Below are 72089 nucleotides of genomic sequence, written 5' to 3' on the forward strand. Positions count from 1 at the left end.
GAAAACTCAACCTCATAAAAGATGTTTTTGCTGAACAGAAGAAGAAAAGACACACAAAGCATTCATTAGCACATTACCCACATAAAGGGGAAACTTGTAGACTTTTGCCCCAGTAAGAAGTAAGGTTTCAGCAAAGTTTCGTTTATTGTTCCCAGAATACATTTGTTGTTTTTTTTTTAGTTGGATTTTCATTTCTGCTTTAATTATTCTAAATCAAGCCTAAAGGTAAGTACATATAATATAATATAATATAATATAATATAATATAATTAATATATGATAATCAGCTGTGATTTCAAAATGAAAACCTCCCTTTATTGCACCTGTAATGATTAAATCCTTTTTGTCCCATAGTAGCAATACTAAACAGAACAATCAAGTCTTTCACTGCAGTATGTAAAGGACTGGAAAGGAGTCAACAGAAAAACAGTGCTCTGTCAACATAATATATGATGAGCCTTCCTAGGCCTTTTAGCTTGTACTAGCATACCGTCACCTTGAATGAAATTAGGCTGCGGTTGTATATGTGTAATTTAAAGAAATTGGGGAATTGCTTTTGGAAAACCTCAGATGTCTTTTACCCAGCGACAGGTTAAAGTCCTAAATCAAATTGTTTGGTAGTCAGCCACCCATGACTGGTTCTCTAATCTCACCTATCAGATATGAACTGTATAGAAAATATTAATAGGTATTTACCAGTAAATACACTGCATTTTGCAGCTGTCTTATTTCATATTGCGTATATCATAGTCAATTTGGTCCTTAATCAGCTAAAGTAAGTGTCATGAACTCTCATTCACTACTGTTGTGTTGAGGCTGTGATGAATCCTAAATTGTTTCATCTTCGAAATTTGAAGCTGTGATTAACTGAGGCCTGAGGTAATGCATTACAAGAGACCAATTTTTTGTAGGGCTTTATATAAATCTGTCAGCAGTCATCCAGGTCAAATTGAAAGAGATGTGTACTTGTCTCCAAGCAAATGAAAGGAATGCACTATAGTTAAATACAGAGCAGCAAGACTGAAGTCCTCTTTACAATTCATGTCTGTCATTACAACGGAACAGGTCTTGTTTTGGAGCTTGACTGACTGAGGTCTTAGGTCCGAAAAGTAGGCAGCTATCTTTGCCAGTAATAGATCATAACACTGCTCATGTCCTATGTAGAGACTGTGCTTTTGAAGTGGCACTATGATTACAACTATGTACCGTGATCTTTTGAGCAACAGTGACAAGCTGGGACTGCATCACAGTGACTAAAAGAGAAAGATATTTCACTGTCTCTTTAGATTTCTGAACGCAGTCCCATAGAACACCTCTGGGATGAACCATAACAGAGAATCATGAAGAGAGTGCTGAGACCAACCTCTACTTCTCCACTAGACGTAGCACTGTAAGATAATTGCCATCGACTTCCTCTGGCCATCTCTCAAAAGGACTGCCTTCATCCTATCAAATCTATTGTGAACAAGAAGTCTTTTTTATTCTGCCCCTATTCTGTTTAAATAAAGTGTATGTGCAAATGATGCTTCATTACTTTTAATTCTAGGACGGAACAACAGTAAAAGATGTATAAACACATCTATAAATACACATGAAAAGGTTAAATATGTGAAGTAGAATAGCAAGAGTTGTTTTTGTTTGTTTGTCTTTCCTTTTGAGAAAAGGTAAAGAAAAGATTTCACTGAAGCTAGACTTCTTAAAAGTTTGCACGGTTCTGTGTTGGTTTGTGACAGAAGAGGACACATAAATTGCTCAGGGCTGGACTGAGAGTGAAGAAAACCGAATTAAAACAAAGTAGCCAGATGGGGTTCGAAACAGGGGGAGGAAAAGGGTTCTCTGCCTTTTCTTCGTTGAGGAAACAAGCCCTGACAATTCAGTTCCAGGTCTATTGTTCCTCACCCCACTTCTCTCCAGAGCTGTGCTCTCCTCAGTAATGTTGTAATCCTTTGCTTTGACATGCTGTAAAACAGGCCTTGTTACAGTTTACACTTCTTTTCCTGCAAGGCCGAAGGATGAAGCCCCCAGCTGTCTTCCAGGGATTCACAGACATAAATGCACACCAGTGTGGCACTGTGGACTTGGCAAAAGGAGGGGTGGTATATTAAAAAAGGAAAAACACTTAATTCAATCTTAAATAATAAATTAAATTTGAAATGGTATACTTAAGAGAGAATACATGAGACAGTTTTGCCTGTGCCTCTTGCTTTGTGCCTAATAAAATCACAAGTGCCAATTATCTGTGGACACGTACTGGTAATTAAAGCCCAGGTTACCGGGCAGAGGAAGCTGCATGCTCTCGTTGTTCTGCCTGGCCTGACACCAACAAAGGAAGCTCGTCTCGAGTGCTGGAGGCCTGGGCCTCAGGGAAGGCAGATGGTGCCCAGAAGCTAGGCCTACATTAGCATGACAATAGAGGACTGAGGGGGACTCAGGTTGGTTTTCAGTCGCCTTTCCCCCAGTTCTATTACAGGCCTACCCCACACCAAATGAGACCCAATCCCACTACAACAGAACATGTCGCCTGCAGTCAATTTAAACACAATACAAGACATGGTGTCAATCTGTTGACACGTGTGGAGTACATGCAATTCATTAAAAAAAACACAGCAAGGAGAGGGGAGACCAAAAACCCACTGATGATGTTTTATGCACAGTTGCTTTTGATTAAAGGACCTATCTTAATGCAGGGTACATCCATGTATTTGAAGGTACACAAAAATGCATGTAATCATCAAAGTAAAGTGCTTTCCTGTTATACTAATTGCTCTGTGGCAAGGAAACCATGTTTATGAGTGAAATGCGAAAACCTGTAGAAAGCAATCAAACGCTTTCCCTTCTTTTTCTCTTGTCGGAAGACATACATCAAGAATGTCTTCTGTAACTCAAGAATGCTAAACAACAGCAACATCTCTACTGACAAATACAACACCATCTCCAGCAGCTACTTGCGAATCTCTGTGCTGTTCAGTGAAACAAGGGCCTATGTGACTCAGCCTTACAGTCAAACCGAATACCAGCTGCCTATTTCTGTCAAGACATTCACGTGACTAACCCAAAAAACAAAACATAACAAAAAGTCATCTGACAGAAACAAGCCCTGGCATGTATATAGTTAAGGAAACACTTTGCCTGAGAATCAGAACTTCAAGAGCTAACATCCCTTGGCTGTTGGCTTTTCTTAATACCACCAGTACGATGACGAGAAATTCACTTAGCATCCCTTCTCCGTCTCACAGCTGCTACCGCCACAGACTCAGGTATGTTTTATTATGCACACCAAACCCTCCAGCTCCACCAGGATGTTAACATGCCAGACAGCTAACTGCTTAATTGCAGCCATGACCTCCTACAGTACTGATATCACTGACCGAAGACAAGAATACGTGATCCGCCAGTAGCAGAGCCTAAACCGTACAGAAATTGAATTAATATGATCTCCCTGTGCTGTCTCTTTCACCCTCTGCTAAATATTTACACAGTGTACAGTGAATGCAATGCAATGCATATTCAGAGATTTAGATTAGCCAAACTAAATTGCATCCCGTACAGAGGTACTAGTGCGTATTTGAAATAATTCAGCTGGAACCAAAAAAGTTGTGTAACTATGGTGTACTAAACCTTCAAAACACCAACAGACTCACAAAAGAGCGACTTCAGTGGGATTCTCAAAGTCTTGTCACAGAGTAGCGTGCCCCAGTCCTGGTAACCAGGATAATATTGTTTTGTGTATTTTTTTGTTTGTTTGTTTATTCATGTATTAATTAATTCATTTATTAATGTATTTTCTTCCTAATGTGATTGTCTTTTATCTGTACCTTCATTACGCTTCTGCTGTATTCTTAAACTTCTGTACGTAAATAAAAGTATTTAGATTTGGGACCTATCACGTAAGGTCGCCATATTGATCAAATCATTGATATGGCAATAGGGAAGATTCTGAACAGGGTCTGGGAGTTTCAGCCCAATGGTTGGCTACCTTATTATTATTATTATTTTAGTTGTTGTTGTTATTAACATATGAAAAGGAGTTACCAATCTAAACTTTTGAATGATTCCTTGTTAGAGGGTTTAAACAAGGGCACTGAAGGCTAACTTCCTGATTTGTACTGACAGGAAAATGTCATGGCTTGTTAAGCAAAGGGATAGAGGTGAGCTGTGATGCACCGAGAGAGGCGATGCACCCCCTCATGTTACAGAGTGAGGACGCCCCCTTCAGGCAAAAATAACTGTGACTCTTGGACCACTTCTGTTGGTATGCTACCTGAAAAGAAAAGTTAATCGATAGGTTTCTATTAATGAAACCCTAGCAAGGTTTGCTTTTTCTAAACCACTGTATCACTTACAATCTGGGCCATGTTCTCCAGTTCAAAGATACATTTTTGTCAAAACAAAGAGCATGAAATAAATAAGCACTCAGCAAGGTAGTCCTTTTGGTTAAAAGATTGCTTAGCCACTTGCGTGAACTGCAGTATCTAAAAATCAACTTCAAAGTTAAGGTGGATCATGTGTTTCAGATAACTACAAATAAAATCATGAAATAGATTTGTTTAAAGATATTAGTGCCATGTAAAAACATTGCCAGTGTTATATTTTTAATACCCTACTCAACTGTAAACAATGGTGGTGCACTGTGAAATGAAACATTGTAAGTATGTTTATGACCAACAGAGGGTACTTTTGTTTTAAACATGTTGCCTTCATCTTGGAATCTGGTAACAATGAATGTTTTGTGGAGGTCAAATAGATGGTAATCTTTACTTACGTTGAACTATTCTACCTTGAATATCAGCTACTGGCGCTAAATACCAAATCTCTCTAAATGTTTTGAGTCAAATAATGACCATTTTATAATTGATCACAGTACATTATAACTTTATGTTGATCTCGTGAAACTACACACACACACACACAAAAAAACACTTTCTGGGAACACTGTAAATGTGACATTGTGTATTGGACCACATTACTCCTCTCATTTTCTGTCCCCATTGGCTGCTGATCACAGCTCATCTCAAGTTCAACACTCTGGTTTATGAACTGGATAATCATCATCATTAAATATAGGCAGATTCATAATTGTAGTATCATTCCCGATGTATAAGATAATAACCTTTTAGTAATCAAATGTTATATCCAGTTTTTCATCCATAGCAAACTCAAAGATTTTAGACCTCTAGTGGTCATTCATTTAATTTCAGTTTGCACTTTGGTGGCTACAAATAGCAGAACCATCTTAAACATGGGAGACACCCAGTCCTTTCTTTCTTCCTTGATGGCTTTGAAACAGAAATTAGCCATGTTGTCTGTATTGTACCCTGCAATTATGTTGTTGAAAAGGAAGTCCACCCACCACCATAAATATGTGACTGGATTAAAATACATGTTACAGAAATACTCTCTCAGATCAACACCAGGAGCTCAGACTAGCTTTGCACCCTCTCAGACATATGTCAGCCCTATTAACAGCGGTCCTGGGAGCATTATTATCTGTATAGGGCCATCTCTGTTAAATATATGGGTTCTTAGTCTCGGGAAATATATATATAGAGATCCCAGGTTTTTTTTTTTTAGCAGAATTGTGCCGCGAGTAAGTCTATTTGCATTGCAATGGATATGGAGTTTACAGTGGATTTGGTCATGGGGATTAATTATAAAAATGTGCTTTGTAACATTGCACAGATGTAAGAGGTATGTTTGTCCTTGACGATGGGAATATCATTATTTTTAATTACTGTACAATTGTAATTGAACAGAATTGTTAAAATTCGGTAAGTGTGTTTTTATACGTTTTTATTCCTTTTAACAACAGCACAGTGAAATCAGTCAAAGCAACGGTGAATAAAAATGCACGCCCATTCAAATTCAAAACAGTTGCCCCTCACAATCATGGCTGCTTTCCTGCAAACGACTCCTCCCGCCCCCTTCCGGTACGTAATGACGTACAGGAAGGGGGTTCTTTGTGTTAAACGTGCTGACGTCGCGATCTGATTGGTTGTGAAAGCAGGAGCGGATGATTTGAAAGTGGCGGGCCGTTTGTAGGGATCAGACAGCCACAGGACAGGGATTTAATCCGATATATGAATACACGATAATAATAATAGTATTTCAGTTTGACATCGTTGTGGACATACTGCAAGAAAGTTACATTGTTGTTCTTTCTTTGCAAACGCAACACGAGGAGCAAGCACAAAGACGAAGTAACCTTTGAAGGAAGAGTTGTTTCGTTGCGGAGAAAAGTGCAAAGCGCCAGAGGTAAGACGACATGGAGGAAACGGTGACTGTGTTTAAATTCAGTCAGAGATCACTAATGTATCTTTATATGCACCACTGGGTGCAGTTTGTGTTTATGTGTGTATTCATAAGATTGACATTAGCAAACATCTATTCACCAGCCTTTCCTAAATAAGTGATGGGAGGGGCTGGGGGTGAAATGTGCAAGTTTTCTCTTTCTGTTTCTGTCTTCTCCACGGATGTGTTTCTTTGCAGTGTTTGTGAGGGAAATGCATGTAGTTCATTTATCCACGGCATCCTTTCTGAACAGTAAAATGAAGTCAGTTTCATTTTTGGGCTCGTCAAATTCAACGCACAGAGGCATGTGCTCTTTCTTTTATTTGCAAAACGTTTTCGATTCTAATGTTATAAAATAATGCTAAAATACTAAAATACGCCTCAAATGATTACCGTGTTCGTGTGAAAACAAGCTGTCCTCGCCAGTGATCATGTGTTGATGTATTGCTGGCAGAGAGCAGTGCAATGCGCAAATGTAACCCATCCATATAGCAGATTTGCAATCACAATTAGTACAGCTGCCTCTTTTTGTATAACGATCACCAATTTGTATTTATTTCAAGCTTTGGTACGTGTATTTCCCTATGCTAAACAAGTAAAACTGCACAATCACACGATTCCGTTATATTATCTTTAATGTGCCGATGTTTAATCGTTAAGATTCATGAGGATCATGTGCATTCTTTGAGGCCACTTCAGTAAGTCAAGTATGGATTTAAGTTCGTCTTCAGTGTGTTTGTACTCATATTTATCTTATGAATGAAAGGTAGGACACTTTGTTTGTACCTCACACTACATACCTTAAACAAAGTTGGCAAATAAGTTATCTTTTGTGTCTCTTAAGTGTCTTTAGGTGTCCCAGTATGACCAGGGAGGATGAGAAAGGCATCCCTGTGAGGGTTGTTTTGCGATGCCGGCCTTTGGTGTCCAAGGAAATTAATGAGGGCTGCCAGTCCTGCCTTACTTTTGTTCCAGGAGAACAACAGGTGAACTTGCACCCCACAATAACATCTGACAATTTACATCTCCTGGACCTTAGAAATCAATGCAAGCTGATCAACATGACCACCTAATGCATACATTATGAAACTGTAGGAGAATGAATGCCTACTGTCCTACTGTTTCTTTTCCATCTGAGCTTTTCACATTCCCATGTGGGTGTCAAACTATATTCTTGCTGTCAGTCTAATTAATGCTCCTTCTTCAGTTGATCTGATATTTAGTATTGAAATTCATCTAAAGATTATGAAAGTGGATTTTGAAGGCCCAGCTAATGCAATGGGCAAGTGATATTTACCAGTTTCCTCATGGCTAATCCAGAGTTGGCATCCAAATGCATTTTGGCAACTCAACTTCGTTTTCATATACATGTCATGTCATAAGTATTCACATTTTAAAGTTATTTACTTATCAATATGTATTAATATAAATAGATATCGAATCCTCTGTTTATCAATTCTATTGAGTCTGTTGAACACCGATTCATCCTATACAAAACATTTGATCTCCGACAGTTCTGACTTCACACACGACATGTGTAAACTTTATTCTGCCACTCCATTAAATTCTGTATATTTTAGGCATGCCCTGAATGTGTTTATTTTCCTTCCAGGTGATCGTTGGAAATGACAAAGCGTTCACATACGACTTTGTCTTTGACCCCATGACCGAGCAGGAGGAAGTATTCAACTCTGCCGTGTCCTCACTTTTGGTTGGCCTATTCAAAGGTAAACCGGACCGTGTATAGGAGGAATACAGTGCCGATGCTCCTGGCCCATTACTACAACATGGTATGGACAGGAAAAAAAAAAAAAACTAGCTGGAGGCTGCTGTGTTTGTATAGTGGCTCATCTTAGACTATTTTTAAATGTAGAAACACTTATTTTAAAACTAGAGGAAAGACTACATTCAGTTTCTTAAAATCTTAAATCTCAAGATGACTGAAGCTGAGCCTAAAATTAATTTAGCATAAATTACAATACATAGTCAGAGAAGCCTCTGCACAGATTGCTGCTGCTTCTTCGGCAGTGATAAAACTATTACATTCTGTCCTCTGCAGGTTACAATGCCACGGTGTTGGCTTACGGGCAGACTGGCTCTGGGAAAACTTTCTCAATGGGCGGCACTTACACTTCGGCCCAGGAGAACGAGCCGACTGTAGGGGTCATCCCCAGGGTCATCAAGAGGATCTTCCAGGAGAAGGAGAAGAGGACTGACACTGAATTCACACTGACTGTGTCCTACCTAGAGGTGAGAGACCATGATAGTCACAATTTAAAACCACTATTTAATCCCTTAGTTTGCTGTTTTCCCTTCTAATTGCTATACTTCATATCCAGGTTAGTCTGTAGGTGATGCTACAGTGCTCTTATGAAATCCAAATTTACACCTCCAGAGAACAAGTAAAGCAGTGCCATATGTTTAAATATGAGTAGATGTCTTGCCAATTCTCATAACAGACCTACCTGTATGTAACAACAACTGTGGGATCTGTGCTTTCAATGCTGAATGTAGCAGAATACCATATGGACGTTTTTGGCCACCTGCTGCTCTGTCCATCTGTGTAGATCAGCCTTTTTGTTCCTTAAAACTTTGAAAGGAGTGGTTACCATGTTTCATTCAAAGGTGTAGGCGATTTCTGTAGCACAAGATACAGGTGAACTGTGAACAGGGAAGTTTGCTAACTTATTTGCACTTTATGATTGTGTGGAAACCTTACAACTTCCATTTTGACCTGGTCTGAGATACTCTTGCATTAACAGCCGTGATGTGGTTTGATTCTGTAGATCTATAATGAGGAAATTATCGACCTGCTGTGTACGTCGAAAGATAAGCCACCAATCAGCATCCGTGAAGATCCTAAGGAAGGGATTAAGGTGAGTGCCCTGTCACCCGGCTCAACTAGTACATTGTCCTACCAACTTACAAGTTAATTGTAATTTTTTCATTGTATCGTAGAAAGGAGATTCAGTTAGTAGTGTGGCAAGCTTGTTCAAACCGCTCAGACACAGTTAGCCTTTATGGCTCAGTAATGGGAGGCTTTGACATGCGTGTATTTTTATTTTCCCCACTTCTTAGATTGTGGGCCTCACGGAGAAGGAGGTGTTCTGTGCCGTGGAGATGGTGGGTTGTCTGGAGCACGGGAATGCTGCCCGTACGGTCGCCTCCACCGCCATGAATTCGGCGTCATCTCGATCCCACGCCATTTTCACCATCACCCTCGAACAGAAGAGGAGCTCAGATAAGTAAGCCACGGAGATGCTTGGGAGACGGCACTCCCCTGAACAACTTCCTTGGTTTAATTTGAACCAGATTTTTATATTTTGGGAATATCGGTGCCCTTAAAGAAGAGGGGGATGAAAGGAAATGTCGATTTTCTCCATTTGAAACGATAAAATACTCTGCCTGCATTACCAGATCTTTTAAGATTTCCAGGACGATTTAAAGTTTTGCATTTTGAAGTCATTATTGCAGGCTGTTTCAGCTTGTTTGAATGTATTTATTTTCTTCCTCTGCAAGAAGTGATTCTGTCACCTCCAAGCTGCACCTGGTAGACCTGGCTGGCTCAGAGAGGCAGAAGAAAACCAAGGCTGAAGGAGACCGGCTGAAAGAAGGTGGGTGTCTGTCTGAAGGGGAGATTAGGTGGGGCGGAAGGGCTGAAAGATGGGAATTCATAAAGCACTCTGTTCATCATACTTACAGACTTCCTTTGTTTCAGGGATCAATATTAACCGGGGGCTGCTGTCACTGGGCAATGTGATCAGCGCTCTTGGCGATGAGAGTAAGAAGGGCAGCTTTGTGCCCTACAGAGACTCCAAACTGACCCGTCTCCTGCAGGGTGGGTGCCTGTGTGGATCAATTTCTCCGTTTCCAGCCTGATGTGATATAAATATTTTAACACGTAGTCTAACAAAAGTATAGAGCTGTTCCAATTCATGATTGGCAATGTTGGGAGCTTTTCAAATGTCTGTTTTTTGAATTGCTGAATTGTACATTGAAGCAGCTTTTAACTGTGAAAAGATACTAAATGAATTGTGGAACCTGCTACATGACAGAATTTCTCCTTGTGAACTAACACCGGGTGCTGTTTCTGTTAGACTCGCTGGGCGGCAACAGCCACACCCTGATGATCGCGTGCGTGAGTCCTGCCGATTCCAACATGGAGGAGACCATCAACACGCTGCGGTACGCGGACCGGGCCCGCAAGATCAAGAACAAGCCCATCGTCAACATTGACCCAAGAACCGCGGAGATGAAACGTCTGAAACAGCAGGTAAGGGCCATTGAACTCGTTGGATGTGTCGATGTAGAGTGTGGAAGGGGACCGAGTGGAAGATAGGAGTGCTAGAGGAGCAAAATCATGAATTAATGTGACCAATCTTTCTTGTCCTATAAAAACAGATTAAGAAACAAACAAATTAAGAAAATGAATATGGACTAGTCTGTTCTGGCTGATTAATTAAAAATAATAATAATAATGTGTAATGCTTAATCCAATTCAATTCATTTTAGTGCTTCTGCTTTTTTTATTTTTTTATTATAATGCAGCTTATAGCAGGTTTATTTTTAATGAGATTTTCCCTTCAGGTTCAAGAGCTGCAAGTGATGCTGCTGCACGCCCGTGGCGGTGTGGCACCGGTGCTCAGTGGGTGAGTTCAAGGGTTAACACTTGCACAGGCAGAGATTTTGAGTCTTAATTGGAGCAGCATCTTCACTATCTGAGATACAGTGCTCTATTATGTACTTCTCATACTGTAACTCTGCACTGTTGACAGAATGCCTGTGTCCAACTGAAGCATTTTATTCATGTTTTTTTTTAAGCCAATGTAAGTAAGATTTATATTAGCCTGCATGTCTCATGTCTAAGTGCTACATATCCCCCTCCTAATCTCAGGTCCGAGCCGGCCGGTAACGTGAAAGAGATCCTGGAAAAGAACCGCTGCTTGCAGGACGAGAACAGCAAACTGAGCCGTGAACTCAGCGAGGCTGTGGGACAGACAGCCCAGATGTTTGAAAGAATCATTCTGGTGAGCAGCAAAGTCCTAATCTAGACCTTTCAGTGGACCTATACTTGTCTGAACTGTAACAGAAAACTTAAAGATGCGATTTGGCTTCTATTCGTAGACCGAACAAGCAAATGACAGGCTGCAGACCAAGCTGGAGGAACTGAAACAACACGCAGCGTAAGTATCGCCCGCCTCTGATGACCTCGGTCTGCTCCACATTGCCTGAAAGCTTCATGTGAAGTTCTCGTTGTAGTTGCAAGATCGACCTGCAGAGGGTGGTAGAGACCCTGGAAGACCAGGAGCTGAAAGAGAACGTGGAGGTGATCCGCAGTTTGCAGCAAGTCATTGTACATCTACAGGTGACTATACTCGGTATTTAAGGCTGGCCTCATTTTCCATTGCAGTTTAGAGAAGACTCTGCTATTACACTGCTGCTCAGACTGAATGAATGAATGTTTCCCTTGGATGTAATGTATTCGAAGAACCTTGACCCGATACCCAGTGTTTAAGGACTGTTAGATTTCCACACCCAAAATTACTCATGCTAGGCCAGGATTAGAGCTGAATGTGGCCTGTGAAACCAGGCAAGTGGAGCCTTGCGATCTTATCCATATTCTGCTCTGAAGTCGGTGGTTGCTCACTGCTGGTGCCTGTCATTCCTCTGCAGGATGAGAGTGCTGGAATAGCAGCTTCCATTGAGGCCATGGCGGAGGAGTGTACCTCACCAGCGGGAGATGAGCAGGAGAGTCCCTCGGATAAGGACCCGAGTGGAAGACCTGCGGGAGATTCAACAGTGAGTACCTCTCTACATAGCTTTATATAGATGTGGTGTAATTTTCATTGATTATGTATCCCTACGAAAAATTATTTTCTCAGGAAATGCGTTAATATATATGCAATAAAGTGCTTCCATGTAATGTGGTTTTGTTTCAGTATTTAAATGTACCACAATCTTACAATGGCACTTAAAATATACAGATCATAAATGCACATTTGTTGATTAAAAATATGAAATGGACAATACTACTTCACACTTTTGAAAGTGATTCACATAGTTGAATTTTATGTTCTTCATTCTCTGAATAACGATAAATGGTTCATTTTTGAGTTCATATTTATGTTAAGAAATGTTTTAAAGCTTTAAATCCATTTATATTTCCCTCCAGACTAATTCGTCAGATAAACGTTCATCTGAGGTGTTTACTACCCAGCATGCTTTGCGGCAAGCACAGATGTCTAAGGAGCTGATTGAGCTCAACAATGTCCTGGCCCTAAAGGAGGAATTTGTCAGAAAAATGTGTCAGAACGACAGTCACTTGGAGCCCATCCAGACTGAGTACCAGGTAGGGGAGTGGCGAGCTGGTGTCCCTGTGTTAGAAATGTGAAGTACAGCCTGCTGTGTTTGACTTGTCTCTTTACTTTTCCAGATGGCAATTAACATTTATTGTACTTTAGCTGTTTTTCAGTAGTATTTTATCCATTTAAAAATGCAGCATTCCTGAATGTACAATAAAGCAAATGTTTTGATGATCATGCTGATTACCAGTTAGAAAGATCTCATGTGACCTGCAATAGAGATCAGTGTAAGTGCATTTCAAAATTTGATTATGTAAACTTAGTTCCAATTCTCATTTGCATTGGTGTGTGTTGAACGCATGGCCGTAGGAAAATGTGAAGACCCTTCAGACTGAGGTTGGATCTTTGCAAAAGGAGAAGGAGGAACTCATACTGGCTCTCCATTCTGCCAAAAAGGACACTAACCAGGCCAAGTAAGTCTCGCATCTTATTCCACTGAAAGATATTTACAAAGTTTCCTTAAGAAGACATTGAAAGCAAAGAACCATTATCGGCAGAGCTTTTTAAATGCGAAGTTTGGAAAAGCACATTTACAGTATTATTTCTATCTAGATCAGGCTTGCGGTCGTATAAAGGAACTTGACTGCCAATTCCTTCAAAGGTTTTATTAATGTCTATATTCAAGCAGCCTTTGTTTTTTGGGTTGTGCTGAAGCAGTGAAATTATAGGATGAGAAATGAGAGATTTAAGTGTTTCTGCAATGGTCACGTCTGTTCCAGCTGATTGAGGCTGTTGTAAATCATGTTTTTTAACTTGAAGAGCTGAATTTCGCTTCATAGTCATATTTAGGTTTTGCCAGGCTTTTCTTTTGACAGTGCCAGTCTTTGTGCCTTAGGGTCAGCGAGCAGCGCAGGAAGCGGCTGCAGGAGCTCGAGCACCAGCTGACGGACCTCAAGAAGAAACTGCTGGAGCAGTCCAAGCTGCTGAAACTCAAGGAGACCTCTGTGCGCAACGTTTCCAAACTCAACCAAGAGATCCAGGTAAAACGCCACCCCTCACACCACACACACCCAAGAAAGCCTATTCAAGCCGGTGCACAATTCACACCTGACCCAAACCACAAACCAGTCCCTTGTAAACATCCAGTAGATGTTGTGTTTGTGGTGTAACATAGTGAAACTTCCCTGCAGGCGATGAAAGGCCAGCGAGTCCAGCTGATGAGGCAGATGAAGGAAGACTCTGAAAAGTTTCGCCTGTGGAAGCAAAAGAAAGATAAGGAGGTCCTACAGCTGAAGGAGAAGGTGAGGCTGAACAGACAGTCCCACACTGAGAGTTGGACATCTTATGATTTACTTGCTACAAATGGTTTTAACCTGTGGGTTAAAAAATCAGAGTGCCCATTTTCCTGCCTCTGAAAAAAAAAAAAAAGCAGTGATCTGTACGTTGTGCTGGTGCTCTAAGTGACTAAGAAATAACGGGACTTCTCAGCTTTATAGCTTGGTTGTTCCTGAGTTGTGTGGAAGAGCTTGGTGTCAAATGTTACACCATATGAACATTTTCAATTTCTCTCAGGATCGAAAGAGGCAATATGAGATGCTGAAGCTGGAGAGAGACTTCCAGAAACAGGCGAACGTTTTGAGGCGCAAAACCGAGGAGGTGAGGGCTCAGTGTGATCTGTCCCTTCTTAATCGACCCTCATCTAGGTTCCCCCAGGTTTGGTCAGAAAATGAAGCAACTTCTGGTGGGGGTTTTGTGGTGTCTAGTTATATTGGGTTTACATATTCTATCAAAGTTGTATAATCTGTGTTCTTATTCACGTGATGAAAATGAAATCAAAGGACCCCTCCATACCATAAATTTAAATGCATGTGGCAAACCATAGTCTCTGTTGGCCTTGATTTTAATTTTATTTAAACAAAAAATACAGACTGAACACAGTATGGAGAAAGTGAATATCTGAAAGTAGATTTTATTCTCCATGTTTCTTAATATTCTAAAGAAATCTATTTGTTCTCAATGGTCCTTGTTGTAATAAGCATGTAATCTTTTGTGGAGGGAAATAAGTTGGCTTTGGGGCTACTTAATGTTGGTTGAATTTTCCATGACTGTTAAAGATCTGTGCTTTTGTTTCTTGGCTCCCTCAGTAGGAATGATTTTCCTAAAATGTTGTGGGTAATAACTGTGTCTGGTGGCTTCAGGCTGCTGCGGCGAACAAACGTCTTAAGGATGCCCTTCTGAAGAGGAGCGAGGCCGCGGAGAAACGCAAAGACAGTCAGCACCGCGGGATGGAAGGCATGGCCGGCAGAGTCAAGGTATTTTCTTCTCTAGAAATCACAGCTGATGATCGAGGCCACTGCCATCCAAAAGTCAGGATGAGATTCCACTGACTATAATACTGTAAGGAAGCTCAGAACAAGCAACTATTTTATTTATTTCTTATTTGAAAAAAGCTCTGTTAATGCAGGGGTGTAAGGAAAACACCACCTAGTTTTTCTCCCAAAACTTACTTTACTGTAAAACCAAAATAATAAATACACTCTCGAAGCACATATTTTATTACTAGGTCAGTTGTTTATATGGGGACTGTCCTAGAAACAAATTAATACTTTTTAACAAGTCTTTCAGCACAAGAGGCAAATTTTAAACTTGTAACTGAAAAATGGCATTAAAACTTGTGCTTCTGCCCAATGAAAGCACTTAACACACCACTCTAAAATGGCAATGCCCTTCCTTAGAGATCAATGCACAATTTTAATTAGATAATTTTTCAGATCAGTGATCGCCAAGATAATTTGCATCATTCACATGTTCTTCTAATTGATCATAAATTTGTATTTTATATAGTACCTTTCATAACTGAAGATCACAAAGTGCTTTACAAAGGAGAAAGCAAATCAATTGACAGTAAGACCATCATAAAAAAATAATAATAAGACCGTAATGAAACCATAAACCTGTGAATCCGCCTGCCTCACTTCACATATTGAAGCCCAGTGGCCAGCCTCTGTCCTCGACTCGAGGATATTCAGAGTCTACATTGTGCTAGTGATTCGAGGGAGGTGTAGGAAATCTAAATCTGTCAGAAATCATTGCTTAAATATTTGTTTTATGAAGTGTTAATCTCATGGGTGATTATGATGGGATCATTGCTTTAAAATATGACAAAACAATAGAGATCTAACCATTCTGATGCAGCACATTCAGTCCATGTTTCATTCCATTACTACAAGCATGTAGATTTAAATTGGATGTGTGAAATTATTACTGGGGTAAATACATAGCCTGTGTAATACAAATATATATTTAAATTGAAGTGATTGTTTTGCCATGCTTCCTCTCCGGACTTGGCTGCAGGAGCAGTGTTGCATTTAGCTGTGAAAATGTCTTTATATTCCTCAGTCAAGCTGTCAAAAGTTGTGACCTCATCTTTGAAGATCATATTCAGTGCCCTGCAGTCCTCCCTTGTGTACACGCAATTGTCCCAATTTTGTGGGAATCGAGTTAACGACATTTTTAGCCGTCGAGGAAAGGAGATAATTTGAATCCGGCTATCCTATACCGAAATACAGTGGAACACTAAATCTAAGTTTCCCCATTGCGCAGTATTGTACATTCATGCCTTTTGACCCCACTCCTCAAAATCCAGCTGACTGTTACATGTGTAGTGAAGCTGGGCTGTGTGGTGAACACCTGTGTCTTTGGCAGAACTGGCTTCTGAACGAGGTGGAGGTGCTGGTGAGCACAGAGGAGGCCCGGCGCCATCTCCGGGACCTGCTGGAGGACAGGAAAATCCTGGCGGAGGAGATTTCCCAGCTCAAACAACAGATGGAGGCCGGAGTGCGGCCAGCTGCCAAAATCCGGGTGAGTGTGGAGGAGCTCCTGGGCTCGAGGGCTCTGCGCCAGATCTGTGTTCAAGGTTACTGTGTCAAGTGTTCCTCGCCTCGGCAGTTTCTAAAAGAGTGACTTCCCTTTCTTTGCTCAGAAAAATGATCGTGTATAAAACCTTTGCAAGTAAAGTGGATATTTCTGATTTTCTTTCAGCGTCGCACCTTTACCACTGCCGAGCTGGAGAACAAGGGTGAACTGGAAGCATCTATCGGGAAGCAAGTGGAGAACCTGCAGACAGAGATGGGACTCAGGTCTGTGCTATAGCTTTTCAAAGACTTTGCCCTTTGTATGTGACTTATGATCTTTAGATTAAATATGGAGTAGGGAAATCTCTGGTCTTCCTATTTATATTGTAAAAGCTGAGTTAAAGGTGTCCAGGGCTGTGACGGTGGTCTCTAACCCTCACAGGAGCGCTCAGATCGCGGACCTGCAGCAGAAAGTCCTGGATGCGGACAATGAGGAGCGAGTGAAGCAGCGCTGGGAGACCATCACCACTATCCTGGAGGCCAAGTGTGCCCTCAAGTTCATGATGGGGGAGGTGAGGCCTCACAGTACCTTGCAGTCTCCCAGAGCATTAGATTAGCTGCCTGCCATTCCCCAGCGCCTTGCATTTCATTGCATTGCAGCATTTTCTAACCCTTTTCTAACCCTTTTGTTATTATTACTATGCAAATTCTGTCTAGTAGGCAATGAAGAATCCTTTGTAATCAAATCCCTGTGGTGTATCCTACATTTAATATTTCCAAGTGCATGCATATGTATACACCAATCAGCCATAACATTATGACCACTGACCGGTGAAGTGAATAACACTAATAATCTCATTATCATGGCACTCATTATCAGTGGGTGGGATATATTAGGCAGTAAGTGAACATTTTGTCCTCAAAGTTGATGTGTTAGAAGCAGGAAAAATGGGCAAGCATAAGGATCTGAGCAACTTTCACAAGGGCCACATTGTGATGGCTAGACGACTGGGTCAGAGCATCTCCAAAACTGCAGCTCTTGTGGGGTGTTCCCGGTCTGCAGTGGTCAGTACCTATCAAAAGTGGTCCAAGGAAGGAAAAGCGGTGAACTGGCGACAGGGTCATGGGCAGCCAAGGCTCATTGATGCATGTGGGGAGTGAAGGCTGGCCCGTGTGGTCCGATCCAACAGACAAGCTACTGTAGCTCAAATTGCTGAAAAAGTGAATGCTGGTTCTGATAGAAAGGTGTCAGAACACACAGTGCATCGCAGTTTGTTGCGTATGGGGCTGCGTAGCCGCAGACCAGTCAGGGTGCCCATGCTGACCCCTGTCCACTGCCGAAAGCGCCTACAATGGGCACCTGAGCATCAGAACCGGACCACGGAGCAATGGAAGACGGTGGCCTGGTCTGATGAATCACGAGTTCAAGGTGTTGACTTGGCCTCCAAATTCCCCAGATCTCAATCCAATCGAGCATCTGTGGGATGTGCTGGACAAACAATTCCGATCCATGGAGGCCCCACCTCGCAACTTACAGGACTTAAAGGATCTGCTGCTAACGTCTTGGTGCCAGATACCACAGCACACCTTCGGAGGTCTAGTGGAGTCCATGCCTCGACGGGTCAGGGCTGTCACGCGCACACACGCGCACACACACACACACACACACACGCACACACATAGTATATCTATATATAATATTCAGAAATCCCAAGCTTTACTGGTGTGACCTGCTGAAGAGACCCTAAAATGTTTCCAGATGTTTTGATCTATACAGGCCTTCTTCCATCAGTGGATAGATAATAGCTAATACATACACACACATGTACATTTTTCCTCACTTCTAAAATCTAGTGCTTTTTTTGGGTTGTAATGAACACTATTTTTTCTCCCTTCAGCTTGTTACCGCCAAAGTCACCAACTTCAAACTGGAAAGTGACCTAAAACAAGAGAAGGTCAACTTCACAGACCTGCAGAGAGCTCTGTTCGATGAGAGGAAGCTCATGTCTGAGATGGAGATGGAGCACCAGGGTCACCTGGTAGATCTCGAGCAGAGACACCAGGAGAAGGTATTTATCCATTACGTTCAAAAGGATCATGGGGTTCCATTTTGTAGTGTAATTTTGTGTTTTCAGAGAATTCTTAAATGTTGTATTCGTATATCGGAACAGATTAGCTAAAACCATGAGCTGTGCTGGAAAGCTATCTGATGAGATCTTTGTTTGGTGGGCATTAAAATGTTAGGAAAGGATAGTGGATTTATCGGCATCTTCACTTTGCCTCTCGTTTCCCCAGGTTCTGTACCTTCTCAGCCAGTTACAGAACAAGACCAAACCCACGGTGGACGACAAACCAGAGGAGTCGGACCGGGAGAAAGAGCTGCTTCAGCGTTTAAAGTTCCAGGTCTGTTCTCTCCACCCACTGTCCCCTTGATTTCCCTGATCTGTCCTTCAGTCTCATTGACGCCGTGCCCTTGTTGTTTTCCACGTCACAGGAGGCAGAGATCGAGAAAATGAAGGAACTGAGTGAGCAGAATCAGAAGCTGATCGAGGAGAATGAATTTTTCAAGCAGGTATGTCGGTGTTAATTGAACTCAAAGAAAACAGAAAAGCACGCTTGTCATGGGTATGTGGGAAGCAATTAACCAGTCCTCTCCCAAAGTCTAACTGATTTCGACAGTGTTCTTTGCAGATTATTCTTTGGTATTAAAGGGTAGCTTTTCATAGTCATTTTTTGTTTTTTCCTCCTCTCTACAGAAGCTCGCTCTGCTGCAAGTGGCCAGTGGGAAGAAGATGACCAGCTTATTGTCTGTGCCCAATCAGTCCCCAGATTCTTCCTTTGAATACGTCCCTCCCAAGGTAAGCAATCCCCGTTGGGTCGCTTTGTTAGAAGCTGTATTTGATTGGCGCCAGACGGCTGTGAAATCTGTCTGGTTGTATGTGAAGTGGCTTGGATGCCTTTAGCAAGCTGACATGATGGAGATGATGTAACCGTACTCCCTCGTTCTTACCCTAAGTGAGGGGTAAGGTTGCTCCTCAATGTGTGAAGCTCTGAAATTGGGTCTCTGTGTGTGCGTGGTTTCGGTCCTGAAATCAATGTTCTCCTGCCGTAGCCGAAGGGCAGGAGGTTCACCACCGCCAGGGCCCCCAGCCTGGCCCCCCCGGTGTCCCTGGAGGACCTCGTCTCCCTGTCGGAGTCTGAGGAGGAGGAGGAAGAGGACGAGTGGGTCCCGGTGAAGCCTGCGTCGACTAGGAACTCCAAGAGGAGCTCGGGGGTGAGAGAAGCAGAGGAGGCGCAGATCAACTGTTGAGTGTTAGGGTTGGGTTTAGGTTATTGTTACCTAGTTTAGCCCTTCTGTGGGTCAGCTCTGAAATGAAGCACGATTTAATCTTATACTGGCAGGCATGGTCATCATATTCTTCTGTTATTTTAAGAGCCTGCTGTAAATAAGACTGCTGTGATGCAGGACGAGTTCTGGCAAGGCAATCCCATTCTTCTGAATGGCAGGCTAGCATGCCATGCATTGAGATGCTGTCTTTTTTGTGACCCCCCCCCTCCCTGTGTGCTCCCCCTGCAGTGCGCCTGCAAAGGACGCTGTAGCAACAAGCTGTGCCGCTGCCGGAAAGGCAAGACCAACTGCGGGGAGAACTGTCAGTGCGACCCGGCGCGGTGCCGCAACCTAGAGGTGCCTTCAACCGGCATGGTGAGGAATAAACGGCGACGAGACTCGTTCTAGAACTGCGCCGCTTCCGTGATCGGTTGTATTTGAACAAAGCTTGCCAAGGCATTGCTTCTGCAGAAAAGAATAGTCTGAAATATGTGTCGAGTTGTTAAGAATTTATTTTCGTTAGCATGACTTTTGATGTGCTTCTCCTAGAGTTATTCCTGCTGTCGTGTGTGTATTATGTGGAAAACAAACCTTTCAAAAGCCTCTGTATGTGTTTCGTGTTGAGCATTGGCAATGTATTTTTCTTTACTTATTGTTAGTTTTGTTCAGTTTCTCCCTGTTGACATTCCTCTCGCTGCGTGTTTTTATTTTGGTCGCATTTTATTTATTCAAAGGACACAACGGAGAGTGAGGAGACGTCCAAAGATTCGGAGTCTTCCTTCAGACCCCACGACCCCACGGCTGTGAGCCCAGGGGACTCCACCTTCTTCAAACCCCCCTCTATCACACCCACCAAAAAGGTAGCCCCAACACCCTGTATTTGAATCGAATGCATACTGTAAAAAACCCTTTATTTAAATAGAACATTTGTATATTTTGTCACTTAATTTCCAAAGCTATTGCTTTTTCTGCACCAGGACTCTTTTACTCAAGGCACTTATTAAATATATTTTAAAGTTATTCAAACTGGAATCGCAGTGTGTAAGTTGTGTATCCATAGTACAGTTTGTGCCTCACATGCCCTCCTGTGTCTGTTTCAGGTGCTCATGGAGATTGGGGACATTGGTCAGATGGTGCCGAATATGAAACTGGAGAGGAAGCCCTCAGCTGGGGAGGGGGACGATGCTGACAGGAGCACAGCCAGCATCCTCAAGAAAAAGAAACGGGCTCTCAGTAGCAACAATAGCTTCTTCTCGGGATGCACGCCAATCCGAGAGGAGGCCTAAGGGCCGATCTGAGCACTCCTCCTAGTAGCTCAGCTGTCAGTCTTTTTTAAATGTCTTTTAAGTGTTGTCTTTGTATCACTAACATAAGAATAAAGCATAGCTCTAACTATTTTAATATAGACTTAATTCTCACGCCTCTGACCATGAAATTTTAACCGAAACCTGTCTACTACATTACGTCCCTGTGACTACTTGGACTTCTGGAGGAAGGGAATCTGTCCTTCGATTAGTTTTTTCTCTGTGAATGTCCTTCCTTACCTTAATGCTGAAGGACACTAGTTGGCAGACTGATCAAGGAATCCCTAGACTACTTGAACATTAAGAAAAGTTAATGTAAATAGTGGCTAGAATGTAAATAAATGTGTTTCTTAATATTCTTTTTGTTGATTTACTTGCATTTCTTTTCATGTGATGTTTAGGTCTTGGCATATTCTTTCCTGGTGAATTAAGTAATCATTTTTGTTTTTGGGGGGGAGGGTTATTTATGATATTATGTTGATTTTTATAGTCCTCCATGAAGATTAGGCTGAAGATTTTTGTGGACATGGTGGGGGCATTTAAATATAGAAAATTCATAAAGATAATTTTTTGAATACTATTTTTGTAAAGAATTGCATAGCTCTCTACTGACATTTAAATTGATCTTGCAATTCTAGTATAAATCAGAGTTTATTTTACTGTAGTACTTGCACTCCGTCTGGTTACATATTTCAAATGCAAAATTAGTTTTCGTCCACAATCTCTACATAGACCTTTCTCAATACTGTTTTCTAAGATCACATTCCAATATAAATGTACTCAATACGTTCAGTTACACAATTGTTCAAAAAATTTTCCCTGCTTGGTGATGTACGGCTTATTGAATTGGGCACGATCTGCATTGGAGGGGTAATTTCCCTGCCCCTGCTCTGATAGTAAGTGCCATCCCTGCCGTCTTGGCTGTGTGAGGAGGTGGGGGACAGCTGTAACTGTACTATTTTCAATTGAACACTTGAAGAATTGCAGTTTCCTCTAATTTACCTCCCAGGTCCTGCAGAATGAATGTTGATTTGGATGTAAATACCTCTGTGCTGGAGATCTGAATTAAAGTGTAATTTGTAGTGAATGTAGTTGTAGTCATTCCTTGCATGTTGCTGAACCTGAGGGTGAGGTGCATGAGGTGTGTGCGTGTGTTTTAATGTGGGGAGCGAGGATATCAATGTCACATCACTCATGGTTGTGAAGTATCCACAGCAGAGTGGTGCGCAATAGTGCAAATATTCAGACTGAAATGAAAGCAAAGTCCTGATCGCTCTTGGAAGATGTTCATGCCAGCAAATTAATATATCGGGCTATTCAATCTAAAGCAGACAGTTTGGTAAGCAGTGAGTGATTGGTAAGCAAGCCAAAAATTGCAAGAACAGTGAAAGGTTATTTCCACAATGATGTAAAGATCTCTTGTGACCAGTTTTGGTTAAACTAAAAATATCCATGTTATGGCAAAAATATCTTCCAGATGACTAGGAATTTATATACAAGTGAATATTTGTATAGTAAACATTTTTATATCGTGAAATTCTAGCAATAAAAATTCAGCATGAGATCAACATGTCCAAATTACTGGTTGATTTGCCCAAAAATGAAAGTAAAGCCGTTCCCCTAGAGCTTATTATTTTCTGAGCCAACCCTAAGCTTTTAATTTCAGCCATTACGCTGTAGTCCAATGCTTGAATGTTTGGCTGAATTCATTCCTTTTCTCAAACTTCTGTTACATAGATTATCTATCATTGGTACTGAACTTCAAATTCTATTAAATTTAGAATATTTAACACAATAACATGGAATTATTTTTTATATATACATGAGCACTATACCTGCACCAGTGGCGAGCATAGTTTTCAGTTTGATGTGCTGCACCTACATCTGTATTCTCTGTCTGTCTCTCTCAAGACCTTCCTGAGATGTTTCCATTTGCTTTCAGTGTATTTTTTTTCATCTCTTGGGATGCATTCAATGGCAGCCCTTGTCTATCTTTGATTTATATATAATATATATATATATATATATATATATACACACACACACACACACACACACAAAGACAAACAACACACTGAATCTAACAGCATGGATCCTGAGCCACTCAAGTGTGAAAATGTAAGAAAAGTAGGAGTAGTATATCTGGTTTATTCCAAATGGTAGTTATTGTAGATGGTACAATATTTATGGTACAGGCTATTTTTAGTATGCAATCACCAAAAGGAAAAGTAGGAAACCCATTATTTAATAGGTGCGGAGTCATTAAAGCATACCTGTTAAATCTGTGCATATTGCCTTATGAAGGGCAGTCATTAGAAGTGAATAACAGAGTTTACCTGCGGTGTATCATCATGTTGCTAATACAAAAAAAAAAAAAAATCAATGATCCTGGCAGGTCATATATGGGCTGGAAACCTTTGTTAGCTGCAGTGTCGTAGTATGGGGCTTCATTGACCAACTATAGACTAAAACTGCAGATCATGTAGTTCCTCAAAGGGCAGCCAGTATGTCAGTCTGTGAATAACACTTCATCTGAGACGAGTTTCAGATGAAGATATTTCAACTAGCAGCCTGCAGGAAGCTCAAGTGGTATGTCTGTAAAACATGAATTGAGGTTTCAACAGGTCACTGAACCATGCTGCTATGTTGTGCACATCGGGTTGTATTTTCTTGCTAGAACCGTTAAATCTCGAGTTTCAAGTGCTGAGCGTTTTTCATTTCTAATGTAAAATACTCTTAAATTCAGCCTTAGATTGCACCCTGTATGCTTGCACTTGGGCTGGTCAATTAATCAATATTGTGTAATTACTCATTTCTGAAGATTTACATTTTAGGCGGATACATATTGGTCATTGCATGGGTGGCATTAAAATCTATCCATGTATACCAGTCTTCAGGTTCATTTGTTCTCCCCCAGGGTTTTGCTTTGCCTGCTTGTACAACTCATTGAGTTCAGCTTCACGTACAAGTAGCTGTGAAAACTAACCCAATGCCTAGAATAGCAACTTTTTTAAGGAGACCCGCTGTTCATCATTGGCCAGCCGGGGGGAGAGGAGTTGGCAGGACAGTCTCTCTCTCTCTCTCTCTCTCTCTCTCTCTCTCTCTCTCTCTCTCTCTCTCTCTCTGCCGCCTGTCAGCTGGACTGCGCTGATGATGGTATAAAGCCTCTAGCAGGACTTTGTAGGTGGTGCGCAAATATTTCGGAACCGTTTTGGGATCTGATCCATTTTGTCGGCTTTTTGGTTTATGAGAGCAGGTGCCCCAGTCAAAACTGGATTTCAATCATTTTTTAATCTTCCGTTTGATCCAAAACACACTGGGGTTTGATTTTTGGGTTTGTTTGATCGTTTAATTTGCTCGTTTGCACGTCTAGAAAGTGTTTCCCAGCAGGACTCGGACTGGAAAGCATGCATTTCTGAGAGCAAGTCATTGGAGGCAGAGTCTGCTGCTATTGAAACGCATTTGAGCTCCTGGGGAAATTAGCCAGAAAGTACACACAGTTTGGGTAAGTTCTACTTTTCCTCCCCTCTCCACCAAATGTATCTGTTTAGAGAACCCAAAAAAACTTCCTTTAATTTGAATTTGATGTTTGATCTTGTATCCATTATTTGCAGTAAACCTGATGCTTTAGAGCCGAATATTTCCAGCTGCATGTAAATGAATGGACTTTGAAGTGGTGTAGGGATGTATCATTGCAGTAGGATTTGTATTATTATTTTTTATACTCGATTATCATCTTTCATTCTTTGAACTTGCTGTTAAGTGCGGCTTGTCTTCTTTATCATACTTAAGATTTACTGCATCCAATTAACTAATGTCAGGTCTTCATTACACATTTAGTTAATGAAAATGAACCCTACTGTCTCTTGGTTCTGTATAACGAGCCTTTAAAATGACAAATAATGGCTATAAATGTACTTTGTCTACAGTAATAGTAATTCTCTTATTCACAGGAGTAAGAACACCAGATTAGACATACATATAGATTAGTAGTAGTAATATTTAGTGTAACAATTCAGCCTACATTGAAGAGAGTACAAAATCTTTATTTTGACAGTGCACTATGGTATTGCTAGTGACAATTTCATGTTTTGTAGAAAGTTTACAATAATTAACGACTTCATGCCAATTAAAAAAAAAAAAAAAATCCGCCACTATTTATTTATAATAAATATAATCCATTAAAAAAAAAAAGTTAATTTCTGGAAACCAGAGTCAATTTCTATTATCTTTTGTATCTATATATCTGTCTGTCTATCTCTAACGTCTAATTTAGGTGTTAGGATGACCTTTTTGAAATTGATCACTGACAGAATACATAGGCAAGGAATCTCAGGCTATTTAGTAAATGGGTAGATCTAATGAGTCAGGAGTAGAAGGGTTGCTGGGAGAAGTAAAAGCTGTTGCATGGCTTAAGAAATTGGTTTATGAAATAGTTTCCACATATTGTGATAGGATGTTTTATGTATTTAAAGGGAAAATTTAAACTTTTACAATTTATCTAAAAAGTTATCTTTATCTATTTGTTCCCTATTTTAGAGTCACTAGAGGGCGCTCTCTGTGGATTTGGTACTTGTCCATGTCCATCCAAAAATATAAGCAACTTGATCAAATGAAAGAACAATGCACCTTTAAAAACAATATTTGTTCATGTGTTTTCTTGTTCTTTGGTTTTAAGTAATTCAGCACTACATTCACTTATGCGTGTGTGTTTGTTTATACATATTTGTCATGGTCACATATTCTTCTGAAGCAAAGTGATACAGATCCAATATTTCTTTCACCAGTCTCATGCCTCGATTAAGATCCAGTTCCCTACAGATCTTATTCAATAGAAATTAATAGAAAATGTGCAATATAACTTTAACATTAAATCATGAAAGGCCTAAATCATTGCTCTGGATTTTGTGGTTTGACTTTCATAAAAGGGTTGATTATTGTTTTGCAGAGACCCATTCATTAGAAACTAGTATTGATCTAAAACACTTTTACACTATTTTAGTTTGGAGGTACCTTAAGAAATCAGATGAGATCAGCTGAGGAACTGGCATGAGAAAGCAGCTTCCTGTTTTCACTCGAATAGAGACCTGCGTCATTTTTAGGTCTCTTTGTACAAACCCAGCTGATGATGTGGGCATTTCACTTCTCTGCCACAGTAAAGTTATGTACAGTTCATGACTGGGTGAAAAGTCACAGTATTTTATTTTAATCAAAACCTCATGATGTTTTTCCTTTTACTTATTTAAACATAAAAAAATATTTCTAGTCTGTACCTTTCTGCTTCTATTGGAGTTTCTAAGCCAAAGGCATATTGAACTCAAAGCTTGGTACTTTGGCTTGTCAATAAATGAATCCACTTTTCAATAGCTGTGTATCGGATGTATCTTTAATTAGTGTTAATTATTTAAAGGAGGAGGAATTAATCTTCCCATTAATGTGTACATGTATTCATGGAACGTCTAAAAGGTGCAATCAAGAAAATAGTATTACAGTGGTCTCTCTATTTGGTATAAGGGGACGTTCATCAGAATACTTTTCTTGATGTAACTGTTGTGAACACCATAGCTCAGTTATTTTTTTAATCACTAACTCATGCTCGTTCTTTACCATGTGTAATACCGGCATAATGTCTAGATGACGGATGTGATGGGCTACTCAAAAATTCTTTCCTCCCCGTACCACCAACCACACATAAACATCATTTCAAACGCTGACAGGAATTTACACAGTGAGTTGAACGGGCTATAGCTTTTGAACGTGTGTCCAAGTACCTCTCAATGCTTTTCATTTGAACTTGAGACAAAAATGTAAATACCTAATAGTAGCCTCTCTAGGGATTGACTGGATTACAATCAAGAAATTGCAACTCGGAGATTTAGGCACTATTCCAGGGGCCAGATTTGCCACACATTTTACAAATCCTTAGTTGCCTTAACCCCATGAAAAGGTAAAAACGGGCAAATGTTTAGTATACAGTTCTAAATACATTTATATACAGCATTTCATCATAAAAATAATGATGTTTTTTAATTTAATCTTTAATCATACACAGGATGATTTTCATGGCTTCTTACTCTGTTCAGACGTTGTTTACTTTAAATTTCTAAATAGACTCCATACAATTTTCAAAACCATTTTTTAAAGGGGAGGAGAAATTATTAAAATTAAAAACAATTGTACTAATTACATTTTCTAGACTAACGTTGTCTCTTGGTAGATTTGCACATTTACAGTCACTTTTAGGAAATGGGGAACAAATGTTTTGGAGCAAAACCTTCCAAAATTTCCCCCTGACAGAATACCACAGAATTAAGTCAAGTCATTTTGGGTTTTGCTATAATCATATTTGGAAGACAATAACAGCTGGCAATGGTTTCAAGAAATTCAAATACTTTTTAGCTGATTTTAAAAAACAATACAAAAACTAAAACATTTTCTTCTTTTTCTTTTCTGTGTGATCCTATACCTAGAACATCTGGATAAATATGACATCGCAGTGGAGGTTTGAAGACTTCAGCGCGATCCTCATGTGGATGTTACTTCTGACTGTCATTGAAGCAGTAAGATCAGACTCCCTGAAACGTAAGAGATTTTTAGGTGGTTGTTGGATTTTATTTTATTGTACCTGCTATTGAAATGAGCTGTTGAGAGGCTTAAAAAAACATTTTTTTAAGGAAAATAATTTAACTGAAATTGAGCCTTTAGGTTGCTTGTTTGTTCCTCTGTCTTCTGTGAGTGACAGTTAAAAGGTCAAGATGTGAATATGTCCCTTGGAACAGCATATAAACCAGCTGAAAAGCGAGCACGGACCCTTTCCAGACGCCAGGGTATAGATTTATATCAGATAACCAGTAAAATGAGATAAATGGTCTGTGATATGATCCTGGTGGATGTTAATCCCTATCCCAAAGCCACCATACAGTCCATCACACAGCCTGACAGCTTTGAATGGCTCTTCAGAAATGGGGATTGAATTGAATTTCCCTCCTGATATTTAGTAGCAGATGGAGCAGGCTGAGTTGGAATGAGAGGGGTCACAAGGGCAACACTTAAATTCGCTGCACTCTGTACCTTTACAAAAACATGGGAAGTCCATTTCCACCCACCTCTGCGGAGCAAAAATAATTGATTAATATACATGAATGGTTTAAAACGAATAGCATTACATTACAAAGTATCAGGTGTTTTTGTTATCATTCTGTAGGCAGTGATTCTTTTGTCTGACAAACATGGTTCATAAATTAACACCTTTAATAAGTAAAACCTGAGACCCAGCTGTTTATAATGTAATTATTTTGCATTAGCTGGTGTTAAGATGTTGAGGGAGGTGGGCAGCTTAGAGGGTATGTGTCCAAATGTCTTTTTACCCAACGTGTCCCGGTTATGTGTTGGAAAAGGTTGTTTATGGCAGATGTAAAGCACACTTTGTATCGTGTGAGTTTTGAATTCTGAGATAAAGGAGAGCCATTGTCAGGACAGTTGGCTCCATTAGCTTTAGTCTTTTAGGCACATTTGTGAGTTTATCCTTTGGACAGAGTTCAGAGAGGAAAGTGAGAGCCATGTTGCTCCCACTGTGTATGAAATGTGCTTAATTAGCACAGCCAAGAGTAACAGTCCATGAATGTGCAGTGGAAGTGATACCTGAAATGTTTAACTCTGTGAATCGAAATGTTTCAAATGAAAATCAATCTAATGCCAGGATGAAAAATGCCCTCAGGTTATTCAGTATTGAAATGATAGTATACAGATGATTCAACTTTTCTGTGGATTTGTTTCACTAAATGGCATAATAGTTTAACTTGGATTAATTTGAAAAAACATTTTAAGGATACAATGTTCCAGTTTTGCACACTTCATGAAATATAATCTTGCTACAGCGATTATGACATGCTGCAGAAACACAACAACAATTTGAGTATGCTGGCTCTAAGAAAAACAGTATAATAACATACTTTGTTGTAAGATGGTTATTTTTTGTAATTGCTGGTAAAAGAGCATAACATGTATATTCAATGCATGACTGAATCAAATGCAAAGGGTTTAATAGAGAGGCTAACAAACAGAAATGTATTGTTCCTCTTTTATAGAATCTGACTCGTTCTGTATGTTTCAAGAGAAGAAGTACAAAGTAGGAGAAAGATGGCACCCTTACTTGGAGCCGTACGGATTTGTCTACTGTATCAACTGTCTTTGCACTGAGGTAATTTACTTTGTTTACATATTTGTGGTGTATTAATGTTAACGTTTTTTCTGCCAAAAAGTATTTTCCCACCGATAGGATGACTGTTCTCAGTATTGATCTCTGATCAGTCTCGTCCGCAGAGTGGGAATGTGATGTGTAACCGGGTGAAGTGCCCATCTCTCCACTGTGCCAGCCCAGTCTCCGTGCCACAGCAGTGCTGCCACCGATGTCCCGGTAGGAGCCATTTCTGTGCATCATTGCAACAATCATGATCAAATGGAAATGGAGGTTGAGGTCGTGCAGTGAGGGAACACAAATACAAACTATTACATGATTCTGTTATAGAACTGAAGGGCCTGTGGTTTCCTCAGTCAAATTTCAATCCTTTTAGTAATCCGGCAGCAAATTAGGGTTTAATAGGCTACGGGCACGACCCAGAATAACCCCTTGAAGGTGAACGGGCTTTTATTGGAGAAACACAAGCAGTTTCAGAATTTCAGATATCAGGGGTCACTTCTTATAAAGGAGCCAATAGCTTTGATCTGACTGTTAGTTTTACTGGATGACAAAACCTTCTGGCATGAGCACCCGTCTGTCTGTCTCCAGTCTTTATATAAATATATATATATATATATATATATATATATATATATATATATATATATAGTTATTGTTATTTATTCAAGATTGTTCACATTGGCTTGCAGTGAGTTATTAGTAACACATTGTGAATAAGGCTGCAGGCCTGTTATTTATTAATGTAATGATTTATTAAATCTTGCAAGTTTAAAATGAATTTACTCAGATTATGAGATAATATATATAAATATATTCAAACAAAATTACATTTGTAAATTGTCTTCATGCTAAGGATATTATTACACTATTATCTGGGGAAAAATACACAATTGATTAGCTTATTTGAACTCTGAAATGCACATCTAATCACGTATTTTTGTTATAATTGAATGTTTCAATTAAAGGCAGAGAAACAATAACATTAAGGCATCACTATTTCATGACCATTCATTGAAACATATCTGTAAAGTCAGTTTACCCATATTTTATAGAAATGGCACCCCTTTTTAAAAGTAAATCTACTAAAAGTCCCTGTAGTTACATCTTTACTGTAGTACCTGCTGTACCTGTTGTTGGCATGTGGATTTTGTTTGCAGATGTTTCCCCGGCTCCATTTGTGGCCAAACTGAATGGAAAGCCCTGCGACTACAATGGAGAGACATACCAGCACGGGGAAGTGTTTGTGGCTGAGGGTCTCTTCCCGAACAGGCAGCCCAACCAGTGTGCCCAGTGCACCTGCTCTGTGAGTGACGCCAAACACTGGGCACAATTTAACCTTCATTTTCAGGTCTGCAGTGTTATATAATCTACAGAGGCACCAAAAGTGCATACATTGTATCGCGTATGGAATCATGGTAATAATTTCCCATTATACTCTTTAAATTGTCAAAATGTAGTTTGTGAACTTTGTTACAAATACTTGCTGGTGCCATTTCAAACTTAAATTCCCAAAAAGTAAATTGGGAAGAAGGAGGACTGGACTTGTCCGTAAAATGCCTCTGATTTTCCACAGAGAATTCTGGGACATTGTCCAGTCTTCATCCTTCTTCTCTCCAGTAGACAGATATAATGTAAGGGAATGATCCAACCAGGGGGTAAAATGTGGGTGTTTGTGGTTAAGGCACTTTCTTAAGGCTGTCTGACTGCAACGCGTATCTAATGGGAATGTAATTCTGCTTCAGGAAGGGAATGTGTACTGCCGGCTCAGGACCTGCCCGAAGCTGACCTGCTCTCTGCCCGTCTCTGTTCCTGAGTCCTGCTGCCAGGTTTGTAAAGGTGAGAAGGAACAAGAAAGGCTTTGACACACAAGCACAAGGTTTAAGATCCAGAACGTCTCCTGACATGTCAGCTTCACCCCCTCTGAGAACATTACACATGAAGTTGTAATGTTTTGCCCAAATCTTTCAGGAAATGGAAGATTCGTTTTTGTTCTGTTTGAGTTATTGAGGTTAGTCCCAAACTCCAAGGAACTTTATATTGCGCTAAAGATGCACATTGTTTCTTTTGGCATGCACATTCATTAGATTATAAGGTTACACAACACTTGTGGTGCTATTGCTTTCAGTAAGTGTCCTGCATCTTTAGGGTTTCTCTCTTATAAGTGAGAAGTACTGACACCATACATATTTTACATCTAGACTGCTTATTTGCTTATATGCTTATTTGGCAAAACAAAGGGTTACAAACAACATCAACCAAATATGATTGTTTCAGAGCAATACCGAATTGAAATGTGATTTTCAAGAGGGAGACATTAGTTCTATAATAAAAATGAGATGATGATGATGATGATAATAATAATAAGGAAAATATCAATATTTAGGATGCTGTACCTTTTCTAAAATCACAGTCTTTGCATTCAGATGACAGGGAGTCTTCATGGGATCTGCTTGACGGGGAAGCCCCTCGACAGCCGTCCAACAGAGAAGCCGTATGTAAACACTGGACACACGCTGATATTGTTGTTCCTGTCTGACTGTGGCTTTCTCCCAGGTGTCACAGCAAGACCAGGAAGCAGTAGCTGCAGGGTGTGGGCACGGCCTTCTCCAGCTCCACAGGAACCTGTTCTCTGAGCAGGAAACACGATTTCTCTGTCACATTATTGTCTTAAACACAGTCATCATGTCCAGCTGGCGGAAATATTGAATACCGCTACACTATTGACCAGATTTGTCTGACCCACATCTGTGACCCACACCATACTTTTTAATTTCTCTAAATTTCTCACCCAAACAGATGTATTGCAATGTATTTCCCTAGCTTCTTAGGCTGGAATAAGATACCAAGTAACAGGACGCACTTCCAATGCTCATGTAGAGAAGAGAAGTGATTGTGTGTGTTGAACTCTTTGGGATATTTAAAGATATATTTTATATAGTTGCATGTGAATAACTCATTGCAGCTCAGGCACGCAGGGTAACGGTGAACACAGACTGTGATGTTTCTTCCACGCTCTTTCAGAGACACTCCTATCAGCGCACCCAGTACGAGGTGTTGCCTGCCAAGGCTCTGTCGAACCTCCCGCGCCTGCCCAACTTCAGAGCTCACCGGGGGCTGCTGTCAGAGCCCCAGCAGACCTCTGGGACCACCGTCCAGATCGTCATCAACAACAAGAACAAGCACGGCAGAGGTGAGAGCTCCTAACAAAATCCTACAGATACTACACTGATATAGTTGATGATATTTTATCATTTTTAACAATAATTTCCATATAGATCCCCAATTAAACACTAATACAAAACATTCTTATTCTGTGGACCTTCACATTTTTGATAAATTCAGGTTTTCCAAACAAAGTGAGTTACCTAAAGGTTATGAAAACATTCCAATGTTTGACTTTAAGGTTGGGGATTATATTCACGTGGTACAAGAATAAATCACACTGTTTTTCCACATGATTGATACAATTTCCTGATGTATCAGATTCTGACGCTGGCAATTTGGTGCTGACATAGTTCTGCAGTTTCCTCAGTTCCATTTTCTCTTGCGGTTTGCTTTGTCCAGTCTGTGTTTCCAATGGGAAGACGTACTCTCACGGGGAATCCTGGCACCCCGTGCTACGGTCCTTCGGTGTCATGGAGTGTGTCCTGTGTACTTGCAATATAACCAGACAGGAGTGCAAAAAAATCCACTGCCCAGACCAGTATCCCTGCAAATACCCCCAGAAGATCGACGGCAAATGCTGCAAGGTTTGTCAAGGTAGATTCATTTTTGTTTTATTTTCTCTAATATGATTTCTTCCAAAAGGCCAAATGCATGCATTGAGAAGAGAAGAGTGTCTTCCACAGCTGCCCCCCGTCCTAATTTCTATTGACACACTGGCAATAAGACAATAATTAACCAACAATGCACATTTCCTGATTCCCAGACCCTTTTTTTCTATTTACATAATGGATAGCTGATTATAAGTATTGGGATTTGAATTTACATTTGACAGGTCATTCAGATACAGGTGTCAATTTTAGGATTATCGGGCTGTGTTTGATTGCATAGGCTGATGTGTTTTCAGGCATTACTAAATCTGTACCATTTCCACGTGTTAATACAAATAAATATATCTACTTCTGCAGCAGAGGAAATGGATCTCAGCAGAGATGATGGGAAGGAGTTCTTCTGTGGCGAGGAGACTCTGCCAGTGTACGAAGCTGTACTCGCTGAAGAAGGGCGCATGGTTAGAAAAATTGCCCTGGAAACAGAGCAGCCAGCCGAAGCCGAGCTGCACATATGGACAATACTGAAAGGTGGGCATGGCCTGTGTGATGCTGTTCTGAAATCATTTCTTACACGGCCAAGCACATGTATTGTTCTTTCACTGATATGGGGATGCATGAAACATTAAGATGTGATATTCGAATAGAAGGTGATTCTCATTAACCTTTTACAGCCAGGTTATGGTGAGTAAAAAAATTGAAATATAATTTATAAAAGTTTGTTTTTTCCCTGTAATCAACACTGATATACAATCACCTAAAGGATTATTAGGAACACCTGTTCAATTTCTCATTAATGCAATTATCTAACCAACCAATCACATGGCAGTTGCTTCAATGCATTTAGGGGTGTGGTCCTGGTCAAGACAATCTCCTGAACTCCAAACTGAATGTCTGAATGGGAAAGAAAGGTGATTTAAGCAATTTTGAGCGTGGCATGGTTGTTGGTGCCAGACGGGCCGGTCTGAGTATTTCACAATCTGCTCAGTTACTGGGATTTTCACGCACAACCATTTCTAGGGTTTACAAAGAATGGTGTGAAGAGGGAAAAACATCCAGTATGCGGCAGGCCTGTGGGCGAAAATGCCTTGTTGATGCTAGAGGTCAGAGGAGAATGGGCCGACTGATTCAAGCTGATAGAAGAGCAACTTTGACTGAAATAACCACTCGATACAACCGAGGTATGCAGCAAAGCATTTGTGAAGCCACAACACGTACAACCTTGAGGCGGATGGGCTACAACATCTGAAGACCCCACCGGGTACCACTCATCTCCACTACAAATAGGAAAAAGAGGCTACAATTTGCACAAGCTCACCAAAATTGGACAGTTGAAGACTGGAAAAATGTTGCCTGGTCTGATGAGTCTCGATTTCTGTTGAGACATTCAGATGGTAGAGTCAGAATTTGGCGTAAACAGAATGAGAACATGGATCCATCATGCCTTGTTACCACTGTGCAGGCTGGTGGTGGTGGTGTAATGGTGTGGGGGATGTTTTCTTGGCACACTTTAGGCCCCTTAGTGCCAATTGGGCATCGTTTAAATGCCACGGCCTACCTGAGCATTGTTTCTGACCATGTCCATCCTTTTATGACCACCATGTACCCATCCTCTGATGGCTACTTCCAGCAGGATAATGCACCATGTCACAAAGGTCGAATCATTTCAAATTGGTTTCTTGAACATGACAATGAGTTCACTGTACTAAACTGGCCCCCACAGTCACCAGATCTCAACCCAATAGAGCATCTTTGGGATGTGGTGGAACGGGAGCTTCGTGCCCTGGATGTGCATCCCACGAATCTCCATCAACTGCAAGATGCTATCCTATCAATATGGGCCAACATTTCTAAAGAATGCTTTCAGCACCTTGTTGAATCAATGCCACGTAGAATTAAGGCAGTTCTGAAGGCGAAAGGGGGTCAAACACAGTATTAGTATGGCGTTCCTAATAATCCTTTAGGTGAGTGTATATACATGGGGCTCCATGCAAGATCTCACCTCGTGGAGTTTCAATGATCATGAGAACGGTGAGGAATCAGCCCAGAACTACACGGGAGGATCTTGTTAATGATCTCAAGGCAGCTGGGACCATAGTCACCAAGAAAACAATTGGTAACGCACTACGCCGTGAAGGACTGCAGAGCCCGCAAGGTCCCCCAGCTCAAGAAAGCACATGTACAGGCCCGTCTGAAGTTTGCCAACATCTGAATTATTCAGAGGAGAACTGGGTGAAAGTGTTGTGGTCAGATGAGACCAAAATCGAGCTCTTTGGCATCAACTCAACTCGCCGTGTTTGGAGGAGGAGGAATGACCCCAAGAACACCATCCCCACCGTCAAACATGGAGGTGGAAACATTATGCTTTGGGGATGTTTTTCTGCTAAGGGGACAGGACAACTGCACCGCATCAAAGGGACGATGGACGGGGCCATGTACCGTCAAATCTTGGATGAGAACCTCCTTCCCTCAGCCAGGGCATTGAAAATGGGTCGTGGATGGGTATTCCAGCATGACAATGACCCAAAACACACAGCCAAGGCAACAAAGGAGTGGCTCAAGAAGAAGCACATTAAGGTCCTGGAGTGGCCTAGCCAGTCTCCAGACCTTAATCCCATAGAAAATCTGTGGAGGGAGCTGAAGGTTCGAGTTGCCAAATGTCAGCCTCGAAACCTTAATGACTTGGAGAGGATCTGCAAAGAGGAGTGGGACAAAATCCCTCCTGAGATGTGTGCAAACCTGGTGGCCAACTACAAGAAACGTCTGACCTCTGTGATTGCCAACAAGGGTTTTGCCACCAAGTACTAAGTCGAAGGGGTCAAATACTTATTTCCCTCATTAACATGCAAATCAATTTATAACTTTTTTGAAATGCGTTTTTCTGGATTTTGTTGTTGTTATTCTGTCTCTCACTGTTAAAATACACCTACCATTAAAATTATAGACTGATCATTTCTTTGTCAGTGGGCAAACGTACAAAATCATCAGGGGATCAAATACTTTTTTCCCTCACTGTATATATTTTGTGCAGCTTTACACATAATGAATTTAGACTTCTCTTTGTTTGTATTATTTAATTAGTACATGGATGTCTGAGTAACAAAGTGTCCATTTACACAAGTTATTGATTCTGTTTCCAAGCAAAGTGCCCTGAATTTTGATGCACAAGGGTGTTAGCTTTTTAAATGAAATGACATAAAATAAATACATTGAACATTTTAATACATTCAATGCCTTTGCAATCTTCAAATGAATGAATTTGACCACAAACATGGTGGCTTATCTATCTTACCCTAAATATGGGTGTACATTTCAAATGAAGGAATGAAACCATAAAGTTCATGTGGCGATTTGTTCCATATATAAATCTCAACAAGAGCTTTCATGGTTTCAGAAGAGTGCAACTGGACAATGGTTGGCATGCAGATATATACACACATTTGTTTTATGGCCCACGTGTCAAACTTTCGGCGGCACACATAGCCTGAAATGAAATATAGGGGCACATATAAATTCTTTTTACACCATCATAAAACTTGGCAAGAAAAGAACCGCTGTGTATTTCAGTGTTTTCAGTGAAAGATTGATAGTATGGGTTTGATCTGGATTCATCTGGTGACTCTGTGGAATTCTTCACCTGTATACAAATGGTTTTGGCAGGCAAAGTAATTCAAATAAATTCACTGAGGACTGTACAGCTTTCAAATTATCTTTTTTTTAACTTTCAGATTAATGCTTGTATAGTATCCTGTACATTAACACGATCAAGATCTTTTCTGAATTGAGCACCCAGTCTCATTCAGATTCAAATACATTTTCAGTGAATTTTTACATGCTGGGGCTTATAGTGGCTTGTACAATAAACTGTAAAGTTGCCATTTTCCCCATTGGTTATTACTTGCCAATGACTGGTCAGAGAAACCAATCTATGTATAACCAGGCACACACATGTAGCGTGAGAACTACAGTTAAATTATCCTTCATTAGTCAAAACTGTCCGGGCCTCAATGTACTTCAGTGTAAGCGCTGGTTTACCATTGCCAAAATCTGATCCATAGCAAATGCTTGTCTTGTTTCTTCAATTCAGGTCTTCTGCATAATTTCCACATTGAGAAGATCTCCAAGAAAGACTTCCACAAGCAGAGTGACTTCAAGCCTTTGACAAGAACCACACAAAGTATGTGCCTTTTCCCTTCATTGTTACTGTTTGTCCCAGATGTGTGTATGTGGCCCTTTTTTGTGTCTTTGTTTTGGACTGAAGCTCTGCACCCAACACAATTCAGCTATTAGAAAGGATGAGGAGTGCACCTAACCTTCCTTTATGTATCTCTGTTTGATATTTTTAAGGCCGGTGGAAGATTTTCCGTGAAGGAGAGATTCGGATCAGTCTGATGTGTGCCAGCCGGTCCTGTAGGACAGAGCTGGAAGACCTGGTGAAGGTTTTGTTTCTGGACAAGCCAGAGAAAGGACACTGCTGAGTGGAGGGAATGAAAGAAGAGGTGGGATGGTAGGCAGAGGACCTGAACGAACAGAAACGCAGATGGAGCTCTGGTGGCAGGTTTTGGACTGGACTGGATTGTAACAACCTGAAAAGACATATGGGCAACGGAACACTTCAGTACCATTATTCCAAGTTAAAGTTAAGCCATGTGTTTCTGTAGAAAGGGTATTTTATCATGCCCTACCATTAAATGTATTTGTATTAGCATCATGCAAAGGTATTTCTGAACCTCCGAATGCAGATCAATTAAGTTTTTCGTTACCAGGCAAATCCGGTTGTTAAGAAACAACACAATACTGAACCACTTCTTCGTGCCATGAAGGCATCTTTCCAGTGGGCGGAAATCAATTTGTTTTGTAAGCTTTATTATTCCAGTTGAAATTGAAAAGCTTATCAGAGACTTGCCAGCTTTCTGAGAACGTTTGTGAAGCATACGTTTAGAAAGCGCTGGCTTAGGAGGAGGGGCGATAACAGAAATCCTAGTCAACTCTTGATGCTAAATGAGTTGAACTGTCCAACTTCTTTTTCAGCTGAGTAAAGAAAACAGCTTGCAATAGTAACTAGGCTTTCTCTTTTGCAACATCTCTTTTTTAAATCCACAGAAATGGACACTTGCAGAGTAGATTCCCTTAACCTGCTCATTTAAACCCAGTTAATGATCAATTACACACATGACCACTAAACAGCTTGACATTTGTTTTCCATCTGCTGAAAGATAATAAGTTGTATAAACTCCAAATTAAATGTATTATGAAAATGCACGGCTCAGATTTAATAAGCAACTCCATTTAATACAAACGTATCACAGTGTATCAGAAAGACTCGGAAGCTTGTTTTCTCCATAAGTCAATTCTGACTCTCTGACATGCTCAACAACCTAATTGTTTGCTGGCCTTATTATAACTGTTTGATGATTTAGAACAGATCCAGATTTGGGTAAAATGCATAAAAGACGCTTCTTAACCAAATCATCTGAAGAAGACAGCAACCAAAACAGTGAGCAAAATGACAGCCCTCACCAATTATTTTATTATATATTTTTGTATAAATATATATAATTGTCTGGGGGGACTTTATTATTTATACATACAATTACCAATTTTTACAGCTGTGTTTTTCCTGGAGCAATCTAGGGCAGCAGTGTCCCACACCTGGGACTGAACCCACGACTCTCTGCTCCGGAGTCCAGAGCCCTGACCGCTACTAGTTCAAATCTGAAATGTACTTTCATCCAGTGGCTTTTGGTACAGTATGTCTGCGAGTTTCAATTTCATTGTTCCTGTTTTCGTGGAACCCGATCTTTGCATGAAATTTGGCTTTAATTAGGGGATCCCTGTCTTACTACTGAGCCACAGCAGGGCATCGCCTCTGAACTCACTGCAGTACAGTATAGATTTCTCAACATGCAGAGCACCCAAACCCCTTATAAACACGCACATCTACAGCAAGACACACCGATTGTGCAGTGTAACATTGAATTTCAGATGCATTCATTGTCAAACATGATTTAAAAGTGTTTCATAGTCTTATACACAAATGTTCTTCCCTTCTGAATCAGAGAAGCTTCAAATCAATTCGAAACTAGAAACCAGAGGCCAGTGAAGCTTTTCCAGCAAATGTGTGATGGGTGGTCTGTCGATGTGGAGAGAGATTCTCATGGCTGCTGAGTCCAATTCTGGGCTTGACAGAGCCAAGTTAGAGAGTCCAATGAATAACAAATTGCAATAGTGAATGTGACATATGATAAAGCATTTGGCAATGTTTCAGCTGGAGAGCAACCCACTGTACCCCTGAGTTGATAGATTTCTCAAATTAAGAATCAAGTAGAGAATCATAAGTTATCCCAATTCTTATACTCGAAAATATAGTCAAGTAGGTGAGTTGAGCTTCTAGCTGAATTCAGCTTTCCTCATAGGGTGTATTGTTATGAAGATGCTGGGCAGAGAAGAGTGGAAAAACAAAAAAAAGTTTTGTGGTTCTGGAATTAGGTAATGTCTGTGGTCTGTTTCGTTCATTTCCATTATTTTTTATTTTGTAATTATTCCAATTTCAAATGATTCCTTTATTATTCATTATTTCCAATTTCATTAAAAAGACAGAACTCCAGCTACAGTACCTTTGCATGAAGCAGGCATCTATTCGGTGTCCTGGGCTTTGTGTAGGGCAGGATTGGTGTATTCTGCAATGGCACGGATGAGACAGACTGACTGACTACGAATGTTAAATGGGGATGTGGGATTTGTAATTGTGAAATTTTGGAAGACTTTTATAGTCCCTGCATTTAATATAACAGAGATTACTTTGTTGTAGAAATATTTATGAATTTATTTAAGGCTTTGTTTATTAACTGTAGATTTGTATTTGCGGCGCTTCATAAGCACATTAAGGGCTACACCAAATTAAAATTGTACCTGACTGCGAATGACAAAGTGCAAATCTGTACTCTAATTTATTCTTGGAAGTCTTTCCCTACTATTAATAAATCAAAACACCATAGGGTACAACTGTGTAATTTGTGTTTTGCCAAACTTTTGATTTGGTCTGGTCCTAGATGCCTTAAGCTGTACGTTTTGCTTCTTTTTGCTCTTCGCCACTGTGTTAATTCTCATTTTGAAAACCTTTTTTTATATAGTTTACAACACCTTTGCTTGTGTGAGTAAACTACATTCCATGTGCTAGAACTGGGAACTCCCCTTGTTTTCATTTGCTTTGAAAAACAGTCTGGATTTACTTCTTAGAACATATTGTGCTGGATAACACTTCATTAGGAACACGCTGTAAATAAAAATAACTTTTCTGATGAAAAACATTTCGCTTTAGAGAGAACCTAAATACAGATGAACCAAAGCATGTTGTTGTTGTTGTTGTTGTTGTTGTTATAGTGTTGTGTACCTACGAAGTTAAAATGCTGTACATTGTGTGCCTCTTATGCAATTATCACATTTTCTATAGTACTGTGTTTTCACAGACCTTTTCACTGCTCAACCTCAATAACATTGGGTAGTCTATGATTAATGCTAATGTGGGTCTGTGAAATCAGCCCTATATCTCTATAAGTCTATTTTGTGAAATCAGGTAAGATAACTTAGTGGTGTCATCTTATAGGTCAGAGTACATTTTCAATTTCTAAAGCACTAAAATCATATTGTAGAGGGCCTGGAAAGAGAGACCTGGCCACTATAATATTAAACAACTCAATCTAAGGGTTTTCAAGGCCAGGGTGTTTTATGTGCAAAATAGTTGAGTTTGTATTTCAGCTAGCTGAGCAGACAACTCCACTGGCAGTGTTAGGTCCAATTTAGACACATGTGACTTGAGCAAAGCAAGATGGCTGATGACAAACAAAAAAGCCATATAATTGAGTGAGTGTCCACGCTGCGGTGAAGAGAGATAGCGCTGGTATATATTAGAAGCAAATCTCTTGCTTTCCATTTCACTTCTCTCGCTTCACTGAAGCGGTGTTTGTATAAATCTCCATTAATCCAAAAAGGCCTTTTTATAAGAATTTAAAAAAAGCCTAATAAAAAATTGCTTGCAGAAGGATAATCTCCACTCTCTAAAAAAACATAGATGTGATGTTTTTCTAAGCACACTTTAAAAACATGCTGTTCCTCTTTTAAGTTCTTCCATGATTTTTAAGATGATCGGATTATTCTTCAGAGACGGGGTCAATGTCTTGTGGAATGATGTTGGTGAACCTCTTTGTTTCTCTATATGTTTCCAAAGTAGTAAATGTTACTGCATCTCATTCTTTGAGAGAGAAAAAACAGTGTAACCTATAAAAATCCACATGGAGCAAAATTTTGGCTGCCTTTTTTGTGTCTGGTCTGCATTTTCACATTTAAGACTGGCCACATGAACTGATACTAGTAAACAGGCTGCACAGTAAGTAACTTTGCTTTTGAAAATAAATAAATAAATAAATACATACATACATAAATAAGTATTTTGGACAGAGGGAATTATGAGTATTGCATACTTTCTAGATATTTCTGTGTGGGAATCCTTGGAAAACAAATGAGTCTTTACTAGAAAAATGGTATCCTGGTTTTCAAAAGCAGATACATTTTATAACTGCACGGCAACTTAATAATAATAATGATAATAAAAGCTTTATCGTAAAGTGGGCATGACATTTTCTTTGCACGCTTGCTTTGTTTTGAATATAAACAGGCTCTGAAATCTTGAGTTTATTGCAAGGTTGGTTAACTGTTATTTTTTATGGTTGATTTCTTTATAGAGTATTATTGAAATCCTTAAAATGCACAGCAGTTTTGCCGTTTAATCTGGCATTCATTTACTTACACATTCCCTGTTTGTCCATATAAAAGTTTATTGTAATACACTGGAAAAAACACAGTGAAGTGTAGGGAAGCAATGTGAAATCATGGGAGTGATACAGTTAACCATTTTATAATTCTGAACTATAGAAATGTAAACTTAAATAAACCTTAATATTCTTTTAATGAATATATTATATTAATCTGACTGACACTAAGGCTGTGTATAAAGGTTATGAGAACAATATAATCCAGAATATTGTCAACATATCACATAGGAGCATTTATATAGATTCAAAATATCTGTGTATCTTTCAATAAATAACAGTTTGCCTACTTAATCTGTCTGCAATCCTAAAGTTTGAATCTGCTGTAATTAGAATTAATCTAATTTAATCTAGTCCTGATCTTCTCTGTCTTTAAGTTTTTCTTGCTGATTCAACATTTATGAGTGGCTGTAAGTCTATTAAGGTAGTCCTCAGCCAAGCCACAATAGGATGGTTGAGATCAAGCACATTATAGGACTGACTAGCGATGATCAGATCACACTGAAAGTCTGCATCATACTATAGGATTAGCATGGGTGGGTGGAGGGCAGCCCCGCTGGCGGTGGAGGCTCGAATTGGATGAGTGAGCTAAGCCTACATTAGTAACATCAAGAGTAATATAATCAGAAGGAGCCTGCTGCCAGTTTGCAAAAAAACAAAAAGAAATGTTGAAGAAAAGCACTGCAAAGAGACTTTATTTTGTTTGGGTAATGAGAAACATGAAATTAAACGATCTGATCCAATTCTGACTCATTTCCTTGACAGTTCACCTCTTTGCCTACTATGGGGAGAAATAAAATAATCATAAAATACACATTATGGTGACTTATTCCACATGCAGCACATCTCTGTTTTGTGTGTGTATGTGTGTGTGTTTGTGTTGGGGGGTATTCCTTGTTTAGGCCTGCTTTACCAATCTCTGACTGACCAAGACAACGAGCTTTAAGGGGCTTCTTAAGAGCAATAGGGTGAGGTAGCTGCTTGTAGCTGCTTCGTGGTCTTAATTCTTGCTTGTAATTATCAGAAGTCAGGTCCCTTTAAACACATGTTCTAACTCTGGTACTTGTGCCATGGATCAGCTGCTATTGGCCCCTGCTGCATAAATACACACAGATACCTAGCTCTAGGGACCTAATACAGCTGTCTATTTTGCCTGTCATTCAGGCTTATGTAACCTATCTTGTTGCCAAATTCCTTTCCCAGAATGCCAAATTCCAAATTACTTTGTGGTCATACTTGTTTACCACAAACGTTTAAAAAATTAGGTTTGTGTTGCTTAATCCATCACTTGGACAGTGCATGAAGGCCAACAATTATAACACAGCAAAAAAATGATTTAGCAGTATGAAAAAATGTGACAACAATCCCAGCTATATAGTGGGTGAATAGCTTTGTATGAAAACCTTGTTTTTTAATACAATTGTTTCAAAAGCTACAATTGTTTTCTTGTACTATTTATTTTCCATTCATATATTAATTCCAATCAGGTTTATTTTATTTTTTTTGGCCCTTAAAGTGTACACTGAGTTGGCATTTTTAATGTTCAGGTGGTAGCTTCATACATTTATTTGTAGACAATGCAATATTATCAGTACAGTTTCCACATTAACATCATCACCAGGGAAATCACAGGAATGTAAAAAAGAAAGTTTACTCTGATTCTAAGAATCTGTTGAGTTATGTTTGAAATGTGCTGTGTTGTCATTCTGAGTTATTATCCAGGAAGATTGTAATTTTGACCACTATCACCAGAACATTCCTGTTTTTGATGTCTGAATCATATACGGACACTGTTACAGTATAGTGATCCACCCAAAAGCAAAATCCTCATGTGATTTTTAACCAAAAACTCATAAATAATTTTACATTATATAGATATATAAAACAGTCTACCCTCCCAAGATGCAAGTCCCTTTTCTTTAGATCCAATCAGAATCCACAATGAAAAAGCTGACTGTTTAAATTAAATTCATGTGTTTAGATCTGCTTTGAGTTTGCACCAATAATATTGATTCAAAACAGTCTGTCGTGAAAACGTGCCGGTCCATGATTGGTGTTAATTCTCGGTTTCGGGACTGCAATGGAAAACTATTTTGCAGAAATTACCATCGTGGAACACTTTTATATCTGTAAACGTAGTCTAACTAGTAAACTAAGTCAAACAATGTCAAGTGCCAGAATTTCATCTCTCTTAATGAGAACTGCCACTTTGGAATGAATGTTTTTTCCATTTCATGTCAAGGAACAATGTAATCGCCAGGACTAAGAATGGCAAGCATTTGCATAGTATTAACATTGTGAGGTGATAAATTGAGGTTGTCTGACTAAAGGAGGATTTTGTGTATGTTTGTTTGATTGCACTTTAAAGGGCAACATGACTGCTAATAAGCGCTGTGACATTTCAGAGCACAGTGTACTGACAGCATTGATGGCTACACCTTGTTAAATTAGCCGCATCTGTTCTAGTTTAACCGCTGTTCTGATACATATTGTAATGCAGTGTATTAGGAGATGTTTCATTATAATTGTCTTATATTTTACATATACCTTCATATATCTTCACATATTACCATAAAATTACCTCACTTTATCTGGTCTGCTATCCTAGAGGTGAGAGATGATCCCAAAGACTGAAACTGGGAGGATCTGAGATGACAAGAAAGAGCTGTCCTTCTTCCTCAAGGAAGGCCAACTCTTGTCTGAAAGTTGTTTTTTTTCGCTTGGGCGTTATCTCACATTGTTTTGCCCTCTAACGCATTCTTTTCTTTTACCACGGATTAGAAATTGAAAAAGGGCAAATTTTCCAGGGGATTAATGGTATTGGCCATGTCCACGCTTCAAAAGCTGCCTCCAACAATCACTGCACTGTATGGCTTCCGAGCACAAGTGTTGGGAGGCTGAAGTAATACTAAGGCATTTTCCACGAGTCTCACATTTCATAAGCCTCTGACGGACTCGGCCGTGGTCTGGATCTGCATCATCCTCAAAAGGCCCTTTATATGACCTTTCTCAATCCCTATATTATTATTATTCATATTATTGGTATTAACCGTCTTGCTTCACATGACTATTTCCAGTTTCAAGCACGTTCCCATCAAGAATACTAAGCCATCCATAATTAGGAAATTAGCAGATACTTTTATCTACCGCCACTTACAGAGACTAGTGAGGTAAAGTATACACTAGCCTCTGCTGCAGCTCTTTGACAATAAGACCTTCTTGGTTTGACGTCTCTTCCAAAGGAATTTTGATTAAGTGATCTGAACCTTTCCTTTCCCTTTGAATGAAATTGAATCACTGAGGCTCCAATGTACTCAAATAGTGTTAGAATTGGTAGTGTAGTGTTTTTATATCAAAAGTTATTGTTTAACAGACAGGTGAAGAAGTTGTTAGATCTTCAGCCCTTTATAACCAGGTTTATGACCCTAGTAGATGATGCAACTGTTGCTTGCTTTTTCTAAGTCTAACTGGAAATTACTATTTATGTTCACACTAGTATCAGAATACAAATGGTGCCTTAAATGTTAACACAATTGGAAAGGAATGTATAATTAATTGCCTTGATGGAGTCTCTTTCCTAAATTGTATAGATTCACTTTAACACCCTTGTGTAAGTTGCAGCTAAGACACGTGCAAGCCATGTGTAAATCATTCAGGATATACTGGAGATACTCCAGTAAAAGACAAATAGATATGCATTTAATAGTATTTCTTTTTTAGTTGGATGTAATCTTTCTTTTCTATAATTAACCAAAAGTTGTCCCGAGGCTGTCATTTCCTCTTCTCATTATATCCTGTGATTGTGATTTATGAGAGAAGCAAGCCTGTAACATCAAGCTTTAAACAGAGGAAGCAAAAATGTGTGCATCTCCCGCCAGGACTTATGAAAATGCTGAAAGTGCAGTTTTTGTGCAACCGACATAAAATTATCCAAGTTCATCCATCTCATAATTATAAGCGGTGCGCAGCCATTCCCTGGGATTAACAGCACTTTGATTTGGAGATATTCTTTGATGGAATTATTTATACTTTCTTGATCATTATAGCCAGAGTTAAATGGAAATGTCAATCTTTATTAAAGATTATAATCCTGCAGGGAAAGAGAAAAGCAACCTTTTAAAGTAGAATATTATTAAATCCAAACTGCATTATAGCCACAGTACTTTGAATCTTGAAGTAACCTCTAATTTCTTAATTTTTATCCCTTTGTAACGTACGGTCGTACCGGTACTGCGGCTGCTGTCTGGGCTCAAATAGGTACCGCCGGTATGTCCTGAACTTTGAACTTGAATTAAAAAGTCTGTACAGTTCCAGGGGAAGCTGTACGCTTACCATTCGATACTATAAACACTTTACAATACTATGCGCAATCGTCTGTTGTGTTTTTCATGGATGTACAGTACTGTGCAAAAGTTTTGGGCAGGTGTGAAAAAATGCTGTAAAGTAAGAATGCTTTCAAAAATAGACATGTTAATAGATTATATTTATCAATTAACTAAATGCAAAGTGAGTGAACAGAAGAAAAATCTACATCAAATCCATATTTGGTGTGACCATCCTTTGCCTTCAAAGCAGCATCAGTTCTTCTAGGTTCACTTGCACACAGTTTTTGAAGGAACTCGGCAGGTAGGTCGGCCCAAACATCTTGGACAACTAACCACAGTTCTTCTGTGGATTTAGGCAGCCTCAGTTGCTTCTCTCTCTTCATGTAATCCCAGACAGACTGGATGATGTTGAGATCAGGGCTCTGTGGGGGCCATACCATCACTTCCAGGACTCCTTGTCTCCCTGATGGTACTGCATGATGGATAAGTATCTGCCTGTACTTCTCAGCATTGAGGAGACCATTAATTCTGACCAAATACCCAACTCCATTTGCAGAAATGCAGCCCCAAACTTGGAAGGAACCTCCACCATGCTTCACTGTTGCCTGCAGACACTCATTCGTGTACCGCTCTCCAGCCCTTCAGGAACAAACTGCCTTCTGCTACAGCCAAATATTTCACATTTTGACTCATCAGTCCAGAGCACCTGCTACCATTTTTCCGCACCCCAGTTCCTGTGTTTTCATGCATAGTTGAGTTGCTTGGCCTTGTTTCCAAGTCGGAGGTATGGCTTTTTGGCCGCAAGTTTCCATGAAGGTTACTTCTGACCAGACTTCTCCAGACAGTAGATGGGTGTACCAGGGTCCCACTGTTTTCTGCCAATTCTGAGCTGATGGCACTGCTGGACATCTTCCGATTGTGAAGGGAAGTAAGCATGATGTGTCTTTCATCTGCTGCAGTAAGTTTCCTTGGCCGACCACTTCGTCTATGGCCCTCAACGTTGCCTGTTTCTTTGTGCTTCTTCAAAAGATCTTGGACAGCACATCTGGAAACACCTGTCTGCCTTGAAATGTCTGCCTGGGAGAGACCTTGCTGATGCAGTAGAACTACCTTGTGTCTTGTTGCTGTAATCAGTCTTGCCATGGTGTATGACTTTTGACAGGAAACCTCCCTGTTAGCTGAGATTGGCTGTTCCTCACCCAGTTCTATTCCTCCTACACAGCTGTTTCTGTTTCAGTTAATGATTGTGTTTCAACCTACATATTGAATTGATGATCATTAGCACCTGTTTGGTATAATTGTTTAATCATACACCTGACTATATGTCTACACGAGGGTGGCCAAATATGGATTTGATTTAGATTTTTCTTCTGTTCACTAATTTAGTTAATTGATAAATATAACTTATTAACATGTCTATTATTGAAAGCATTCTTTCTGTACAGCATTTTTTCACACCTGCCTACGTTTGCACAGTACTGTATACACACTAATCATTGCTAACCATTCACCCACCCATATGGCCTCATACTGGCGAAAAAGCATGAGGAAAGCAAACAAAATTGAGGTAAGTGATCATTTCGATGAGGATAATTTTGAGTTGTGCTTACATTTTTTGTTTTATTTTGTTGTTCATTTGCTTTGTGAATTACACTTCATGCGAAGGTATCAGTGTATCTGTCTCCTACTAGGTCCTGTATGAGGTGCTTGTTAAACCCCAACACACAAAAATAAATAGCTTCTGTATCAAGTTGCTCGAACAAAATACAGAGGAAATAAACGTGTGTTGATTACAGCTCCTATACTAGAAAGAAAGATCAATTAAATAAGCTTTTTGACATGTTGTAATCGTATCTACCTGGGTTGTGGAAAAAACTATGTTTAGAGTAACTCAGCATATATGCAAAATGTTCAATGTTTTATTTTGTTTTGTAGATGTTTCACGAGTACTCAGTAGCTCAATTTTATTTTACTTTTGTCTCGTTTTGTGTAAGAAGTGCTGAATAACACTGCGAAGGGATCAGTCTCTCTTTCAGTTCCACTTGTTCTTCCAGTGTGTTTATCGCTTTGCAAGTTTGGGGAAAAATACGTATTCTATCATCTATCTTTCTAGTAATGTAATTGTAAAAATATTTATTTTGTCTGTATTTCATTACACTGATCAATGTAGACACTCAATTTGATTTTGTTTTGTTGGTGTTCAAGGATGTTTCGCAATGATTAGTATGTGTAAATCCATTAACAAAATTAATGGCAGCTGCTACTAATGCAAAATGTTCAACAAGCACCTTATTATTAGATTCTACACTTGTAGATAGGCTGCACACTGAATTTCTGCAATATTAATAATAATAAACAGAGAAAAGTTAAGTGCCTGAAAAAAAAGATGAATTCACATGTGTGATAAAGTTCTGTAAAGGGTAATACTGAAGTTTATATTAAAATACTACTAGAAGTGGGATTTTTTAAATGTTAAATGCAAACATAAAAAAAAAACATTAATAAGTGCCATTTGCATGACAGTTTTGGCATATTGCTTTTAATGGTGTTTAAACCAATATTTCAGGAGTGAAGACAACTCACAGTAAACATGAAGTCAAGTAACTTCACATCCCTCTTCCACCCTGATCATTAATCCTACATTAAGGGAGGTTTAAAATAAGATCATGCTTTTCTTTATTTTGAAGAAAGTAAAAGCAATTACGTATGTGAGAATGTTACTAAATTCTTTACATATTTACTGTGACTTTAATTGTCTGCATCACTTTTTTTGGCAACTTTTCACTTTATGCATAAATGTAGTAACATGTCAGTGGATTTCTTCAAAAGTAGAACAGTCATATTTATCCATGCTTTGAGAGTCAGATAAATATATGTCTTTAAGTGCAACTACATGTCAAAAGTACATGCCACTTCACTTATGTGTTGTTCTTTGGTGTAGGAAGGATAAACAAGAAAGAAGGTGAAGGAAAATATATTCCAGGGTGGACCATTGAATTCACTGAAATAATAGGGTCAGGGCAAAAAATCCAAACTACAGGGTATTAGAGAAGATGTCAATGTTTCAACAGATGAATGCTCCCAGAGGAGTCTGGCAAGCAGTTGACACCCTGATGCTCACCACCCGCCTGAAGCGCAGCCCGCCTTCAGCCCAATCGCTGAGTTTTTACTTCAGCATCAAGCTCAATTTGCCACAAATGGTAAGTCAGTTTCAAGACAGAAAACCAAGCAAGGTCAAATAATCAGCAATTTCTCAGTGTACAGAGAGAACAAATGGCTGAGACATATTTCTCCTGGAAGATGAAATCTCAAGGCCTTGGGTCAAGCTGGAAATAATTTTCTTGCAGTTCAGGTCAAGGTTGTTTGGTGCCTTTATCTAAATAACAAAATGTTTCATGCATTTCTGTAAACTGAGCCAACTTTTCTTGCTGAATTAAGGATTGAAGGAATCTCTTTCTTACCACCCACAGATCCACATAGTAAACATTTAAAGGGCAATATAATTAGTATTTTACTTTTCTTTGGGCTGTGAATGTATTCTCTGTTTCAACAGCATATCACTGGAATTTTTTTACAGGTTTGTTCTGCATGTCCCAAAACAAATTGTTTGGATTCCAGTAGCTCATTTTCTACCATTTAGATTACAGGTCACAAATCTGTCGATAGCTGGATGGTAACTGGATTAAAGGAAAGAAACCCTTTTTGGGGGAAGCCAAGAAAATGTATTATGTTGAACATTAACTGGAATAGTTGACACTGGTATAGAAATGAAGAAGGTGCAAAGCAACTGAAGAAATGTGAAAACACATAATTTTCCTTTAGAGTAAATCCTTGTGAAGATGGGGGTTGGTTGACATTTCAGATGAAACAGAGAAATGAAGGACCAACATCAGACAAGTCACAGTAACGCTTGTCCATCACCAAATAAGCAACAGCATTTGTGTACTAGCTGCAGAGAATTGGCCAGGCCTCGCCAACTGCAAGGTCGGGGAAATGCTGAGCTCACCCAGGGCTTCTACACAAGATAAAATTAATTCAGTCCTACTAAGTCCTTTGATGGCAGACCTCCACCACTGTTGACGGGGGCCATAGCACCCAGCACGTGTGGATTAAAATGTAGCTGGTGCTCTACAATAAATAAAAATGTCAAGTTATGCTATTTACAACCATCATGGTGTGCACAATCTCTAAATAAGTGCACAAATACTGGTCAGTCCTTACTGATCACACTCTTTACTTTGATATCACAATAAAAGGGGTTAAAACAAAGAGGAGTGGAATGCTATTTCCATACCAGCACGTCTGTTTTCTAGCTTTAATTACGCACTCATAAAAGTGGCGGGAGACAGGACTGGATTTGAAGACGAGAGTGTTGCAACTCAATTAACAAGCGTGAACAAAGAAGCACTGTGTCGGTAATCAGCACATATTCGAGGGTGGCTGTGTTTTGTGTGGTGCTGCTAGACTGCAGATAGGCTCAGTCATTAAAGATTTTCTGCTCCTGAGAGCATTTTTAAACCTGTAGCACACCCGTTCTCCCCCCCACCCCACCGATTTGTGGGTCTATCCCAAACAACAGCTGCCTCTTTGAGCAGCTCGAACAGTTTTTATTTTTTTATTTATTATCTCCAGGGCTGAACGGAGTGGAACAAAGGAGGCCTCGCTCATTTGGGCCTTGCCAATGCTGTGTCAAGCGTATGATGTAGATGCATATCTTAATGAGTGTTTGGCCCCTGGAACGGGAGCTACTCTCTAACTTTTGTCCAGCTCACTGAGGGGCCCGCTGGCGGAGTTGAAGGGACGTGTCAGAGCTGTAAACGAGCCTGCGCTTGGTCAAAGGGAACGAGGGAGCTGAACCAGAAAGGAGCGCACAGCTGAGGGATGGCAGGGAAGCGTGCTTGATGCACCGAGGGTATCGTCTGTCTGATATCAGATGAAGTTCAAGATCCACCTCAGGTTACCACCTGTCTCCTTGTGAATAAGGCGATTATAGCTCAGGTGAATGGCTCAGATTTTTTTTTTAATAAAAAGCCGGAAAACAGGAAAAAGACTTCTGATTTTAATTAAAGGGAGGCCCTAAAATAATACAAATTAATATATGCTCTAGTAGCTACTTTGCTTTTTTCTGAGTAAGACTGTGACTATTTAATCACTTAAACTACTGTCTCTCTTGATCATCTATGTAATCTGTCTCTCAGAAATTCCTTGAATAAAAAAAAATAAAAAAAATATTGGGTTTTGGATTGACAATGTAGTTGTGAGGTCATGGCAATTTAACCATTAATTTTACAGAACCTTACCTATAGTCACGACCACATTTATTATGAATAGTATGTGGAAGCCAGTTAATTACTTCAGCATCTTTGTTTGACCTTCTGAAACTACACTGTAAACACTGATTTGAAACATATGTGTGGCATTATGAATGTATTTTAGACTTATTAGATTATTATATAATGACTAAACAAAGGCAGAGCTACAATACAGCAAGATAGGATACTTTATGCATTATTTGTCATGTATACCAATATATAAACATAAGTAATATCTGTTTGTATGTCATGCAATACTGTAACTTGCATTTGTTGTGTATTTTTTTATTAATCTTTGTAGCACGTTCAAGAGCTCCCTTGTCAATATAAATAAATAACAAGAAAGACATTATGCAGCACTGATAAGCATAGATAGATAGACTTCAGCCATTCATATAATGAAACTCCAGATAAATGTGTAATTAAGAACCTCTTAAATTACTTATTCTTTAATGAATGCCTTTATATCTTCAGCTACTGACAGATTCTAATTAGTTTGTTTTGTCTTTAATTTTTGTTAGTTATATTTATACACTACTGGTCAAAAGTTTTAGAACACCCCCATTTTTCCAGTTTCTACTGAAATGTAAGCAGTTGGTACAAAGGTTAGCGGTAAACTGCCAGAGGTTAAAAAAAAAGTTTTGGTTACCAAAAACTGAAAAATAATGTACATTTCTGAGTTATATACTGTGTTACTACACCCTCTTAAGCATTATTTGGCAGTGTTACGAACAGCTCCTGTGCTGTTACACTGTATTCCTACAATGTGCACATCGTTTGAAAGCTTATTCTCTTGACTATCAGCGCATTTCATTCTCAAACACATCCGATTTACAGTTTCCGTGTCGCCTGCTGTCATTCAGAGCTCAGGGGGTAAATGCTCCGGGAAGGGAGGGGGGGGTCTCACTCAGACGGTCACAGATCACTCAGTTTCGATCGGATTTCTTTGCAAATAGGCTTGTTTTGTTCAGAACATATTTGATATTATTTGGTGTTCTATCAAACACAGAGAAGTTCAGATCCAAGTATGTACAATCGTTGTGTATTAGTACACTGTAAACAGAGTTTCCCATCTTGACATTTTGAGCTCTCTACGGGTGGGTGTTGCTTCTACCAAAACGTGGATGGTCTTGTTTTGATCAGTAGACTGTCTATAATTGTCTATATTTTCTGAGATTTTGTATTCCTACTCAGACCAAGTATCCCCCTACCCTATTTCAGAATTCGGAGGGGGGTATAAAAAACAAATTTTTCACATTAGAGAATGCTTCACATCATTAGAAAGCTGAGAGTCTCAGCTTTCATCAGATATCAAATACTTGGCAAACAACACAACAGTGAAGAGTACACATGGGATTGAAGAGAAGCACATGGATTTGGTGTCCTTTTAAAGGTACCAGTGGAGTTTCAGCTCAAGGGGTTAAATTTTGTTAAACAAAACGATTCCATGGTTCCTTTTTTATCTCCAATTTGTTCTATGTTTTAATTTCAGAGTACATTGAGACATTAAACTGCATAAATTTCAATAAAAACTGGAAAAATTTAGGTGTTCTAAAACTTTATATTATATATATATATATATATATATATATATATATATATATATATATATATATATATATATATATATATATTAGGAACGCCATACTAATACTGTGTTTGACCCCCTTTCGCCTTCAGAACTGCCTTAATTCTACGTGGCATTGATTCAACAAGGTGCTGAAAGCATTCTTTAGAAATGTTGGCCCATATTGATAGGATAGCATCTTGCAGTTGATGGAGATTTGTGGGATGCACATCCAGGGCACGAAGCTCCCGTTCCACCACATCCCAAAGATGCTCTATTGGGTTGAGAGCTGGTGACTGTGGGGGCCAGTTTAGTACAGTGAACTCATTGTCATGTTCAAGAAACAAATTTGAAATGATTCGACCTTTGTGACATGGTGCATTATCCTGCTGGAAGTAGCCATCAGAGGATGGGTACATGGTGGTCATAAAGGGATGGACATGGTCAGAAACAATGCTCAGGTAGGCCGTGGCATTTAAACGATGCCCAATTGGCACTAAGGGGCCTAAAGTGTGCCAAGAAAACATCCCCCACACCATTACACCACCACCACCAGCCTGCACAGTGGTAACAAGGCATGATGGATCCATGTTCTCATTCTGTTTACGCCAAATTCTCACTCTACCATCTGAATGTCTCAACAGAAATCGAGACTCATCAGACCAGGCAACATTTTTCCAGTCTTCAACTGTCCAATTTTGGTGAGCTTGTGCAAATTGTAGCCTCTTTTTCCTATTTGTAGTGGAGATGAGTGGTACCCGGTGGGGTCTTCTGCTGTTGTAGCCCATCCGCCTCAAGGTTGTACGTGTTGTGGCTTCACAAATGCTTTGCTGCATACCTCGGTTGTAACAGCTTGAATCAGTCGGCCCATTCTCCTCTGACCTCTAGCATCAACAAGGCATTTTCGCCCACAGGACTGCCGCATACTGGATGTTTTTCCCTTTTCACACCATTCTTTGTAAACCCTAGAAATGGTTGTGCGTGAAAATCCCAGTAACTGAGCAGATTGTGAAATACTCAGACCGGCCCGTCTGGCACCAACAACCATGCCACGCTCAAAATTGCTTAAATCACCTTTCTTTCCCATTCAGACATTCAGTTTGGAGTTCAGGAGATTGTCTTGACCAGGACCACACCCCTAAATGCATTGAAGCAACTGCCATGTGATTGGTTGGTTAGATAATTGCATTAATGAGAAATTGAACAGGTGTTCCTAATAATCCTTTAGGTGAGTGTATATATATATATATATATATATATATATATATATATATATACCAGCTACACATCACATTGTTGTTTTAAAACATTGCTATAAGGTTATAGTTTTGCTGTGGCAGACATAACATTGCAATATTATTACTTCATGGGCAGGTTAATTCCAACAGACGCGATTATTTAGTCATGTTTTAACAACCTTTGTTTTGTATATGTTTTTAAAATTATGTCAGTAGTAAAGAACATTAATATGCACAGTATATAAACTATTTTACATAATTTACAACAAATTTAGATGTATCTATGTATTTGTTGAATGGAAAACATTATTTGATTCATAGTTACCAGCCTTGAAATAATGACTTTAACTTCATAAGCTTTTGGCTCCATTAACATTTCTGTTTAATATGAAGTGTACTCTTCACCATCGTGTCAGAAACACATCTCCAAGTGTTTGGTATCCTCTGAAAGCTGAGATTCTTGGCTCTCTAATGGCGTTATGCAATCTCTGATGTGAAAAGGGGGGAGTGGAAGATACTTCGTCTGATTAGGAATAAGAAATCTCAGAAAATATTGACAACTTTGACATAGTCTGGAACCAGACAGTCTACTGATCAAAATAAGACCATCCACGTTTTGGTGGAAGCAACACATGCCAGTACAGAGCTCAAAATGTCAGGAAGGTAACACTCTCTGTGCAGTGTACTAATAATTAACTATTTTATATAATCTGACCTGAACTTCTCTGTGTTTGATAGAACATCAATTACACATTAGGGTGTTCTGAACAAAACAAGCCTATTTGCAAAGAAATCTGATCGAATTTGAGGGATGTGTGAGCGTCTGAGTGGGTAACCATAAATCTGCCTGCGACTTTCCCCCCCCAGGGTCACCATGACATGTGACACAAACACGTTGTCTGTCGTGTCTGTGAGATTGACACTGGCGTGTAGCCAATAAACTCAGCTTTCAAACGATATGCTGATTTGGCGATTAGCCAATAGCATCTCTGCAAAAGACGCTGTAGCAACTTAATTTACGTTGTGTCGACATTATACAATGTTGTGGCAACGTTGTGTGTTAGCTGGGAGACCGCCTGTTCACACATATTTAGATGCCACTTTCTTCTAATCAGAAATGTAACCGCTATGTTGTACAGGTTTTTAGTTTGCTATTAGCGGGTGGGTCAAAGTTTTGATTTAATCTGGCCCAAGATCAAACAGGCAACACCGTAGTAGCAACTCAAAAGTTTTTTAAAAAAACTTGCAACTAAGAGAGATCCTTAACAGCTTTTTAAAAAGGTGAGTTTTAAGAAATGTCTTAAAACTATGGCGTGGCGCTTCTCAGAGCTGCACAGCCGTGGAGCTGCTATGTCACCTCGGTCACCTTTCATCTTCAGTTTGCAATGGGATGCTGGAGAAATACAGCTTTTACATTATGTTTTACAATAATGTAAATAAATAAAAACCTAATCGCACACAAACTACACCTCACCATAAAGACACAAAAGCAGCAACATTATATTATTTATTTGAAAGTGCAAATCTTTTAAAATAATGAAAGTCACATCTGTGCTTAACCAGATTTTTCTACATCGATAATGTTACCTACTATTTGCTGAAATCTGCCGGTTGCAAAATATCTCAACGCTAAAGGCAGCTTCAAACGTTTTGTTAAGGGATGACTGTGCTTTGATGTAGGTCCTAAAACAGGATCAATTATGTCTGTGAGGTGAAATATGCTTCATGCTGTTAATCTATACCGCTTTCATACGTCTTCCTCCTGAAAAAACCTCTAAAGGCTTTTGCCTGTCTTTAAATACCCATGTCTGTGTGTTTGATGCCAGTGAACTAGATGAAGTATACAGAGCTCCTGCATTGTAAAAAGACATATCAAGCTCTGGTCCTGATCAAAAGCAGGATCATTTTTGAGCTCGGATATGAGCTCAGATTGAGCCCTGATCTGTTTAGTATAACACAATTGAGATCAAGATCAAGATCAGATCCCGTTAGTACAACCCGCCCCGTTGTACTGCACATTGATGCTGGTTCATATGTAAGTATGATCAAAACAGCTTCCTTCACACTTACTGCAGAAAGTCTACACGACTTGAATGCACCCCGTGTAAACATTAAATTAAATTAAAAGTGTTGAACAACATTAGGGGGTGGGTGAAATTAAAGAGTTGAAAAACAGACTACAACTGCCATCACTGTATGATTTAGACAGTGCGCATATGTAGTTTGTAACTGAATATGCAGTGCTGATAAGTATGCAAATTGGTGATGAACTGAGCTGGTGATTAAATGTACCCCTGATGAAATGTGCGTGATGAAATGCCTGTGATGAAAAGTGAGTGATGAAAAGAAGTAGACCCGTTCTGAGCACATATAAAGCATATTTAAGCGATTTCCTTCCAAATGATACATCCATATGCATGTGATGCAAATATTTACAGAGTTATGTGCTTTTGAAATTGGGCCGGTCCTTTTAGGAAGAAATTCCCATTTTTTAATGTCATGTTTTGTATTGTTTGAATATTTTTGCAGAAATGTGTGAACCTCTAAGATCATGGGTCCCAAATCCTGGACCTGAAGGGTTGCAGTTAATATTTTTCATATTGAAATCCAGAAGAGTAGTTATTTTGGTTCTATTAAGACAACAAAATGTTGCATTAGGTAGTAGCTCAAGGTGGAGTGAAAACCTGAAGACACTGTGCCCCCCCAGGCATAGGACTGAGTACTCAATTGTTACATAAGTCTGGCTGTGTCACTAAGATTTGACAAATGCAAATGAACAGCTCATCTAGGTCTGAAGCATTATGTCACAAGTTTTGTAACTGTTTGATAGACTCCCTAGAACCGAATGGTTATTGATGTCCATCCATTATGTGTTTTATTACCATTGTGGCTCTCATTAAAGGGCAAAGCTGTGAACTGGCACAGATTTCGTGGACACTAGGGCAGCTTTAGTGAGGTAAACTACAAATCTCCTGGAGGTGAACTAGAACACATTTCTATTGAGCTCACTCACTAGGACTGGATGCCAACTCATCCCGACTGGATGAAAAGAGGCCAGACTAGAAGCAGGAATTGCACACAATACCAGCAGTTTAAATGCTGCTGCAGAGGAGAGGTTGCGTAACAGACACCTGGACTGCAAGAAACTAATTGCAGTTGTAATTATGGATGTCCAAGGGATGAACATGTTTTTTTGGTCTGGATGAATAAATACTGAAAAGACTACCGGCTAGGCAATTTCCTCATTTACAATTTCCTCCCAAATTTCCCACAATAGACCTTTTGACAACCATTTGGAAGAAACTTTTTAGGCCCTGTTGTGAGCCAGCAATCTCAGAAGGAGAAAAATTGGCCAGATACCTTGAACTACACCAGTGATGACTACTTCAGTTTTCACAAAACCAGACAAGAAAACTGCACATACAGTAGTGTAAAAGCCAATTTTCAGTGTAAGAATATCAGGAACTGTCCTCCATCCACTATGGTAAATAATACATTTAAGAAAGGAGGGTTAATGCCACACACAATTGCAAATATTTACTGGGGACCAAAAGGGAATGCAAAATTGGCACCAGTGTAGAAACCAAGCAAATAAAGCTGTCCCTAGACAATTCACTACTGTCTGCCATAAAGGTGCCAGATTTTGTGTTGTTTATGTTTTTGTTTTTAACCGGTCATCCTGTGCTCCATGTTGTCTCTCAAAGACTGCTGGAAATCAATCTTGTGAGGAACGTGCTATGTTAGACAGGAAGGCCATAATCATGTAAATTGCAGGAGCGTTTCAAAGTGTTTCACACCAGCAAAGCGCAACACAAAGGAGGCCCAAGGGAACCGCGGTTTAAAAGCATCAGATCCTGCCACGCATTGAAATATGTTACGGCACATTATGTAAGAAAGGAAAGCGCTCTAAGTGTCAAATCATTTGGAAAACAGACAACACAACTGCCAGCACAGCTGCCTTTTTTTACGATGAGTAGAGATTCAGATTTATGACACTTTTCATGAACCATGCTAAAACTTTAATGGACGCCACGTGAAGCACAAAGAGCATGTGGGTAAGTATATATTTTAAAAACAGGACAGAAAAAGTAGGGTAATGGTAGATTGTGTTGTTTTCCTGAAGACAAATGGGTTACAATGATAAATCTGCACCTGTGGAAATTGTTTGCCACTGGATCGCTCCTTAAAGTTAATGGGCAAGATCTGCAACCTGTGCGCTGCGCTCCCCTCCAAGATTCACAGGTCAGCTGTGTTCATAATATGGTGATGGAAATGAGAAAAAAATGAGAAAAAAAGCCATTATTCTCATTCCAGCACATTTGCACAGTACAGCGGTATTGCACACTGGAGGATGTACATGAAGTGTCCAGATCTATGTCTGTCAAGACAATACATCACAAAAAATAATTCCCTAATGGATTTAAATAACAAGGCTTCAAACTGAGCACCACATTCTGGTTTCTGTATTTATTGGTCATCTCAACATCATAATGTCCCCTTAATAAACTCTGCAAAGTGGACACACAGTGAAGTCCATCCGGGCTAATGCATTGTCTTACCACACAGAGGTGGAAGCAGGTGTGTGAACCTCTGTCTTTCACAGCTTGTGTTCTAGGTTGTTGCCAGAGAACTAACTGCATGCCCACCAATCTATATTAGAGGCTGATTTGGTCGTCTTTGGTATTTAAAGATCAGTATGGGTCTTATATATTTTCAATATAGTAGCAGGTTTGTTTTCCAGAGTAAACCTTTGCCCCAAGTTTTCTGAGAATAATTGTAAAAAGATCTAAGGTGCAGTAAAAGATGCCATGCATGGGGAAATATAAATTAAACGAATTTCTGCTCCATGCCCTTAAACAGTTTTCAGAAAGCGATTTTGAAAACAATGACTTTCGAAGCTTTCTGCCCCGATCCTGCTTAATCCAAACTGATCTTGTGCAATGCACTGTTAACCTGAAAAACAATAGTGATGTTATATCAATACACCATGCCTGCTGCGTCTCCTGCTTTTACAGCTTGAAACTTTTATTGAAACTTGAAACTTACAGATTGACAGTAAATGGGGATTTTATAATTAACCAATGAAACAACCACAAATATATACAACACCCTCCAAATTAAAATAAACAGCTCTGATAAGAGTATAGGGTTGCTTTTTGCAAAGTACTTCCCAAGGGCATTTTGAGAGTTTCTAAATCTGGGTGGTATCTGCAAAGGCCAGTTAACCCTGGTCTGATCAAGTGGGAAACAAATCAATCATCCCCTTCTACTACCCCTACAGCATAATGATTCTCTTTACTATATATGACAATGTTATAGGCTTGTAAACCTACTATGAGGTAGCCTGACCAGCCTGGCTATACGTAAAAGCCCTCTGTAATCCAGCCTCACTAACTGTTTATGATTTTATTTTCAAGGCATTTTATTTTATGTCAGCCTAAAGGAAAAACACTGACCTTGAAAATAAAATCATAAACAGTTAGTGAGGCAGTTATCATAACTCAGTTATTATTAAGGGGACATTACTATGTTGAGATGACCAATAAATCATAACAGTTAGTTACACATGGCAAGAGCTCATGATTGAATGTGAAAATAATGTTTTACTTTATAATCATGTGTATGTGTGTATTGTGTCACATATGTTAAAATGTATTTATTCTTAGATTTTTTTCTATTATACAGTCTATATGATTATATAATACTATATATTGCGATTATTCTAATATTCATGTGAAGTGTAGGTGAAGTGCACCTGCCTTCCTCCACTTTTAACAACCTCATAAAACTTTACCTTGTGTGGTCAGTTTCTCTGCACTAGCAGTAAACCTGCATTCATTAGAGTTGTGAGAATAGCTATTATGCAATCGTGCACAAATAATATTTGTGTTTCAATGAATAAGTGGTTATTTTGGCGGACAGATACGAAATTGGGTGCATTTGTAGGAAACCAAGCTGTTTGTTCAGAGCTAGTCTTTTATTTATTGTTACACCACACTTGGAATGCTACAGGGAAGTAATTAAGAGTTTTGTGTTTGTTTTGATGTGGGAGTAATTTGTGCTTTAATGAGTGTGTAACACATTTCCCTCAATGCCATATTATCAGTGCCTGGTGTTCATTAATAAGAGACTGTGTCTGTTCACCTGTAAGGAAATATATTTGCGGCCTGTTTTGTAGCCAGACAGAAAACAGACTTCCACTTAAAGAAAACTGAAATGAGAGAATTGTATTTAATCTCAACAGACATTTATCCTGCATGTGTTTGATTTCTGTCATTGTAGTTCTGCATTCTAGCTAGAGCCAGATCCAGATTGTTATCTTGTTTGCAGGTGATGAGAAGCTCATTTGAGGTAAAGTACAAACTAGGGTTGGCTGAGAGCTATATCTCCACTTATCTCTGCATTTTATCACAGAGCACAGCAGAACTATTGAGCTATCACAACAGTGGGTTAGAGGCCAAATGCTTTCATTTTAAATGTTAATAATGGGATTCTCTTCTCCTGATTTAAATGAGCTCCCATATCCTGATGCCTCTGAATCACAGTGTGTCAGAGAAGAAACTCGGAAGCCTTGAGGTTGGTGCTTTATAAAGACTTGGATCCCATTGAAGTGCAGAAACTGGAGACAGTCCAAGGCCGGTTTTTGAGTGGTCCTCTCTTTGGGCTCAGAATCAGATCTGTTGATCAAAGCTGTTGATTCTAAATTAATTAACATCCAAGCTGACAAAGCTCAGTAAATTAACAAGGAATTTTTACAGCTTCCGATGAAGCTGTTGTCAAAGCTAACAAGTTCTGCTTTAGCGGCTGTTTATATAACCGCCTCCTTGCTGACCTCGGGCCTACACATTGTAGGCTTTCTTAAACATGAATATGGAACAATGAATAACATGAATTATATTCATACCAGCAGGTCCATCGCAAATAGTGCCTAGGAATGCTCTCCCACTGTTTGTGTTCAGCTCCTACCTCTTATTCATTTAGACAATTCATTCCTGAAACAAAACACATAGCCAGGTCATGGCCATTACAGAGTTCAAACTATATCCAAGGAGAAGGTGTGAGATGTGGCTTTTATGTTCAGATTGGTGACTGATAGAAGTTGAAAAAACCTTGCTTGCTTCATTAGTTGTTTCAAAAGAAATCACTAAACTAAAGCACTTCAGTTATCTACTCAACACATTCAAAATGGTAGGAGGTTCCTATTGGAAACTATTATAATTGTAAAGGATGGGCCCTCGTTATGTCCTATTTAAAAGCACTATCAGTATCAGGTGTTTTTTGGAAGTTGTTCCCTCAACTAGAGTCAACAATCCATTATCTTAAAATCGTATTGCCAAAGTCATCACTGAGAGAAGTGTTGGAATATCTTCAGAAATGCTTCACATAAACAGTTGATACAGAAAAGGTTTCTGTATTCTTTGTATTCAGGCTAAAGTGAGCAATACAGTCAGTTATCAGAGACATTTTGCAAGACAGAGCTGCTCATTTGGAAACGGTAGCTTTTCTCTTTGTGGAGGTTACAGCTTAGCAATTGAGTAAAGGTAGTCGACACTGGCAGCGTTTGAAGATATTGCCAAATATACTGAGGTTTAAAATTCCAATTAAAGAGACTCTGGAGGTTTTCCATACTCAAATAAATCCAGTCCAGGCATATTCAGTTTCATATGCCCAGGTCCATATGAAACCGAATCACGAAAAAAGACTTTAGAGTCTTGTAAATAAGAAATCTTAAAAATCCAAGAAAAAAAATCTTTGTTTCCCTGTAATCAGTGGTTTTTAAAGATGAACTTTTAAAAAGCCCACCCAAGATTTGAATAATTACTGAGAAATACCATCATGCCCTGTTTAGATACAGAGGCCCTCTTGAAAACTTGTTAACTAAAGTTTAAGCCTTATGGGAACTACAACCTCCTTTCATACGGGTTTAGTAAGTTCAGCACCCCTCTTGACAGCGAAGCAAGTCACAGGCTTCATTGTTTACAAGGCCTTGGTGTGCCTCACCTCAGCATTTTTTGACACTCATGGGATAGAAACTGAATAAATCAGCATCTATAAACTCGAAAGCCCATTAGAACTGCAGTCAGTTAGACTCCTGTACTTATCTGTAATGCGTCCAAAAAGGGAGAGAGAAACAAAGAAACAAAAACCGCTTAAAACTGGACAACTGTGTATACATGGCAGCATTCCAGTTCCAACACACAAAAAAGATGCATGGCTATAATGCACTCGACGCACTTCAATAAAATGATTTAGTCTCTCACTCTGTAGCGTTCTGTGTGTTGGTAAGAGTTGCATGAACAAACTCAGAAGAGAAACACAAATAGACTTGACATAATTTGCAAAGTGTAGGGAAACTACTTTGGTAATGCAGATATGCGTATCCATCCTGTTGGTATATGTTTTAAAAGCTAAATAAATACTGCTTCCTGTTTGGCTCTTTGCTTTTCTGTTGGTATTCACCATGTTAAAAGTGTTCATGCACAGCTACGACTCGTGTTGGAGAGTGATGGAAGACGACAATACAGGCGTGTCTGCCGAGCTCAGTTCCTGAGTCCTTTCTTTTTCACTCCATTTGTATGAAACCTTCTCTCATGCACTGTTTACAGTAAAGGCATCCATGGCGTCCCTTTTTGAGGTGCCCTTTGAACCTTTCTAGAAGAATGATTAAAAAAAAAACATCAACAAGTGCTTAAGCTTTTCTATCCCGCATGATACCATGAGTCCTTATCAGAGGTATCGTTAGAAGGCAATTTTATGGAAAGTGACTGATGGACATGCAGTATTATTTGAGCAGGTTGCAGTAGGCTCGGATTCCAGAGAAACACACAAGAAGCAAAAATGAGAGAGATGTTGTGTAATTGGCTGGTATAACAGCTGCATCCGCTAGAGGAATGTGTTGCGGTGTTGGATGAGACTGCTCTATACTTTCACTGCATGGCAGATCAGAATCACTTCAGGAACAATGATGTCATAGAATCTCTGAAAGTCTCTATGGAAAGAAAACAAAATCTAGTAGGCCTCACTAAGACCTGTCCACATAACTGTGCAATGACTTGGGCAAATTCCTGGCATTAGCAATTAAAATCGCACACATTACGTGCCTCAAAACACAAGCTCCATTTCGCAAGCGTGGAGCTCGGCTCCATCAAAATCCCTCAGACATTTGATTCCCAGCACTAATAGGTAAAAACTTCACCGATTGGATTCCAAAATAATCAGTTGTTATTGCAGCAGTTGTTGTAGTCTGGCAAGAAAAACATTTCTGCTAAACTGTTTGCATTGTTCATTCAAACTGCATTTCATCACGTTTGCAACTAAGAAAAACAACAACTCACTTTTTACTACTGGTGTGTTTCAGGGAGGTGTTGCCATGTTTCGCTTCAGAGCAACTTCTTCTCTGGGGATTGTTAGAGTTTAAAGGTACAAAATCTAACAAAAGGTTAGGTTATGTGCACTTACTGGAAAAGTGGTTCAGTGGAGAACAAAGCTTTAAAATCCATTGTTATTGGTCTTACATAAAACATTCCAGAATGTTTGCAAGGTTTTGTACTTGAAAAACATGTTGTTTTTCCATATTCTTATATATCTCAACTTATGAAAAAAATAATAACTTATAAAATAGCAATAATTGTTCTTGTTCAGTGGTGATGTGCATACCTCAGGTCTGGCCAATTGAGTGGAGTAACTCAATTAATGGGTTCAGTAAAGTCATTTTAAAAGGGACTTTAAAAAGGTAAAAAACAACAACAACAAACAAATCATACAACTTCAAAATGGTACCTGAATGTGTTTGCAGACAAATAGACACTTTTCCTAGCTTACAATTGTGCTGTATGTAGTGCATTGTCTGTGACTTAACCCAATCTGCAGTGCAACGCTGCCCTCTGGCAACTTTAAACAGTCTTGCATTCTCTTTAATAATCCAGTTGAATAAAACAGCCCTACTATGATAGTTTCAGCTGGGTGTATTATTATTATTATTATTATTATTATTATTATTATTATTATTATTATTATTATAGATTCCCTCAAGGCACCTTGCCCACTTTTTATGCCCACAGATATTGGGGTATTGAGTTCTTGCTCCATATCTGAAAAAAGAAAGCCTGCCATAATCACATGCCTACATAAGACTTTCACACCAATGCTTCATCTCACACATGAGTGAGGAGGACTCAAAATCAATGACTGTTCCTCCCTCTGTGCCAAGTGTTTTTATTAAATGAACTGCTATATATGAAGTTCATCTCAGGTGAGGATTCAGTCTCACACTGAGAGATATAAATACCTCAGTCAATGATTAATCATGTGCCCACAGGAACACCTGAGACTCAGGGTTCTTCAGTTCGTGTCCAGTAGGTTTTTATTATTTTTCAATGTCTCTATAAAAAATATACATACAGTGCCTATAGAAAGTCTACACCCCCTTGAACTGTTTTTTAATGTTTGGTTGTCAGCGCCTCAGAGTTTAATGCATTTAAATGATGATTTTTTTCCACTTATCTACACACCATACTCCACAATGTTAATGGTGGAAAAGATATTGTGAAAGAAAGTATATATTAAAAAGACAAAACTGAAATATAATTTGTTAAGTCTTAAGTCAGATTAATACTTGGTAACTACTAACAAAGGAAGCACCTTTGGCATCAATTACAGCTGTGAGTTGTGAGTGAGTGTGCGGCTAGATTTGACTAAATGCATCCCTTCTTCTTTACTAAACTGTAGTGCGCTGATGGACAGCAATCTTCAAGTTATGCAATAATGTGTATCAAGTGAATGAAATAATAACAAATATATTAAAGTGGGAAAGTATGAACAAATATTATTCAGGTTTATTAGTTTAACTGAGTTGTAACCCAATGGAAATCCACAGTAGTGGGTGTAAATCATAAATGGCAAGCAGTGTGATGCAGATAGAGTAGTTCAATCTGAAACACTTCCTTATTAGTTTGGCATTACTAGAGCTAAGTAAACTTGCTGCCAGGCTCTGAGACGCTTCCAGCACTGCCAGTGTTGATTGTATTAGATGCATTATAGTGACAGTATAATAGTATAATGTTTTTTATGTATTTAAAAAGGGTAGTTCTATTTTAATGTGGCATATCTGAGACTTCTGTGGGTTTTACAAAAACAATGTGTGTCCATGTAAGGGTTTACATAATAAAAGTTTGAAGAACACATTAGCACTTGCAAGAAAACACCTAATGTGGAGAAAATTCTCTCTCAAAATGCAATTTTAGCCAAATTAGATGTAAAATACAAGCCTATTTTACATGTTTTCAATATTCCATGCACCTCGGTAATGAGTATATGTTACAAGAGGTGCTGGGAAGGGTGATTGGTGTTGCCTATTAATTGGTGTTATTTATTATGTTGTCATTACTTTTGGATTTGTTATATTACTTGTTAATTTCCACTTGATTGGCTTTGCTTTTTTCCACTTAATTGTTTTCACTTAAAGGCAACATTCTCACCAACTGCAGACACCAATTAAGGACACACCCGTCTGATTGGGCGGTGTCCCCCACTCCTTTAATTAGCACAACTGTTTTCATTCATCTCCTGACCCCTACTGAAGAGCACCTGCTTTAAAAAGAGTGCAGAGAGCAGGAAGGGGGACAGCACTGTGGGGGAGCCAGGCAGGAGCGTGTGCAACAATGGGGGGCGGAGGGGAATCAAGTCTAGAAGACAGGCTTGAGGAACAGAGGAAGCTGCAGATTGGAACAGGGGGATTGTTCATGGCAGGATAAGTACTCTGATGTCTTATGGGGAAAACTCTCCTTGGTTTTGAATGAGTTTTGGCTGATTGCTGTGCACCCTTCCTGGCTGCCTCTGTGTAACGTGTGGTATCCGAGGAGAAAAGGAAAGTAAATTTGACTAGATACTGGACTGATCTCCTATTTTTCCTACTTGGCTGACAGGGCTGGTAGAGACGGTGTGTTCCCCTGGTGGTCAGCTGGGCCTGAGACGGGAAGCAGTGCACCTATGGAGAGACATGCTGGGGAAAAGGATAGCGGAGGGATATGAATGGGGAAAATAACCACTGTAGTATGTGTAGTTTCACTTACCCAGCCTCAATGACGTGTCCCCTCTAAATGTCCTTTCCTTGTTCCTCTTTCCCTGCCTAGGATTGGTGGCACTGCAGAGCCTGGCCCAGGGGCTGACACCGTAGGAGCGGGACCCCGTACTGCCAAGCCTCCTAGGAATCCACCTGCCATGAACTTGACTGGACATTGGTGACGAAGACTCCTTGCAACACTTTCACACCTTGATTCCGGGACTTTGACTTTGGGGGGGCCAAGACAGGCTTTACTTATAGCATAGTTTTATCAGGGATTTTCTTGGGATTAGTTCTAGGATTTTTTTTACCGGTCTTAAAATATATATATATATATATATATATTTCTTTTTTGGTGGGGGGGAATTGCTAGCGCAATCGCCATCGCCTGTTATTAAAGGTGGTTTTACCATTTCTAATTGTAGGTAATGGGGCCTCTAGGCAGGCGGACTTCGTGCCCCGCCTGGCAACCATCGTAATAAACTTGTTGTAATTCTAAATATTGACTCTGTGGTATGTACATTGGGTTCTTGATAAAGCCTGCGCAGGGGTGGCGTGGTCATGTGATAGTGGCAACTGTTTTCCCCCCACCTTTGTCATCGTCGCTTATGCTACCACAACCCCACCCCACCCACTTAATTTCAAAAAGTGTTTAGACTAGTCCATTTCTGTCTCCATTGCACATGCCGGCAAGCTCCCCCACCCACCAAGACAATGTGAAGTCAGGTTTCATACATCACACATGGAATTAACTAAAACAACAATGGAAGCCGGAGTTGGTTTCAAGTCACATTTTTCAGGGTGCTGATAACTTTTTTTTTTTTTTTTTTTTTTATATAAACGAGCCTTTCTGAGGCCTTGTATTTTAGGATCTCCTACTTTGTGAGGCTAGCTATTACGAATGGGAGAGGGCAGGTTGCCATTCAGATCTGGGAAGTTTTCACCTATGATGACATGACAGCTTGTCTCCTCTGGAAACCATAAGAAAAAAGTGCTAGCAAAGAACAAGGTCATATCAAGAAATATTTAGGCATTTATTAACTCTTATGATCGTACTAGTCAACATGCATGAATAAATCACTGGTATATATTCTTTATATTGCTGTTTATTTTTCTCTCTTCTTTTCTCATGCCACCAAGCGTGTATCGTTCAAACCTCATGGGAACTTGAGTCAATATGCATTTACTGTGCTGTGGGTGTGGAGGAAATGAGGGGAAATAAATTATGAGACAGTTGCCACGAAATGTAATTAACTTTGTAATTCAGCTTTGCCGTGTAAGAAACAAACACACTGCTCTGATTACCTAATTATGCACACAGCGCCTGGTGATTTAATGGAGCCAACTGGAGCTTTTAGCGTTGCCGTTCATGTGACACGTTCACAAACAGCATTGTAATTGACATTCGTCTCTCTTCATGGAATCCCTTGGGCTGTGTGTACTTTGATGCTGCGCTGCCTAGGACTTTTTTATGTGAAAAATTTTAAATGCTATTTACCTGTGATCTGTAGATAAGTCAGTGACAATTGAGAATTCAGAGATAATTAACTTGTAAGTAAAGGCCATAAACTAGGCCACAACAATTTCGTACCAGTATGGGAGTTGTGAAATTATTAATTCATTTATGTTTCTCATGCATATCTTTTCTAGAATTGCATGGCACACCCAACATTAGAAAATGTATCATTGGTGATTCGTAATAAGGGGCAGATAATGTACCGATGGAAAACTGTGGTGTATAGCAGGGGTAGGCAATTGTAGACTGTGAGAGTCGAAGGGGTGCCTGGTTTTCATTCCCTCTCCGGTCTTAATAACAACTTAAATTAAGTAATTAAGGTAAGCAGGCAACTCTTCTGTTTATTCAAGGTAAGGCTAGGTGTATAGTAAAAGATGTAGACCTATACTTTACTTGCTGCCATGCAGTATCAGTGTTCAGAATAAAGACTGAGAATTTAGCAGTCACATTCAGGTTATATTCTGGGTTAGAGTCCTTGGTAAACTTGTTGCTTTTTGACTGATGTAATTGATTTGGGAGTAGATTTCCAATTTGTTGTCTGGCCTTAAAATGAGGCAGGTAACGCCAACTCGTGTAATACAATAGGTTATTATGAAATGTCTCTCCTTTCAGCACTGTATAATCACAATTTTGTATGGTTCTGAATATTATTTATGTGTTAGTCTAATTAAATGTCATATCTATATTAACTGAAGTGAATGCTTTGTGGCAGACCAGTCTCTGCTTAATGCTCTTAAGGCCTTATTTCATTGTAAGAAATTAAAAATGTATTTGCATTTATTTACTAGTTAAGATTCTATGACACAGCTGTTTGAGGGAACACCAAATGTGCCCCATGGACACTGGTTGGGAAACACAGATATCAGTTTTGGATACAGAAAACATTTACTAGTAACCACCTGAAAAGAGAGAGGGAGAAAAAACAAAACCGCATAAATCAAGAACTCAAGAGTAAAGACTGGATTTAGCTAGGGTAAAACCTGGAGATTACTAGAGCCAGCTGGGGAGAAAAGGTTTACTGAAGCTAATAAGAATGTTACCTTCAAAATTAAATATTAACTTTAAATACGATTGTACATTTTTGGAACCTTATTAGCAACTAACTTGATTGTGTTGTTAAAGGTGCCTCTTAATAAGGCCTTCATTAAAACAGCAGTATCATAAAGGCCTGATGCTTGGTAAGCTTGCTTTCTGTCAATGCTATGATTTAAAGCACATGGAAATGAGTTGACTCAAGATAAGCAAAGCTTGTTTGCCCTGCCATTTCAACCTAAAGAGTAGTAATACAGGGCCTTCTTTCATTTCCTGTTTTTCTCTGCCATTATTTGAAGATGACTTACTCTGAAACACCAATTAAGGCTTACGAGAAGACATAAAGCCAGCGTCTTCTGGTTGAGGAAAAGGAGTTCCTTCTTCAATTCACCTGGATAACAATGTTTGGGACATACATGTTGTGCAATGAAAGTCCGGGAAATTCTTTCATCTCGCAGACCTTTGCCGTAGACTTGGTGCAAATGACTCTGGGTTCAGCAGTAGTGTTGATCAACCTTTTGCTTGTGTTCAGTCTCTTGTGCGCTTCTAACTTGAAAAAGCCTTGTATTCGAATCTTAGCCAGTCTTTCCTTCTCCGACTGCCTCCTCGGTTTGGACTCGGTCTTCCTGGGTGCTCTGGAGCTGCTTCCAGGAGGGAGCAGTCAATGGTGGTTCCTCGTGGGAAACTGTGTTTTTGTGACGTCAACTTTGGCCTCCCTGTACAGTATACTGGGAATAGCTGTGGAGAGGTATTTGACTCTGTCCAACCCAAAAAAGGTTAAAACCCGAAGTATGGCTTGGGTGCCCAAAGCCATTATCTCAATGTGGATTTTGGCCGTCACCTTTGGGGCGATGCCTTTGATGGGCTGGAACTGCCTGAACACAGCTGACCGTTGCTGTGCTTCTATGGCCCCCATGGGGATCATTTATCTGCTGGTTGTTGTGGTGCCCAATTTTGTGCTGGCACTGGTGGCGCTTTTGTTCTGTTACCTGAGGACTCTGCGCTGTGTAATGCTGTGGAGAGTGAGAATAATGGCTAAAAACGAAGACGTCGCCTTAGCAGGCATCAAGAACAGGGAAATCAAAGTGGCCAAAACTGTCGCCTGGGTGACTGGATCCTTTGTTGTCTTTTATAGCCCTGCAGTTGCTCTGGCATTTCTTGAACCTTACTGGGATAATGGTGACTGTCTGCCTCCCAGCTTGCTGAAGAACATTGCAGCCACTCTCATCTTGCTGAACTCGTTGGCCAGCCCATTGACCTACGGGCTGAAGCTGAAAGACGTGAGGACTTCTGTTGTGAGAACTTGCAGCTTCATCTGGACCTGCAAACTGTAAAAAAGTTTTCTTAAGGAATTTCAGTTTTGTTTACTTATGTCTACAGTTTTGATTAATTGAAGAACATTTACTTTTTCTTAAGCCACATTTCATCAAGATGTTAGTGTTAATATCAGTTTGGTCAAAGATCTACGTTGTGTCACAGATTGATCCCACCATGTGTGTCATGAATGGAAATTGTAATGATAAATGTAATTGTTCACAAATAACTCATTAATATTAGTTACATCTGAGAGGTGTTTATGCTGACTCATCTTTGTCCTCTGATAGACAATGTCATAGAAAAGGTCAACACCAAGCTCTGTAGTCCGGACTGTAGAATATAAACTAAGGAAATTAATGTTTAAATTATACAGTACAGTAGAACACCCTTATTTAGATTAATATGTTTAATTTTTATCACCATAAGTATAAAGGATATTCCTGCCCTGGAAAAAGTTTAACAATCCCCAAAATCAAAGGCACATGATACACATTAACTGAATTTCTTCAGCAGATGAGATAATGATCTAATGAAAGTAGTTATAATACTAAAAGTTGTAAACAAAGTCACCCCAAAGGGTTGCGTTAAGCTCAACAATATACAGATACATTTCAGACTGAGAGTAGGAGGCTCCTCTTTACAAAGAGAGTTGTGGGAGTGTGGAACAATATACCCAGTTGTGTCATCTTTAACAAACAGCAGGGTTAGGTTATTGGATCTATAAACAACGATCAGAAAATAGGACAAAATTGCTTCTCTTGTTTGTACATAATAAATATCATATGGGTGGGAATTAATTTGAAGTTTATACCTCTGAAGACTATTTAAGATAAAGCAGTTGCTTTATCTTTGTGAAAAAGGCATTTAATTGAGGAATGAATGCATAATCACAACCAGACACCTGTGGTTCTTATTTGCCATGTGAGACTTTAATGAGGAAAACAGGATAATTGTATGCTTCACTTGTCCTGGAATCTGGCCATTTGCATAAACTCCCACCTTATGCACGGTCTGTCATTTTAAATAATTGAATAATATAATTTTATTTGCTATGGTTTCCTGGGATATGGGCAATGTATTTCCAAGTTTACAATGTAATCATTCTCTCAGTTTCTCCCTAATAATTCTTGGTGCTGTGGTTTTGCTAGAAGCCTGCCCTCCATTTGTAAAGCCTTCGTGCCTCGCAGGGAATGATATATTGTATTCAGTAAATATGCTACAGCGGCAATCTATTTTTTGTTAAATTTATTTTCCTCTGACTTATCATAACAATTCCCGGAGTCTTTTTTGACATCATTGCTAAGCTATATGCCTCTTCATTCTGAGGCAGTGTTTGAGTTGAGAAATATGCCAATTCTAAATGCTTAGGGAGTGAATTTTAACATATCTCTTATTCATATCTCTTCTCTGCAAAAATGTCATGATGTTATCAAGCTGAGACACATGCATGCTGAAAATGTTCTGCAGTATTTTGGGTGATTGACATTGTTAAAGCAATTTAGAAGGTTGTGACTTGGTAATATGACTATACTGAACTGACCAGCAAAGCCAAAAATAAAAAATATATATAATCAAACTTTTGTTTTATGAGGTGTTAACACCACTCTACACCCCAGACTGAAACCATGTATAGCACAGTCAACCCTGGTTGCGCTAAAGATTGCTACCAAATCAGGTGTACTCCCTTTTTTAACTTGTTAACCATGGTTACATTTAGCTGGGTGAAGCCCAACAGGAAATTGTAACACAGTGAATCCCCAATCTTAATTGACAGGAAATAAATGACAATTAAGACGTGTTAAGAGATGTATTGATTTGAAGAAGAAGTCTCTTTACTGAAATCACTG

The 72089-nt window shown here is 39.5% G+C and overlaps 3 protein-coding genes across 4 annotated transcripts; all 3 read left to right on the forward strand.

The window, feature by feature from the left end:
• Positions 1–5998: 5998 nt before the first annotated feature.
• Positions 5999–22163, forward strand: kif4 (kinesin family member 4). The gene is made up of 31 exons (XM_066714811.1): positions 5999–6252; positions 7133–7274; positions 7901–8015; positions 8348–8538; positions 9075–9164; positions 9367–9533; positions 9808–9902; positions 10007–10126; positions 10386–10561; positions 10876–10937; positions 11183–11315; positions 11413–11471; positions 11548–11653; positions 11962–12087; positions 12461–12637; positions 12960–13063; positions 13486–13630; positions 13781–13891; positions 14163–14246; positions 14789–14902; positions 16296–16451; positions 16632–16729; positions 16887–17016; positions 18343–18513; positions 18740–18847; positions 18939–19016; positions 19201–19302; positions 19557–19718; positions 20022–20147; positions 20507–20632; positions 20873–22163. Exons 2-31 carry the CDS (start codon positions 7152–7154, stop codon positions 21056–21058), a joined length of 3741 nt encoding a protein of 1246 aa, XP_066570908.1. The 5' UTR covers positions 5999–6252; positions 7133–7151; the 3' UTR covers positions 21059–22163.
• Positions 22164–24181: 2018 nt separating this feature from the next.
• On the forward strand, positions 24182–41348 carry LOC136759779 (chordin-like protein 1). 2 transcript variants are annotated; one of them, XM_066714812.1, is made up of 12 exons: positions 24182–24581; positions 27547–27658; positions 29164–29276; positions 29387–29492; positions 30434–30579; positions 31019–31112; positions 31700–31767; positions 32298–32466; positions 32841–33035; positions 33407–33577; positions 37134–37223; positions 37394–41348. In XM_066714812.1, exons 2-12 carry the CDS (start codon positions 27562–27564, stop codon positions 37522–37524), a joined length of 1380 nt encoding a protein of 459 aa, XP_066570909.1. In that variant the 5' UTR covers positions 24182–24581; positions 27547–27561; the 3' UTR covers positions 37525–41348. The 2 variants fall into 2 exon arrangements, with proteins under 2 accessions (XP_066570909.1, XP_066570910.1); XM_066714813.1 differs by having other exon boundaries at positions 24183–24581; positions 29399–29492.
• Positions 41349–69326: 27978 nt separating this feature from the next.
• LOC136759661 (sphingosine 1-phosphate receptor 2-like) lies at positions 69327–70259 on the forward strand. Its single transcript, XM_066714626.1, has one exon. It carries the CDS (start codon positions 69327–69329, stop codon positions 70257–70259), a length of 933 nt encoding a protein of 310 aa, XP_066570723.1.
• The last annotated feature ends 1830 nt before the right edge of the window (positions 70260–72089 follow it).

Source organism: Amia ocellicauda, chromosome 10, assembly GCF_036373705.1.
Source record: "Amia ocellicauda isolate fAmiCal2 chromosome 10, fAmiCal2.hap1, whole genome shotgun sequence".
NCBI lineage: Eukaryota > Metazoa > Chordata > Actinopteri > Amiiformes > Amiidae > Amia > Amia ocellicauda.

What these genes read in the sequence shown, in the direction of transcription:
- LOC136759779 (XM_066714812.1), top strand. Translation starts at nt 27,562, where the DNA reads ATGACATCGCAGTGGAGGTTTGAAGACTTCAGCGCGATCCTCATGTGG. An exon ending in TCAACTGTCTTTGCACTGAG is followed by an intron (nt 29,277 to 29,386) that starts GTAATTTACTTT and finishes ATCTCTGATCAG; the next exon opens with TCTCGTCCGCAGAGTGGGAA. An exon ending in AGCCGTCCAACAGAGAAGCC is followed by an intron (nt 31,768 to 32,297) that starts GTATGTAAACAC and finishes ACGCTCTTTCAG; the next exon opens with AGACACTCCTATCAGCGCAC.
- LOC136759661 (XM_066714626.1), top strand. Translation starts at nt 69,327, where the DNA reads ATGTTTGGGACATACATGTTGTGCAATGAAAGTCCGGGAAATTCTTTC.
- kif4 (XM_066714811.1), top strand. Translation starts at nt 7,152, where the DNA reads ATGACCAGGGAGGATGAGAAAGGCATCCCTGTGAGGGTTGTTTTGCGA. An exon ending in GCATGGCCGGCAGAGTCAAG is followed by an intron (nt 14,903 to 16,295) that starts GTATTTTCTTCT and finishes TGTCTTTGGCAG; the next exon opens with AACTGGCTTCTGAACGAGGT. An exon ending in GGCCAGCTGCCAAAATCCGG is followed by an intron (nt 16,452 to 16,631) that starts GTGAGTGTGGAG and finishes ATTTTCTTTCAG; the next exon opens with CGTCGCACCTTTACCACTGC.